Below are 60948 nucleotides of genomic sequence, written 5' to 3'. Positions count from 1 at the left end.
CATAAAGTTGCTTAAATCAGACCCACATTATAACATTTACACAGTAACTTATGTCTAGGCTTAAAGCATATTCTTTTCAGTAAAACAAATATCTTTTATAACGTCAATCTCTTCAAAAATACATTTAAAATGAAATAAATTAAGTTTTTATTAAAACGGCTTAATTTCTAAAAATCTCTTTCCAGATCAATATACTGTAACAGTGTGTCAACATCCTACTTTCGTTTCTGTTACTACGATAAAGTAACTGAGCAATATATTGTAGAGTTTCACTTTCTCGGTAAGTTTCGATTTATCTTGCCTCACGTTTCCTGTCAGCTGCTAGGTGGAAGTCTTTTTCATCAGTGAGGGCTACATTCGTTGTAATATGGCTAAACAGGTGCTCTGTCGTTTTGGTCAGTGGTGTTCCCGTGTTTTTGCCGTGGAGTGCCAACCTAATTCGGACCCCGTTTATTTTGCTTTGAGTAAAAATCCACAAGCAAACCTCGCAGGCGAGTTTGAAAAAATATTTGGTGGGGCGAAGACGTATTCGTTCCACGTTTGCACTGATGAAAGATTTCAAAGAGCAATGTTGTATGACGATCTTAAAAATAAGTTAATTCCGGCGTTACCAAGAGGCAGCGTATTGGACGTGTTCTCTTTTCTCCCCGGTGTGAACAACTCGTTGTTCCGGGGGTTTCTCATCAAAGATGCAGATGCAATGCCTATATTCGACGAACTAGTTAAGAGTTCTTGGGTGAATGTGTGCGCATACGTCCAGGAGCGAGACAACCAGTGGTGGCAGCACTTGTGGTCCAAGTCAGAAGATGGCACGGCGGTGCTGGTCGATAAATTTTGCCTTGTGCCAGCTCGGATGCCATCATGTCACCCATCAACCCTAAACATCATGGGTAACGATGTGTTTTACCGCTTTGGAGACGCCAACAAAGTTGTGGAACAGGTAAGTATACACTTACTGTACACATTTACTGTTCATGCATTTAAAGTTGAATATTCCCATCTAGCGATCGATTCAGGTATTGCATGCCAAAGGGTTCACTTTTCTATCGCCTGTAAAAATGTGGGCACCCTGGTTTAAATGTCTGTTACAATGAATCTGTACGTGATCGAAAGTACACCTGGACTCTAAATAACCCACACATCACTGCAAAATACCTACAAAAAAGAGTAGCAGACACAGTCAAGGTGTTCACAGGACAACAATACAAAATACTTTAAACAGCAAAGACCTACATGGCAGAGTTGGCAGAAAAAATGACCTCAACACAAAATGAAGCGTCTGAAGTATGCAAAAGAATATAACAAATATTCTTATAACAAAAATGCAGTCCTGAAGCCTGTGCTTTGGACTGAAGAAACCAAAATTGAACTTTTTTGCCACCACCAAAGAAGGTATGTTTGGTGAAAAAAGAGTGAAGCCTTTGTAGAGAAGAACACTTTGCCAACTGTTAAGCATGGAGGTGGATCCATTAAATTTTGGGGTTGTGTAGCTGGGGGCACAGGAAATATTGTGCGAGTGGAATGAAGAATGGATTCTACCAAATATATTTAAAAAATTATATTTGTGACCTCAAAAATTATCAAAATGATCAAAAATCGATAAGATACTGCAACCATGGCAAGGAAATCATTCGAGTATACAGTGCATCCGGAAAGTATTCACAGGGCTTCACTTTTCTTATGTTACAACCTTATTCCAAAATTGATTAAATTCATTTTTTTTGGCGCTTTTTGCTATTTAATTAAAAATAAAAAAATAAGAAATCACATGTACATAGGTATTCACAGCCTTTGCCATGAAGCTCAAAATTGAGCTCAGGTGCATCCTGTTTCCACTGATCAACCTTGAGATGTTTCTATAGCTTAATTGGAGTCCACCTGTGGTAAATTCAGTTGATTGGACATGATTTGGAAAGGCACACATCTGTCTATATAAGGTCCCACAGTTGACAGTGCATGTCCAGGGTGTCTCGAGGCACAAATCTGGGGAATGGTACAGAAAAATTTCCGCTGCTTTGAAGGTCCCAATGAGCACAGTGGCCTCCATCATCCGTAAATCGAAGAAGTTCGGAACCACCAGGACTCTTCCTAGAGCTGGCCGTCCGTCTAAACTGAGCAATCAGGGGAGAAGGGTCTTAGTCAGGGAGGTGACCAAGAACCCGATGGTCACTCTGTCAGAGCTCCAGCGTTCCTCTGTGGAGAGAGGAGAACCTTCCAGAAGGACACCCATCTCTGCAGCAATCCACCAATCAGGCCTGTATGGTAGAGTGGCCAGATGGAAGCCACTCCTTAGTAAAAGGCACATGGCAGCCCGCCTGGAGTTTGCCAAAAGGCACCTGAAGGACTCAGACCATGAGAAACAAAATTCTCTGGTCTGATGAGACAAAGATTGAACTCTTTGGCGTGAATGCCAGGCGTCATGTTTGGAGGAAACTAGGCACCGCTCATCACCTGGCCAATACCATCCCTACAGTGAAGCATGGTGGTGGCAGCATCATGCTGTGGGGATGTTTCTGAGCGGCAGGAACTGGACGACTAGTCAGGATTGAGGGAAAGATGAATGCAGCAATGTACAGAGACATCCTGGATGGAAACCTGCTCCAGAGCGCTCTTGACCTCAGACTGGGGCGATGGTTCATCTTTCAGCAGGACAACGACCCTAAGCACACAGCCAAGATATCAAATGGCTGTGCACCGACGCTCCCCATCCAACCTGATGGAGCTTGAGAGGTGCTGCAAAGAGGAATGGGCAAAACTGCCCAAAGATAGGTGTGCCAAGCTTGTGGCATCATATTCAAAAAGACTTGAGGCTGTAATTGCTGACAAAGGTGCATCAACAAAGTATTGAGCAAAGGCTGTGAATACTTATGTACATGTGATTTCTTAGTTTTTTATTTTTAATAAATTTGCTAAAATTTCTAAAAAACTTCATGTTGTCATTATGGGGTGTTGTGTGTAGAATTGAGGGAAAAAAAAGAATTTATTCCATTTTGGAATAAGGCTGTAACATAACAAAATGTGGAAAAAGTGAAGCGCTGGGTGTCTCGGTGGCGCAGCCTGTAGAGCACTGACCGCATGCTCATTGCGAGCCGCGACGCATGTCTTCCCCTCTCTCTCGCTCTCATTCTTCCTGTCTCTCTATACTATATACTATCCAATAAAGCTGAAAAAGGCCTAAAAAATATCTTAAAAAAAAAAAAGTGAAGCGCTGTGAATACTTTCCGGATGCATTGTATGTGGCAAAACGACACTAATACACTTTCTAGTAACCTACTAGTTCAGGCGATTGAACATTAAAGTATTAAACTCTTCTTTGAAATCGTCACTAATTGAGAAACTGTGCTCAAATCCTCACTGGTTTAGTAGTAGGTTACTTGAACAGGCCCCTTGTTTAAGGGTGGCCTGGCATATTTACAGCTCAATCCTGTCCATTTCAAATGGTTTAAAAAACAAATGCACTTTGATTTGTCAAAATTTCTCAGTGAATCCATACAAAGCTGGTTACAATTCCAATATCATCCACTAGAAAAAGGTGACCAAATGGCTCAACAGATTATATGGTTGAATTCAAGTAGAGTAATAGGTAATAAACCTATATTTATAAAACAATGATTTGAGAATAGAATTATCTTTGTAAATCATATTCTAACTGAAGAAGGTAAAATTATGTCATATGAACAAACTACTAAAGTGTATGGACAAGTTGGTTCCTTGCAAAGTTATAATCAATTGAGCAGTGGGTAGCACTGCCGCCTCACAGCAAGGAGGTCCTGGGTTCGAATCCCAGTTGGCCGGGGCCTCTCTGTATGGAGTTTGCATGTTCTCCCCGTGTTCGCATGCATTTCCTCCGGGTACTCCGTTTTCCTGTGACCCTGTTCAGGATAAGTGGGTTAAGATAATGGATGGATGGATGGATATATCTCTTTTATTTAAAAAGTAAAGGTTCTTTTGATATACCATATAAAATTCAGTACACCTAGGAACAGTTTTTTAATGAATCCCTCCCATATACCCATGGAATGTGATATATGAATCTGTATATATAAAATAACTATTGATTCCTTTATGTGAGCTTTCCTGTTGAAACTATTGTATAGAATTTTAGTCACCAAAGAAATGCTACATAGATGGGGTATAGAACATTATTCAGTATATAGATTTTGCCAAGATGAAACCGGTATCTCAGGGAAATTATGAATATAGTTTGTATGGTTCAAGGTGGAAGAAAATCACACAGGCTGAGGGTTGGTGATAGGCCACATTAGGGACAAAAAAAGACAAAGGGAAGAAAGAAATAAAAAGGAGTAGGAAAAAAGTCTGAATTAATTAATTGCACTAAAACTGTAAATATTGCTAGAATATGATATTAACTATTATCGTTAATGATATCATTATTGTTACTTTGTTGTTGTTGTTGTTTTCTTTTATTATAACTTTTGTGTTATAATTTTCTGTTCACTTTTGTTCAATTTGCATGTATGACACTGACTTTCCTTTCCAAATAGTGTTTGTATGTATGTATGTCAAAAAGTCGTCACCCGAAATGGGGTGGTGGTGGAGGGATAAAAAAAGAGAAGAAAGTATACGTCTAAATCATCCATGAAGTACCACCAGGAAAGTCAGATAAAGGTTTTGGATTGGCCACCATAGTCCCCAGACTTGAATATTATAGAAAATCTGTGGCGAGATCTCAAACATGCCATACATGCAAGGAGGCCAAATAATATTTCTGAGCTAAAAGTGTTCTGCCAGGAAGAATGGGGGAAAATTCCAAAAGGTAAGACTCTTAGCTGGTTACAGGAAGTGTTTACAAGCTGTTATAGTTGCCCAAGAAGGAGTTACAAAAAAAAAAAAAAAATTGACTTAAAAAATAAAGATTTACAAACAAGAAAAATCTTGTTTTAAAATTTGAAGAAATGTGGCATGTCTAACATTGTACCATTCTAAGGTCAGGTTCACTTAGATATTAATTGTAAAAGGTTTTTTGACCAGGGGTGCCCAAATGTTTGCACACGTACTGCATATTATTATTTAATGTGTTTTCGACTGGCTCAGACCATTTAATGTGCAATGGACGATAGTTGAGACTTACCGACGTTTCTGATGACCATGTATTCTAGTTATAAAACAAGAAAATGCAAGTCAAAAAAGATGGTACAGTGACTTCTACCCAATTTACAAATTTGGATTTGCTCATTACTGTAACACAATTCTTAAGACAAGAGGTAGAACAAATTGGTCAAATCGTCTGGCTGAGTTAATGGGTGGAAGAATCATGGCAGGACTTTTAGCCTACTTTCGAATCCCTGGACTTTCTACCTCTGATTTTTGTGTTCATTTAACCCAGAGTATATATGAGCCAAGGAGACATGACATGTATGTGCTGTGTCCTTTTCTGGTCTTCAGTGCAAGGAAATTATTCCTGAGGCAAAGGAATTGCTGGAACTGGTGGATCAGAATCTGACACTAAAGCAGGCTGGGCAGTTTCCAACCATAGTCATTGAAGGATTGGATGCAACAGGTACGTGTATAGCCTACATTTGTTACTTACTGAATATTGTAGGTAAATCAATAATGGCGTGATATTGGGAGGACTATCATTAGTAATAATCCGGTAAACTGAGCTTGATGTAGCCTATTCATTATGGCTTAGTTCTAGTCTCAATATGTGCGTCACTGAACCAGTCAGTGTTTACACAATCATATGTGCTGTGAATAATGCCCTTATTTTCTTAATTCAGTTTTTCCCACATCTTTTTCATCCTTCCCATTCTTCTTTCCTCTTGCTGTCATCCACCAGGGAAAACTACTCTGACACACTCTCTGACAGCAGAGCTCGGTGCCGCTTTGCTGCGATCTCCGCCGCAGTGTCTGTCTCCATGGAGACCACGCTTCGACTCAGAGCCCCCCCTCCTCAGACGGGCGTTCTATGCCCTCGGGAATTACATCACTGCCAGCCAGATTGCTACGGCAAGCCAGAACACTCCCGTTGTGGTAGACAGGTAGGTACATCAAGTCGGCCTATCATTTTTCCACAGGAGTTTCCACTCTATACTTCTCTGATCAGGGCTGCGAGCTGGATTCAAATCAGAGCCCCTGCCACATAATTTAACGTTTTCTATGGAGCATTATTCACTGGTTTAGCACTATGCTTGGTCTAGGGTAGCATGCAGCAAGCTTATCTTTGTGTTCCAGCTGCTACCAGTGATTTAATCGTGATCAATTATCTAGCTGTTATACCCTTTTAAGTGCTTGAAGGGAGAAACATTTCTGGTGACATGTTCACGCATAGCAGTGAAATACTACTAAAACTGTGAAGTGTGACTTCCAACCTGCGGCGTAACATGAAGGAGCAAGTGACATCACACACTTTGATGTTTCAATGGAGAGCACACTCTTGTTTGCCTTCTTAAGAATAAGTAGCAGAGTTTGTGGCAATGTGCACTGATAAATGTGACTGTACCTTCCACTCCGGGCAGCAAAAATGGGGAAAGAATTAAAATAACACAAATAGTTCAATTAATCCCTTCAACCAAGCCCTCTAGTGGCCATGATGCCTATGTCCTGCCCAACTTCGACATTCAGGGCTCCTGCAGCCAAACTATCAGTGGGGGCTACGAACTCTGTGTTCTCGCTTTATTAATAGTCAATACATGACAATCATATGAAATGCTTCTAAGTTCCACCGTTGTCATGTAGTTTGTCCAGTTAACTAGCACCCCCTGCCCAGTCTTATCTGCAACTAGTGTGAGACATTGGACAGTATTGTCTATCTGGGATAAATATTCTTTCACCCCCTAAAATGTTTAATCCATCTGTTGAGGAAATATTTTTGTGGCTTTTCCTCCTCGTCCCTTTTACATGGGTGAAGTTGTATTGGCAGCAATGATGTTGAAGAAGCACTCAGACTCAATGGTTGTTCATTACAAATCTTTAGTTTAAAATAAAATAAATCAATCTGGGGAATCTGTGTGCTCCGTGCAAGAAGCTTCAAGAGACCAGAGAATTCCAAAGTAACAGTAGTAAGTATCCTAGTCTTTATACAATATAGCTATCCAATAATTTGTCATACAAACATCACATTATCTCGCTTAACCTGCCTTAATATTTTCTGTCACTCTATGAGAGCTGAGCTATCTTAACTTTTCGCCACAGGCAAATTGGCTGGTGATTACTAACTCAAAACAATTCTCTGCAAAGACCCACATTGCTTGACCTGCATCGCCTGAGTCAAAACAGGTGGTATCCAATGTCATGGCTTTTTAAACAACTGATTACATGTTCTCTGCACTTTCATTAAACGTACTCTGTACTTTGCAGATCAATGTGTTTGAACAGACACACAGTTCTAATTACTCATGTTGACTTATTCATTTTAACAGCATTACAAATGATTCTTTAAATATTATGGCTTATCATTGTAGTACTAAACAGCATTTACAATATAGTATATAGATATATAGAAACATTTAGGAATGGGTATTTTTGCACATGATTCTCAAATCTAACCATTTCACAATTTTAATAAAAGCATTTAAATCAAACTTCATCATTATTCTAAACATTCCTGGTTTTCAATAAGAGCATTTTGATCAAACTTCAACACATCATAGCAACAAGATAAAGTCAACCATGGCACGAAGGTATTCCAATACTGCGGTGAAAAATGGTGCTCACTGAATAGCGAAATAAGAGTTCTTGTGTACTTCTACCAATATCCGCAACTAAATATGGAATAGATATACAATCTTACCACTGGATATACACAGAGAGATGTCCCTTTCAAGATTAAGTTGTCACTTATCTGTTTGAGAAATAAACACAAAAATCCTGCAGTCTTCCTTGCCCTACTAGGCCCTTTGTGATGACTGAGCTCACCAGTGCTCTTAATCATGTTCCAAATGGTTTATTTTTAAGTCTTAGGTTTGGCCTATGTATCCGTTTGTTTTTTCTTATGTCTCAGCCTCATAATGGCTACTTTGACTTTCATTGTCAGAACCTTGGTCCTCAGGTTGACAACAGCCATTAAAATACTTGCCCCAAGAAAGCAAATGAATACACGTGATTATTCAGAAACACCTACAAATCTATTTGTCCTGAAATAAGGGGACTGTGTATAAAAAATGCTGTCATTGGTGAGACCAAAATGTATAAACATACCTGATTATCTGCACTTCAAGCGGATGTGTAAGCATTGTTTGATTACACATTTAAATGTATGGAGTACAGAGCCAAATCAAGAGAAAACAATGCCTAAACAAAATGGAGCATACTGTAAGTCTAAAACTATCAATATGATGCATAGTAGCAGTGTGTGCATCTTACTTTTGCTTTTTCTAAATGGTAATGTGATGTGAAAATGCAAACATGGCTAACATCAGCTTGGAAAATATTTAATTGCGTGTTCAATTGGTTTATTAATCGAATATTAGACTGCATTTAAATATAGTCAAGTAAAACAGATGAACTGCTTTGTCTTGCTATACAAAGAAGAATTCGTTTTTTTTCCCATCGGGATAGTAAAAAAAAAAAAGATTACCCCTTTTAAGTTCAAGCCGTAATCATTTACATACATTTCACAACATTACTCTGATTCATTTGGCAGAAGAGTCCAACGTGCACCATGTGCAAATAACATTGGTATCAGCAAGTACCAAAGCAGGGTACTCAGTAAATATCTATATATTTATAGCAAAGCTCATCACAATTCCGACCGTGGATGTGAATTAAATAGAGATATAAAGCACACAGACATTAGACGTGTAACATGGTTAGCTCCGCTGGTTCGCTAGTAAGCACGGACGTGCAGTGAAAGCGAAGGCTGGTAGCAAATTACCTCGACAACACTCCCCGATGACGTAACCCTCAAAAATTCAAAAGAACGTTGTTGCCCTTGGCTAGGGGCGAGTTCGTCTTTAGCTGACTGGTAACGCGTTCGTTCAACAAATAATTTGGACAAGTGAGAGGCCGGGGTTCAAATCCCACCTCGGACTCAGGCAAATTTCTTCACCTGTTACAGACGCAATGCTTGTAGTTGTAATCAATATTACAATACAGGGCAGCCTGTAGTGTAGTGGTTAAGGTAAATGACTGTAGCCACAATAAGATCCGCACAGCCGTTGGGCCCTTGAGCAAGGCCCTTAACCCTGCTTTGCTCCAGGGGAGGATTGTCTCCTGCTTAGTCTAATCAACTGTACGTCACTCTGGATAAGAGCATCAATAATATAATGTAATGTAATAAAGCAGATAATTATTTGCAGAAAGAAAGTGTGTTTGTGAACTAGTGGTTGCCATAAATGGGAATAGACTGAGTAGGCATTACATTACATGACATTACATTATTGGCATTTGGCACACGCTCTTATCCAGAGCGACGTACAGTTGATTAGACTACGCAAGAGACAATCCTCTCCTGGAGCAATGCAGGGTTAAGGGCCTTGGCTCAAGGGCCCAACAGCTGTGCAGATCTTATTGGGGCTACACCGGGATTAGAACCACCGACCTTGTGTGTCCCAGTCATTTACCTTAACCACTACGCTACAGGCCGCCCCAGTAATAATAAACTGCTGCCCATTTTTCAGTGGAATGGGCCTACATGGCCTTCTACACTACATGCTAATAGATGTCTGAGATAGCATCAGAGTTATGGTCATCCTGCAGTTGTCTGTACACCTCAGGACCACAATGCCCTTCTTCTACCTCCAGGTACTGGCACAGCACTGCGGCCTATGCCATCGCTACCGCGGTAACGGGGAAGGTAGATAACCTGCCTGGCCCCGGGTCCGAGGTGTACCGCTGGCCGAGTGACCTGCTGCGACCGGACCTGGTCCTCCTGCTGACCGTCAGCCCGGAGGAGCGAATGAGGAGGCTCAGCGGGAGAGGGCTGGAGAAGACGCAGGAGGAAGCAGAGCTGGAGGCTAACCACCTGTTCCGCAACAAGTAAGTGCAGCAGCGCCACCTTGTGAGGCCGCTGTGCATGTACGCCTTCACAGAATCGACAGACCGACAGGGCTGTTGCGTGGTCAACAATTATTTTCCCTCGGTCTGCTGTGAGCACTCCTTCCTTTAGCTGATTCATGCTTTAGATGGTTTTGTCAGAAGGAAGCCATAGTCAACATTTTAAAATGATTGGTATTACTGCTACTACTTTGAAAATATGCAGCTAGAGATGTACTCATATGGTAGCCGACCCATCCAAAGCTATTCTGTCATTTCTGTGTGCTTTCCTCTTTCTGATTTTCCACTGCTTGTCTGCAAGTCTCAACAGTGTGTATTTCATGATTTTAAATAAACCTTGATTGGTTATGGAATATCATGAGACAAAGTAAAATTAAAAAGTATGTGGCCTTGAGACAGCTTCAGAGTTCTGCTCACCTTGTCAGACAGAAGAGAGCCTGGGCTTTCACTGTAATTTTACAAAACTTCCATTTACATACAGTATGGTTCTCCACAAAACAAGGAACTTATACAGGGAGGAAAATATGTCTGTAAAAATCATACATTTCACATTATGTGTTTTGTAGGCAGCAAGGAGCACTCCAATTAAAGTATGCATCTTCTCACTTCATTCATGATAATGATTGTATGAGTGGTGTAGTTCACTGGCTCCTCTCCGTGCTTTGCAGAGTGGAGCAGGCATACAAGAGGGTTGAAGATCCAGCCTGCGTCGTGGTAGATGCCAGCCCTCCGCCAGACCAAGTGCTTCAAGAAGTGTTGCGCTTAATTAGAGACAAATGCCACTTAAATTAAGAGCAACACGTCTTCAGAGTGCCCACACAGAGGCGATAACTTCTTCTGGCCACTGGGTGGCACTGCGGTGTTATGAAAGAGCTCCCTACTTTATACCCCAGGCAGGACTGACTTCATTTAACAGCCACAGTCCCACACAATTTTGGTTGGAGAACAGAAGGCACAATGCTTAGCCAATGAACAGCCAGTGAACACAGACTGGTATCAGTGCCTGTTCGTGTCTGCCGTAGTACACGTTTGCTCCTATTATATAGAAGGCATCATATTGTTTGGACACAACCATAATTTAGAAAAATTTTACTTGGACACAGGGTTGTATGGTGACAGGAAATGAAAGACTGTATTTTATGTACAGTATTGAACTTAATAGCAAAGTTGAACACGCTACGTGTGGGCAAATATAATTATTTTTACATTTTTAAATGTGAATAATTAGGAATATACATTACCATTAAAAAGTTTGGGGTCACCTTGTCTTTTTCAGCCTTTTCTGATTTAATATTTTATTTTCCCTATAAACCAAAAAAAGTGGTCAAAGCACAGACTGAATTTTTGGTTTCACCATGTAGTAATTACAGCACTTTTTCAAGTTTAGTCCCCAATTTCAGTGTTTGAGACAAATTAACATAATGTGAAATAAAATAGTCATATTTTGTATTTGGTTGCATATCCTTTGCATACCATGACTTCCTGATGTCATCAGAGTCTGGATATCTTATATTCAGGTTGTCTTACAGGCGATACTAAAACTATTTGCATTTGAATGGATCTCAATGGATATTGGGGGGTTGGACTACATTGAGGTATAAATTATGCTGATACAGTATGGAACACATTTGTTGGCTAATTGGCTTTAAGTCATCAAGGGTCCAAGGTATGAAATGAGCCTCAAACCATCAAGCTGCTGCCAGATATGCAGTAGATATATGAAGCCCTTGAGGAACATTCTGTAATTTGTTTTGTCACAAAGTGCCACATAACATGGATGTTCATATCAGCCGCCATGATCAAAACAGAGACATTCAGGCCTCCTTTGTGGGCAATATGACTTAGACATTACTAGTTAATAGGCTGGGCTACATCACTAAATGTCAATGGGATGCACTTTGCTTTGTCTGGGTGGGCTTAAGTTGGCCAGTATTCTTTGAGGTATTGTTGCATAAGCATGCACTAGCAGCTCACCAGGCACCAGCAGATTCTGAGCTGTCATCAGTGAGATGTGCGGGTACAGACACACACACACACACACACACACACAAACACACTATCGCTCTCTCTATCGCTCACTCTCTCTCATATGCAGTTGCCATCCATGCAGACTGCAGGTACAGTAGCTCTTGTGTGGGCAGAAGATTAATTTGTTGATTTAGTAATTAAGAGTCAGGCAAGGTTGTGGTCACAGTCCCTTCTTGTGGTAATGTCATAATCCCCTCCTGCAGTGTATCAGTCTAACTGATTGAGTTATCACACACGAGATGTGCTACCACAGATCTTCAATACACATCAGATATGCACCTACTTTCCTTCATCCCTCAATGGATTCAGTTGGCTCCAGTTGCTCTAAGCATTAGTGTATTACCTGTGCAATTTCTGTCTTAAAATCCTCCCCCTTGGGTATATTCACAATAAGCCAACACAACAGAATGTTTACAGCATCAGGAAGAGTAGAGACAGCTTTCAGTGTTGATGAAATGCAACTGACCATCTAGTCAGCAAATGGACAATTGGTGATGTAATACAGCAAATAATATGCATCATACCACAGTTTATGTACCCACAGGAAATAAAAGGTTTGAGTAACACTATGTTCCATATTTGATTGAACTGAAATGTATACTCACTGACCACTTTATTAGGTAGACCGATACAACAGCTTATTAATGCAAATATTTAATCAAGTGGCAGCAACTAAATGCATAAAAGCATGCAGATGTAGTTAAGAGATTCAGCTGTTTTCCGGACCAAATATGAGAATGGGGAAAAAATGTGATCTCAGTGACTCTGACCGTGGAATGATTGTTGGTGCCAGACAGGGTGATTTCAGAAACGGCTGATTTCCTGGGATTTTCACAGACAACAGTCCCTACAGTTTGCAGAGAATGGTCATCCAGTGAGCAACAGTTCTGCAGGCAGAAATGCGTTGTTAATGAGTTCACTGAGTATACTGCTCTTGACTTCAGGCAACAAGTTTATTTTGTATTGATAATATACGTATATGTTTGCAGTAAATGCCCTCAAAACCACTGTATCATTTAATTGCTTGCAAACAGCATTTTTCCTTGTTGTTAGAGACCAATAAACTGAACGTGCCATAGTACATTGTAACAAAATGCATTGTGAACTCAAATTAGAATTAGCTTATATGCTATAGAGAATCAGGATCACACCAGTAGTTACAAATTGGTGCCGTGTAGTGCCAAGGTTCATAAGCCAGGGCTAGGACAGGCTGTGACATATTCACACAGTAGTATCAAAGTGGAACTAAGCAGCTGCATTTGTTTAAATACCTAGCTTCCTTCTGGGTTTAGCACCAAAGCACTGAAGGACACGTCACTGGTCTTAAATCTCTTTTATAAACTGTGGTGGGTGCAACCGAGTCTAATATGTGCTCACAGCTGTGAGCAGAAGGCTAAAGACACTGGCAACTGGTTCAGAGTGAACGAGACTGTCATCATTGTAGCAATAATGCCATCTCCATTCAGGACTCGACAGGCGTGTCTACAGCGTAGCACCCGCGAGCCAAAGTCCCAGACAGGTGCATAAATCTAGGGACAAGATTTGTGCTGATACACCTGGAGAACCTGTGGTGGAATTTGGGAGTGGTAAATTCTTGTAAGTCCATTTGGATTAAAAGCATCTGCTAAATGACTAGAATGTAAATGTAAAACAGGTGGGATGCAGACACAGAGACTTGGACACGTGGCCCACGTGTTTGGTATTCCGGCCCTGTAAATACATTCAATCAAACGAACGAAAGGAAAAATGGCGATGCACCCGTTGCATGTGTAATTCAGGAGGTGATCAAAAGGGGTGGCAGGCTAGACAGAAGGAGCATGGACCTCATCGCCTTCCCCCTGCCACCTCCTGACTATACAAGTGCCACTTAAATATACAGCGCTACACACACAAAAACATGCACACACACACACACACACACACACTGAAAACAAGAAAGAATAATCCACCAAATAATTAAAGACCTCCTCCAAATAATTAAAGACCCAGCAAGAATGTAGCAACACGCGAGGCATCTTGTAAGTAATAGATCAAGAGTAGCCATCCCCTCAGAAACATTAATAATGAGCCCAGTCCATAGCTACTAGCAGAGAGGTGGGGATCAGGAAGGTGTCCCTTGGGGTCGAATGCTGTATGTTCACAGAGTAATAGGATTGGGTGGTCTGTGGAAGAGAGATGGGTTGGAGGACACTGGCGGGGAGTGTCGAGGAGACCCCAGGCCCTTCCCAGGTGTAGACCCAGCTCTGCAGGAACCCTCTCTCAAGCCCACTTACAACAGGGGAACATGGCAGATGTGCAGACTGCTCCATAAAAACCATAAGCTAAGCACCCTACCACCAGAAACGAGGTGCAAGTTTGGAAGTCAAGGGTGGGCGGCAAGTGACCCAACGGTTTCCCAGTTATCATTCAAATTAGGGTCTAATTAGGGTCACTTTTGGGAAATTAATTAGACACCTCCCATACATTGTCTATATAAAAAGTCACTATTCATAAATACTTTGAACACTTCTCACCAGGTAACTTAACTCATCAAAGGACTCTCCATGCATCTGATTCTACGCATCATAAATACGTGTCAACTGTAACACCAGAATCTATTCAATTATAGAGTCATAGAGAATGAACATCACGGTAAGCGTTTAGTTGGACATATACGGAATGACATACAAAGCTGTGGAATGAATGCTTCAAATGGATGATTGACCTAGCATGTTATTTTCACAAAGAGCCACCCCAGCTCAAGATCATGTTGTGGTGGTCCAAGGGAGGGTTGTGGAGCAGGATTACGTGTGCTGAATAAGTTCATCGCGTTTACATAAGCTGCACATGCAATAGCCTTTCGTTTGAGGCCTTGGGCCCTGGCTGTTTCCCCCACCTGCAGTTGCACCCATCTCCTCTGATTCGGGATGATAAGGTTTGTGAACTCGGCCTGGGCTCTCCCTGGCAGCTGACAGAGAGACTACATTGAGATTCGCTAAATATTTAAACAAGGCCCCGATCTCATTAAAAACTGAACCGGGCTGGCCCCCCCGCAGGCCTGGAGCTGGTTCAGTCACTCGACTGGCTGCGTATCAGTCATTACTCAGTGGAGAGTGACACAACACTTATTGTCTATTGCTTCTTAAAGGAGGCATAGGGTGCAATAAATCATGATTTTCTGTCAGATTTTGACAGGTCTCACCTAAACTCGGCATATCTGGAACTAATTGCACTTTGGCTGAGATCTGACAGCAAAAAAAGAAAATGTTATGCCCTACCAGCCAAATGTTTACTCGGTGTAGCGTTTACTCCTCCCCCATCCAAATAAGGCCAAGCCATGAGCCCGGAAAGTGAAAGGTTGTTATATGTATCTTTCAGTCTTCTTTCCAAAAAATCTGGCAGGATTGCCAGTTGCTATATTGTCTTCCCATGACAAGCGTGGAGTGTTCTGTGTACCCTCCCAAAGACAGACAGCCATGTGTACACTCTCAAAAAAAACAGAATTACTGGGGGAACTAGCCTGGCAGGGAAGGTCAAAAACAATGCTCAAGCACCGTGAAATATTCAATATTTTAAGATTCACTTCTAGACATAAATAAACTCTGAGTGACCACTGGACTCATATGAAATGGTCTTACAATGAAATTGTATCTTAAATAGTGGCTTACACAGAAAACGACTTTGAGGTGGATATAATCGTATCTCCACGTAAAATGTACACTAGGCATAAAATTAATTACCTGCTGGTTGTGTGGAGGTCCTGCAAATTTGAAGGCTGTATGCAAATCCCCAAAGCGGGCTGTGTGTGCACTATAAGAATTAGGGCCGTATTTTCGACAAACAACTTGCACCAATTTGCATTGGTGTGTTGGCGCAGTCGCTGGCATTTTGATAAAGGGGAAGCGAAGGGCGCAAACATCAAGACACATAGTGCAGGTGTTAAATGGGCTGGATTATGCTGACTATATTATCAGCGGGTGTGGTACATTCTGACTCATTCATATCAAGTCAAATTAACTCTTTTCATTACCTTTAAAGGTACAATAGGTAAAATTTGTGTGTTAAACATTGTTACTAGACCATTGTAAATCCCTTCCTATCATTGAAAAAGGCTCACTGACATGTTGACTCACCCTCTACCTGTGTTTATAGTCCATAAATTTGGGTTTCAAGTATACAGTTGACGGCGCGACACAGGGCTGTGGTTCTAATTGCCACAGCCAATGGCGTTCAGCGTCAGCATGTTTAGAGAGAAGGGGGAGGTGTCAGATATGGGGGACAGAGGAAACAAGCACAGACTCAGGGGTATGAGAAAAATGGCAGGTTTAATGAAGTAAACAGGGGACAAATTCAAAACATATTCCAGGAACAGGCGATGGTCGAAATCCAAAGCCTGGTAGATGTCAAAACACAGAAAAATTAAACAGACAGAATGGTCAGGGATGAAGGCATGGGGAAGAGGAGGCTAGAGCCAGGGGAAAGGAATACAAGGGCAGAACAAGCAGGAAGAGAAAAGCGAGAATCGTGGGAAACCGGAAAATTACGAAAACACCCGAATAGTGTTTCACGCAGACGGGGAAGTGACTCGGGCTTTGAACTACATAAAGACACAGACATCACAGGGGAAGATGAGTGCAATGACTAATGAATGTAAACAGTAAACCAGACATGAATATGAAAAATAATACATTTACAAAAATAACATATAAGCTCACAGAAAGAATCCAGGATCATAACAGGGGGGAAAACAGTGTGGTGGTCTGAAGGTGTTGCTGCTATTGCTCTCTTGACCATTAAATGGTATATGGATGGCATTTATATAGCGCCTTTATCCAAAGCGCTGTACAATTGATGCTTCTCATTCACCCATTCATACACACACTAATGGCAATTGGCTGCCATGCAAGGCGCCGACCAGCTCGTCAGGAGCATTTAGGGGTTAGGTGTCTTGCTCAGGGACACTTCGACACAGCCCGGGCAGGGGATCGAACCGGCAACCCTCCAACTGCCAGACGACTGCTCTTACTGCCTGAGCCATGTCACCCATTAGAAGTTTGAAATTACCTATTGTACCTTTAAGATCCATGAATATTACACAAGTTGTATTGGCAATTTCTGTAGTCTCAACGAATATAATGGCAGATGTTTCTCCCAAAAAGTAATTTTTCAGCAAGTGCATACTTGTGATGACCTTTTTAAAAAATTGAGGAGCAGACTCTCTGTCAGATTCATATTCATATAACAGCACAAATGCAACACATTGGCCTGAATTTAGGATCAAATCCATGCATTTTATAAGCAAGGCCAATTCACTTCTTGGTTTGATAAAAAAAAACATTTTCATTATTGTGCATTTTTTAGGTTTGGATGAATGGATTCAGCTGGATTTTTCTGCTCTGCTCTTGTCACAAACTTTATGAATCAAGTGTGAAAATAAGCACCAGCTCCAGTGCTGTGAAAAACGCAGGATGGCGGGTCTTTATCCGGACTACACCGCGTGAATCCCACAGCAACCTTTTAGCGAATGTGCCCCCTCTCCTCTTTCATGGCAGGAAGCCTACTTTATGGTTATCTCACCGCCCACTCTGAAAATATCAGGTTTATGGCCAGTCATTCTAATAATCATAAAACGTATAACCGGTCATGTCTGGATGCAACCAGAACTTAACAAGGGACTCTTGGGAAGCTTTATGGCAGCCTTTTTGGAATTTCATGCTGCGGTCGACTGGCGCCATTTGAACATCTCGCATGGGAGGGAGTCCTGTCCTCAAAATGTGACTTTTTAAATCATGGCTTAAGACGTGATACAAGCACCTCCACTGTTAGAAATTGAGCCTCAACTAATTTCATCTTCAGTTTGCAATGGTTCAGCCTTTAATGACCGCACATTGCTGTTATACTTCACTGTGACGGAAGGCGAATGCCTACCTGAATGTGACCCTGGAGTTTTGCTGCAAATGGGTGCTGGTGTGCGATGCTATGTTCCAGCTTTTGCGCAGGTTTCTAATAATGCAGCATGCCCTGCTATGCTGTGGACACCTTTAGGCCTCTTGGTGCCACCTCCCCTCCCCCGCCAACACCACACTCCACCCCACTGACCCACACCTATGCACTCTAAGGAGAGAATGCCTCTGCCAGGTATCACATTAGATCAAGAAGCTCTTGTTCCATACTGAAGTCTCAGCACTCAGTCTGCCCCCGGTCTCCAGAGTTAGAAGAAGTAGAGATTGTGTGATGTCTCCAGGCAGAGACAGTCTGCGAGGCGCATCACTGATGCTGCTCCTTACCTCACTCTAGACTAGACATTAATCAGGGGAGACGGGCAGTGCACACATTTTCGGCCACTAAATTTGCTTGTGTGACACACAGCATGCCAACAATTAAATCGCACCGATTCAGCCTCAACAAAGTTGGCATGCCGTAATGAGTTAATTGGGCACAGACGCTGAAGTGTCCCTCAGAAAGATACCTAACCCACAATTGCTCCCGAAGAGCTGGTTGGTGCCTTGCATGGCAGCCAATCGCTGTTGGTGTGTGTGTGAATGGGTGAATGAGAAGCATCACTTGTAATTGGGAGCAAAATTGTAAATAGTGAAAAAGCCCTTTGTTACCCAGGAGGTAAAGTTACACCATGGCTATATTTGGGATAGCCAGTGGGACCTTTATGTTCCCCTGGGGACAAAGGCAATGCAGAAAACCCGTATACTGTATATTCCCTCTCTAGTATGTGGGGAATACATGTATATAAATATTATGTGGGATACTGCACGTGTCCAGCAGGGCTAGTATATAACCTGTTACCAGTAGTAGCAGTATCCTGTCCATCACACTTAAAGGTACAATAGGTAATCTCAGACTTTTAATGGTCAAGAGAGGAATTGCAGCAACAAACACACTTAAACCACAACACCGCTTATCCCACCCCTTCTCTGTGAACGCGCTGACGTTGAAATGCCATTGGCTGTGGCAATTAGAACCAATTTTAGTGACAGAGTGACAGAGTGACAGCATGTGAACTGTTTATTTTGAAACCAAACTTTAAGGACTATAAACACAGGCACATGTCAGTGAGCTTTTTCAATGATAGGAATGGATCTACAATAGTCTTGTAACAATGTTTTGACACAGAAATCGTACTTATTTTACCTTTAAGCACATACAGTACAGGCTATTTTATATGATTTAAGTCCTCAACATAAGCTAAGGAGAATGAACAAACAAGATGAATGTCACATATTGATATTTATTGCAATATGATCACCTTGGCTGCATACCATCATCAAATCAGGACCTTGAATCCCAAATTCGGCCCACGTTTTTTCTCCCAGGTAATTAGCGGAACAATTAGTGCTACTGATTGGCCAGACTCTCTTCACACCTGACTCTCAGGTCAAGGGAGGGTGCAAAAACCAGCTGTTCTTGGACCTCGAGGACCTTGATTTGATTATATGTGCTATAGAAGTATGTCATGAACTGAACGTGAAATGAGTACATACAGTAAAAAACTCTATGTAATGAGTTGCAGAAATACCAAATCGTATACTTACAGTAGCCTAATTCAACAGTATGTTGCGCAGTGTGAACAATTTAAATTGTAGAAAATGATCCTCCTCAGTGCAAAAAGTTTACCACTGATTCCTTTGAATGGTTAACCTAAGGTGATCACCAATTCAGTCACTTGTACACAACTACTTCAAGTCATCAATCGAGATCCCCAAATCAATCACCAAGCACACAAAAGAAAGTTATTTTTTACCTGCTATCGGCACCATGTGTCCAATATAAGGAAGTTAGTTTTTATAAAAAATATGAATTTTCAACAACCAACTACACAAGCACATCACGGCTGGTCCTATGAATCAAATGTTCTTTGAACAAAAAGCAATATAAAAGGCAGCTACCAAGCTGCTATGAAAAAAAAGTACAATTAACATACTAGTGATATTTATTTGAATTCAAAATCCAACTTCTTCCTGACCTGGACAATGACATGGTCATGAAGAATATCATTGGGTTTTCCAACAGCCACTGGTTCTCCTCCTTCAACTATCTTCACTAAAGGTGGCTAACTAGCTAGTTACAATACAACAGAGTGCGATCAAGCTACTGTCTTTGCACCATCACATGCACAAGCTTAATTCAGCCCCAACATTACTGTAGAAAACAGATGCATGTAGTGTGGCAGCTGTGAAGGCCCTGTAATAGTCCAAAAATCAACCAAAATCAGACCTCCATTCATTTTGAGGGCAGAGGGATTCAATCGGGATTCTCAAGGTCTTCGAGGAGGAGCCTAGCTTTTATTTTCCACATGGAGACAACAAAGAAAAAAGCTGATTGGACCACATTTTTTAGACACTGGAAAATCCTTCCAGATCTGACCATCTGTAGAGCTCAGAACATTATGAGATATAATAATAGATTGACCACACTGAAGGCCTTGAAGGCATTGACAGCTTGCTACTTGCTACTATAATCATAATAATAATAATCCTAAAAATAATAGATTTGAAAAGGTTAGCAGAAAATGTTTCTAGTAAAAAGTTTTAAACATTATGTAATTATTATATTGCTCTCAGTCGTAGAAATAAAGAAATAACTCACTTACATATATATAGAGGCACATGCTGTAAGAGTATCACTTGGGGGGTCAGACAGTACTTTCCCCTCTGAAGCAAGGGACAGAACATAGTGGCTGAGGCTATACCCCTGACCCCAACATCCTTCCCTGCCAGACTGCAGGGTGGGACATTGTTGCAAATTTTACTCCTCCTGTTCTTCACATCCCATCGCCATGCCAACGATGATGTCATTGTTTGGCAGCAGACAGCGGCGGGCTTGTGAATTAAAGGCTATTACCCCAAATACGGCTCTTAGCAGGACTATTAAAGTACGTTCCCTCGATGACAGGCGATAATCGGGTTCTGGCAGCGGCGCTTATCTTTCTGAAGCACAGCGACGTCATGTTCCTACCTTGCAAGTAGAATATCTCATACCCCTTATTTACATTTACATGACTGCTCAGCCGCGTTTCCCCTTATTTACTTACTTTGATTAAGTAAACACATTTAACGAACGTGAAAACCGAACATACACACATCCCACCGTGCTTCTGTGGGCTGCACTGATCCCTGTAGTCTAATTACCAGTGCACATTGATACCCAGTGAGAAGACAGCGCCGTGTAGCTTATGAACAGAACAGAAGATTCTCTGCGCCGGTAGGATATCAGTGATAGTGTGATAACTGTTCGCTGTTCAAAGAAGTATGTGAATGATCGATGTTCCTGGGAAGCCTTTCTTATGAGACTCCATCCTCGGAGAATAAGTAAACCTTTTTTTAATTGATCTTACCAATGGGAGAGGCACCCCATTTAGTGATGCAGTGACTGTAAACAGCGACTGTGAATTAAAGAATGATTTGATTTTGGAACAATAGGTCGTTTTTAAAAAAGACAAATAAAAGAACACATTTCTCCATCTCCAAAGCTTTTTAAATGCATTCGCCCTGCAGATTTATGGTGAATATGGAAAGCTGTGTGCACGAAGCAACATAAAAGTACAGCCTGTGTGAAATAGAGCTGTTGGTACACAGTGCAGAGATATAGCCTGTGCCCAACAGGGCTTGTGATAAACAGCACATACAGTGCATCCGGAAAGTATTCACAGCGCTTCACTTTTTCCACATTTTGTTATGTTACAGCCTTATTCCAAAATTGATTAAATTCATTTTTTCCCTCCAAATTCTACACACAATACCCCATAATGACAACGTGAAAAAAGTTTTTTGGAGATTTTTGCAAATTTATTAAAAATAAAAAACTAAGAAATCACATGTACATAAGTATTCACAGCCTTTGCCATGAAGCTCAAAATTGAGCTCAGGTGCATCCTGTTTCCACTGATTAACCTTGAGATGTTTCTACAGCTTAATTGGAGTCCACCTGTGGTAAATTCAGTTGATTGGACAAGATTTGGAAAGGCACACACCTGTCTATATAAGGTCCCACAGTTGACAGTGCATGTCGAAGCACAAACCAAGCATCAAGTCAAAGGAATTGTCTGTAGACCTCCGAGACAGGATTGTCTCAAGGCACAAATCTGGGGAAGGGTACAGAAAAATTTCTGCTGCTTTGAAGGTCCCAATGAGCACAGTGGCCTCCATCATCTGTAAATGGCTCTTCCTAGAGCTGGCCGCCCGTCTAAACTGAGCAATCGGAGGAGAAGGGCCTTAGTCTTGGAGGTGACCAAGAACCCGGCGTCATGTTTGGAGGAAACCAGGCACCGCTCATCACCTGGCCAATACCATCCCTACAGTGAAGCATGGTGGTGGCAGCATCATGCTGTGGGGATGTTTTTCAGCGGCAGGAACTGGGAGACTAGTCAGGTTTGAGGGAAAGATGAATGCAGCAATGTACAGAGACATCCTGGATGAAAACCTGATGAAGAGCGCTCTTGACCTCAGACTGGGGCGATGGTTCATCTTTCAGCAGGACAACGACCCTAAGCACACCGCCAAGATATCAAAGGAGTGGCTTCAGGACAACTCTGTGAATGTCCTTGAGTGGCCCAGCCAGAGCCCAGACTTGAATCCGATTGAACATCTATGGAGAGATCTGAAAATGGCTGTGCACCGACGCTCCCCATCCAACCTGATGGAGCTTGAGAGGTGCTGTAAAGAGGAATGGGTGAAACTGCCCAAATATAGGTGTGCCAAGCTTGTGGCACACCTAAAAGACTTGAGGCTGTAATTGCTGCCAAAGGTGCATCAACAAAGTATTGAGCAAAGGCTGTGAATACTTATGTACATGTGATTTCTTAGTTTTTTGTTTTTAATAAATTAGCAAAAATATCAAAAAAACGTATTTCATGTTGTCATTATGGGGTGTTGTGTGTAGAATTTTGAGAAAAAAAATGAATTTATTCCATTTTGGAATAAGGCTGTAACATAACAAAATGTGGGAAAAGTGAAGCGCTGTGAATACTTTCCGGATGCACTGTAGATAGAGCCTGTGTCCAAGGGGCTGGTGATAAACTGCACAGAGATAGAGCCTGTGTTCAATGGGGCTGGTGATAAACTGCACAGAGATAGAGCCTGTGTTCAACAGGGCTGGTGATAAACTGCACAGAGATATAGCCTGTGTTCAACGGGGCTGGTGATAAACTGCACAAAGATAGAGCCTGTGTTCAATGGGGCTGGTGATAAACTGCACTGAGACAGAGCCTGTGTTCAACAGGGCTGGTGATAAACTGCACAGAGATATAGCCTGTGTTCGACGGGGCTGGTGATAAACTGCACAGAGATAGAGCCTGTGTTCAATGGGGCTGGTGATAAACTGCATAGAGATGGAGCCTGTGTTCAACAGGGCTGGTGATAAACTGCACAGAGATATAGCCTGTGTTCAACGGGGCTGGTGATAAACTGCACAGAGATAGAGCCTGTGTTCAATGGGGTTGGTGATAAACTTCACAGAGATAGAGCCTGTGTTCAATGGGGCTGGTGATAAACTGCACAGAGATATAGCCTGTGTTCAACAGGGCTGGTGATAAACTGCACAGAGATATAGCCTGTGTTCAACGGGGCTGGTGATAAACTGCACAGAGATAGAGCCTGTGTTCAATGGGGTTGGTGATAAACTGCACAGAGATAGAGCCTGTGTTCAATGGGGCTGGTGATAAACTGCACAGAGATATAGCCTGTGTTCAACAGGGCTGGTGATAAACTGCACAGAGATATAGCCTGTGTTCAACAGGGCTGGTGATAAACTGCACAGAGATATAGCCTGTGTTCAACGGGGCTGGTGATAAACAGCACATAGATAGAGCCTGTGTTCAACGGGACTGGTGATAAACTGCACAGAGATATAGCCTGTGTTGAGCAAGGCTGGTGATAAACAGCACAGAGATATAGCCTGTGTTGAGCAAGGCTGGGGGTACACAGTGCAACACAGAAATATAACCTGAGCATTTATTTCAGCTGTACGGTCATTTCACACACAAGGGTCTCCAGCATGTCTACACTCTCTGGCACGTGGCAAGCAGATAAGATAAAGGAGACGGGTTCAGGGTAAAACACTGTCACCGGGGTGGACCCAGGTTCTGCCACAGACAGTACTCCCGGCAGACAACCCAAACTCACACACACGTAATCCAGAAACGCATTTAGAAGTTATAACGTGCATGTGTGGGAGTGATTTTCACCAACCGAAGAGGGAAGATGTTTATAAACCTGTCAAACCATCGGCAGGAACTGTTTAATTGGCTGTGAGCTTGAATGGCTGTGGGTTCACCAAGAGGCCAGTGGACTTTAACAGCTCACATTTCATTGCAGACCACTCAGCAAAAGACAGGGAGAGGAGAGGGAGATAGAGAGAGGGGTCAAGGGAGTTTTGAAGGGATTTCATTTTGTCAAGCCTTTAAGGAACTGCATGTTTTAGTGTTTATCAAAGAACACAGAAGAAAGCCACTCCACAAATGGAGACAAAATAACAAAATTATCAGACGTGCTTCCATTCAATGTAAAAATGTGTGTGTGTGTGTGTGTGTGTGTGTGTGTGTGTGTGTGTGTGTGTGAGAGAGAGATAGACTTTTAGCTCTTTTAGTGTGTGAGATAGACTTTTAGCTCTTCGTTCAACATTTCCAAAAGAGCATTGTGTACATTAACACATTTAAATGAATAAGAAAAGAACCGTTTAACAAACATATTTACAGAATTAGAAAACCCTTTTTCACTTTTAGTGCACTGAGCAAGAAAGAGAGATACAGAGAGAGAGAGAGAGAGAGAGAGAGAGAGAGAGAGAGAGAGAGAGAGCTTCTTACAATCACCCTGGCCCCTCTCATTAAACATGGTTACATCTTATTATCACTGCTGTTGATCTGCCCTTTTCTAGCCAGATCATCTACAGTCATCAAGCTCCATTACTAAATCGCTTCATCATGTTACACAACAAACCTTATTAATGTTTCTGTGTCATTAGCCAGCAATCCAAGTGCATCATGTCACTTCTGTATCCAGGCCATATGAAGAAATACTAAATATGAATGCAATCAGTATACAGACACTAAGCCAACAGACAGGAACAGGTAAACTGTGGTCCAGTGGAGTCATAGTTTGTGGGCATGACTGTGGATCTGAACTTGGGACCTTATGGATCCAGGATTAAATATCGCTGTATGACTATGGGCCGTATTTTCCGGAATCAACTTTGCATGGTGCACTGGCACTGTGACTGCCGAGGTGTGTGGTGCAATGGGTGTGGCTTTCGCATGTTAGCAGTTTCGTAAATGGTGACGTGAAGGGGTGCACACATCAAGGCATGTGGCGCAGGTGTTAAATGGGCTGGTTTGTGCTGACTATAATATCAGTGGGTGTGGCACACTTCAGTTCATTCATATCCAGTCAAATGAATTATTTTCATACCATGAAGATCCATGCATATTGCACAGGTTGTATTGGCAATTTCCGTAGTCTCCCTTTCCGTTTCTCCCAAAAATTTATTTTGCGGCAGGTGCAGACTTGCGCTGACTTTTTTCAAAAATTGAGCTCTAACGAATCTCATGTATGAGAGAAATCCTTTTGAATTTATATGCATTTTCTTCTCTCAGACTTTCAATAAAACATTGCCTAAATGTCTATTATGGGCCAGTTTTAATTCCATATTAAACGTATATTTCAACAGTTTAAACACACTATTCTATAACTAAGAAATACTGACAACATAATCTTTTTTTTTACTCTCATTTTACTAAACAAAATAAAAGGGAAGGTCATAACACAGGCTAGCCGTTCACAGCAGTAAATTACTTGGTATGAACTGTTGCTCAGATAATAATAACATACAATTAAATCTTTAATTCATATGAATGACATGGCTTACTACACTGAACTGAGTGATTATTCTCCTTGGATATTTGAACTTGCGCTTGACCCAAATATTTTAACTGGATTATTAGGCTACCTATCAACGTAGCCTGCCCTAATAACAACACGTCTTGTTGTTTATTGACCATATTTGAATGATATTATATTAGTAAGATATGCAAGGAGATACATAATACACTTAATGTAGCTTGCATATACATTACTGCCACAAATAACACTGCAGTTTAGTTCTCTTAACAGCAAGACTGCTCAATGATGTTGGTAGTAACCAGTAGGCTACATAATGGTAGGTACTACATAATGATCATTGCTTGTTTAACCCTTTTAACTTTGAGGGGCCTTGAGGGCAATTTCCACCTATTTTGTACTAGTCCTATAAAAGTGTCAATATCTCAAAAACTATTGACTGCACACACGTGGTTGCATTCTGAAATTATGCAACCATTGAACCATTCAGATATTTAAGACAGAACAAATGTATGTATTTATGTCAGAGCATGAACATGTGACAGTGTCCCCAAACATACACTAAAACACAAAAAACACAGTTTTTATAGTTCAGCACTGAATATCTCAATTTCTAAGTCAAGGACCAACCCAGAACTATTTTATATTTGTGCGCAAACTTGATGTCAACTTGTGAACAAACCTTGGTAAAGATATTGACAGGCATTCGAATTGCCAAAAGAAAAAAGAAAATTAACCTTCATGTGTGTCTTTATTTACATTCAGTATATGAGGGACTCCAGACAGCGATGACTCTCCCATAATTTCACCAATGCATTCCTCCAACGTACACAACTGGGCCAAACTCTGGCCATATGCCATATGCAATATGGATGTAATTACCCTCAAATGAAAGTACCCATTCATTGTTTCAAATCCAGTGTGCTGGAGCAGAGCCAAAACAACATAAATCGTACCACTGTCCAAACACTTTTGAGCTGCACTGTACATCACTGTGCCATCACTTGTCCTGTGGCCCCACCTCTCCCTGCATCATTCCACACCACACCAACAAAAAGCACACACCTGGAGGCAAATACATGCTGGAGGCAAAATGTGGTGAGAAAATTGTCCTCTATATCTCTCCCTCGCTTTCTCTCCCTCTCCCCCGTCTCTCTGTCTGCAATCTCATTTTTTCTCCTTTTAACTCACATCAAACGCTGTTAAGTTCTGATATCAAATATCTTTTTCCTGTGCTGTCCTGCCCCCCCTCCTCACTCTCTCTCTCTCTCTCTCTCTCTCTCTCTCTCTCTCTCTCACTCTCTCTCACTCTCTATCTCACTCACTCTCTCTGTCTGTGTCTTACAGTGCTACCTGATCCCTCTCATTTCTCTCAACCTGTCAGGGGGACTTGTGGGATAAGGCGGACTGATTAAGCAAACGGGGCAGTAAGAGAGGACCCGAAGAGCAGATGCACTCATTAAAAATGCAGGGGGAGTCAGGCTTCTTCCAGCCAGAAAGCGCTCCTGTGGTTTAGTGTTTTCATTTTCGCTGGAGGATGTTGCCCAGAGCCAATTCACAATGGCAACTCCTCGCTCTAGGTGGACCAGGAAAATGAATTACTGCAACATAATATCTCACAGCGATAAGCTATTGAGTTTTACACTCAATACAGAAACAGAAGAGCAGGCTCATGCAAACACACACACGCACAGACAAACACAAACATACATATCCACACAGATGCAAACACACACTCAATGCATTGGCACACGCAAACCATCCATGCATCATTCCATCCTCTGCCTGTTTGTTAATATCAATTTGTGACCTAAACACTTAAAAGGCATACTGTAATACAGTCAGTATCCAGGATGCTGGTTGTTACAAAATAAATGTGCAAACAGATACATTACATTCATACAAAGACATGCACACGCACACACATCTACAAAAACAAATATATATATTGCCCACCAACAAGCACTGTAGCTGTTTCTGCCAGCAGGATGCATACACACACACACACACACACACACACACCCAAAGAGAAAGGCTCCTTGGGGGGGTTATCAAACAAGAGGCAGATGGGGCCTATCACACCTGTCATCTCCACAGGAAAACCACCCTAAAAGTCCAAGGACCAGAGAAACTAAACCCCGGAGCTGCCAGGAATAAGCTTTCGGCATGAAATACGGCCAGCGAGACGGAGTGTAATGTACACAATCGCCACAGTTGCCAAGCACTGGGGAGGATTTTTTGACTCTCTGGTTTTCCTCAAGTTCTCTGTAGGAGCGCGACCGTTGATGGATGGGCACCTTCAGTTCAGAGCTTCCACCCCAAACCCCCATGTGCAGCTCACGCCCAGGAGAAGTGCAAAACTGCCCAAACCTGTTCTGGGATAGCTTTGTCACTGTGCCCCACACACGCATGCACACGCACACACACACAACATGTAAGAAGTGATTTAATATGACAAGCCTGCTGAGTGACATCTAGCTACACTGGTGGTCCTCTGTAATAGTCTGGATTTATAGTATGTGGTAGGTAGGGACCTGATGGGGGTTATGTAGGGGAGAACACATTGGACAAAAACACAGATTTTTTAGGTGTATTGCGCTCTCTCACACAGGTGATATGCCCCTGATGGAACAGAAGAGATGGACACGGGGGGTACGAAGATTGTTGGTTTTCACCACCATTTATTATGTAACAGAAGCTGGAGTGAGAGAGAAAGCACATGCCCCCAACAGAAAACTAAAACAAGTCTTCACCCGCCAAACTCACGGGATCGAGGCTCAGATAACAAACTAAAATAACAGGGATAAAGTAAGTAACCCGACTTGGGCAGCGTCTCAGCTTTTTGACTTGTCGGCATTCCACAATCGAAATATGAATCAGAATATCGCAACGTGAAGTCTTAAACTCCAGTAATGCAGTCTGTGTTCCTCATCCATTCCAATATTTAGTTTTTCCCCACAGACACTTCACACCAAGCACCTGAAGGCTGGAAATTAAGTAGACCTTATAGTCTAATTAGGGCTGACTGCCTGCAGGGGCCTGAAAATAAGCCTAGGAACTCCTCATTTGGAGAAAGCAGCCCTGGATGTACTGGCTCTCCACCACCATTCCTGGGTCCATTCCCTGTCTGCTGGACCACAGTATACAGTAGCCTTTATATTGAGTTGCAAATCCTCAGGCATTTGGAATGTCCTTGAGTTGGACATTCCAAAACGGAGGGCAGCAGAAAGATAGAAACAAACAAAAAAAGAAAACAAACCAAATATCTGTATTTCTGTCATAAAAACCTTTACAGCCATATCCTCCGTGACTATTTTCCCCCTCAAATGACAAGTATATGTACCTGAAATCACAGACAAATAAACTCCCCGTATGTGAAAATTTAAGTGTGTTACGAGCAAGCTCTCAATTTGCAGCAATGATGACATCAATTTAGAACATTGTGTATTTGTAATGTAAGCAGTGTATTGATTCTGTATACTGCTTAAATTATTTATCCTTCTTGCTCTAGATACCCACAGTGCAATGTATTGGTTTTATGGAGCCAAAATATACACTCACTAAGCACTTTATTAGGAACACATGTAAACCTACATATTCATGCGATTTTCTAATTAGCCAATCGTGTGGCAGCAGTGCAATGTATAAAATCATCTTGATACGGGTCAGGAGCTTCAGTTAATGTTCTGATCAACCATCAGAATGTGGCATGATTGTTGGTGCCAGATGGGCTGGTTTGAGTATTTCTATAACTGCTGATCTCCTGGGATTTTCACATGCAACACTCTCTAGATTTTACTAAGAACATCCAGTGAGTGGGAGTTTGGTGGATGGAAACGCCTTGCTGATGAGGGAGGTCAATGGAGAATGGCCAGACTGGTTCGAGCTGACAGGAAGGCTATGGTAACTCAAATAACCACTCTGTACAATTGTTGTGAGCAGAAAACTATCTGAGAATGCACGTCGAACCTTGAGGCAGATGGGCTACAACAGTAGAAGACCACATTGGGTTCCACATCTGTCAGCCAAGAACAGAAAGCTGAGTCTGCAGTGGGCACAGGCTCACCAAAACACAACAACAGCATGAATCCATGGACCCAACAGGAAACTGTAATTTTCTAAGAACAACCTGCTGGACCCCCATCAGTCTGGCTTCAGTCCTGGCCACTCGATGAAGACCGCACTCCTCTCTGTCATTGAATCACTCCATGCCATGTAACAGCCTCCCTCTCCCTGATTCTTCTAGACCTCTCTGCTGCCTTTGACACTGTGGATCACTCCATCCTCTTGTCCTCCCTGTCAGCAATGGGGATCTGTGGATCTGCTTTGAGTGCTACCTCTCTGGTCGCTCCTTCCAGGTTGCCTGGGCTGGTACAGTGTCGACACCTCAGCCCCCTGCCACAGGAGTTCCCCAGGGCTCAGTCCTGGGCCCACTTCTTTTCTCCCTTTACATTAGATCCCTTGGCCCTATTATCATTGTTCATGGTCTGTTCTACCACTGCTACGCTGATGATACCCAACTCTTCTTCTCATTCCCACCGAGTGACATCTAGAGTTAGATGAACAACCACCATCTAAATCTCAACCCAGGTAAGACTGAAATTATCTTCATTCCTGCTCTAACCTCTCCCCATCTTGATCTCTCCATTTCCCTAGGGGATACCTCAGTGACGCCATCACCCTGTGCATGGAACCTCGGTGTGGCAGATTCCTCCTATACAACATCCGGAGAATCCTCCCCTTTCTCACCCCCTACTCGACCCAGCTCCTGGTCCAAGCAATGGTTTTGACCCGCTTGGACTACTGCAACTCTCTCCTGGCTGGCCTTCCAGCATCTGCCATCAGCCCCCTCAAACTCATCCAGAATGCAGCAGCTTGTCTGGTCTTCAACCTTCCTAAACACTCGCATGTCACCCCCCTGCTTACTTCCCTCCACTGGCTGCCTGTCATGGCTCGCATCAAATTCAAAACATTGGTGCCCCTCCCTACCTCTGTGTAAACCTTAACTGTTGTATTTACTTGTGTTATTACTCTAGGATGATACCTTCGCTAGTTTTGTTTGGCTAGGTAAGCTGTTTATTCATATATTTGTGTGGTGCGGTATTTAAAAAAATTTAAATAATAACACTAAATAACAATAATAATAACAATAAATCCCTGGTATGGGTATGCATTTTGCACTTTGTTCTACGTCACTCTGGATAAGAGCATCTGCCAAATGCCATTAATGTAATGTAATGTAATGAAATGCGTCCGGTCTCGGGTAGATTTTGAATCAATTTTGTGACACGTAATGTATTTATAGCTGAATGATAGACAAGTATTTCAATATTCCAAATCTACAGTTGTCTCATTTTTGACCAAAAACGAATTTGACAGTTTTTTTTAATATTCTGTAAAATTGTGCCATGTTACCCCCTCGGTCACGGCATGTCACATACGTATATGCAGTCTTTCCTATAATTTACCGGTTTATATTAGAAAATGGTGGATGATGTGGAAGACATATAGTTAATGATACATTTACTCGCTGACTCTGGCATGTACTACTTTCATTTCTCATCGTAGTTCATAAAGCAAAAGGTGCTTATGAGGAGCAGACTGCACAATTAAATTTGACACTATTCATAACACACCAAACAAGCAGAATCTGAACATTAAAAGGGCAACAGTAACCTGAGCATTTTCAAAATGTATGTATCATGGCTTTTTGTTGCTTTGTACATCCTGGTTTCTGACAAGCGGTAAATTAGATTAATGTCTTTTGCACCCCCTTGCCCTCATCTTACTCACAAACACACCTACCCTCACACACACACATACACAGACACACATATACATGTGCGCATACACAAATACACACACACACACACACACACACACACACATCATACAATTGTTATGTTCCTGTGTTCTGTGTGTTAGTGTATCATTGTTTAGTATTATTTATTCTTGTTATTTATTATTTTTCATATTTCATGTCTGGTTCTGTTTATTGTCATTAGTCTTTGCACTCGTCCTCCCCTGTTATGTCTGCGTCAGAATGTTTTCCAGTCGAGTCACTCCCCTGTCTGCGTGCCCCACTATTCGGGTGGTTACGGTAGTTTTCGGGGTTCAACATTTTTTCTAAACTCGCGATTCTTACTTCCTGCTTTTTCTTGATAGTTAAATGTTGTAAAGCACTATTCTTACTAACCACTACTAATCTAGGTTTTGTACAGTACTAATCCGATTAATACACTTACTGTCTGTCTAACTAACTAATAATCACTTTTATTTGGTAGTTTAGAAATATTCACGTTACTAACTCACTAACGCATCTCTTAGCATTTCTGCGCTGTTCTATAACTCCGCCCTCCTATGCTATCCCTTATTACTCGTTTGTTTCAGCGAAGTGTTCGCACCTGTCTCTTAACTATCACTACGTCTTCAATCTATGCATTGTCTACTCTCTAGTCCAGAGCCGTTTGTTTTACATGTGTGTCTTTGTGAATCCAGTCCGCGTTTTTGTTTTCCCCCTCGTTATTGTCCTATTACCCTTTCATGTGTCTCACCTGATGTTTATTTGTTAGACCGCCCTCACTCCCATGCCCCGCCTAGTTTGTCTCATTCCCCTGTGTATTTATACCTGTCCTTTTCAGTTGCACTTTGCTAGTTCGTCTTGTCCTGTTTCTGTTCCCGAGCCCTTGATTCCTTCCCCAAGTGCTAGCCTCCTTGTTTCCTTGCCCTTGCCCTTGAGTCCTTGCCCTTGGTTATCTGCTTATCTGGTTTTCCTGTTTTGACCCCTGCCTGCTTCCCTGGACTATTCTTTGTGTTTTGTGGAATTCTGTACCTCTGCCTGTTTGGACTGACCCCCTGGATTTTGACCTTGGCTTGTTTTGTGACTACGCTCTGTCTGCCCCATCACCTGTGAGTAAACTTGCCATTTTCCACACCCCTGTGTCTGCTTCTGGTTCCTCTACCCACCCCGTCGTAACAACAATAGGTATTTACAGTTACAAAGAAGAGTATCATGAGCGCATGATGCTAATCTTTTAGGTTTTTCACTTTTGTCAGTTCTGAAGCTAGTGAAGATTGTAAATACCAACCGTTCTTAAGTGTTATTAAGTTGACAAAAATGTCGGAATACAGGAATGCTTTTTCAGCATAAGAAATTCAAGTTGGACACAGTGCTTTACAAAGTATGTGTTGTCTTATATACAGTGTATCTCAATGACAAAACTCAAGTAGGTGCATTTGGTGACAGTCTTATTGCTTTTTTTTTTGTGATCAACATTTTTTAATGTCCGGCGGTACACTGACGTTACGTTAAATCACTTGAACACATTCTCACCGGATCGATCGATAGACAGTGGATAAATAGATAGATTAGATAGATAGATAGATAGATAGATATAGACAGACAGACAGACAGACAGATAGCCTCAGCATCAGTGGCAAGTAACGTTAGCTAGCTATCTCGGTGTCTTGTATTTCATTTGTATAGATAGATATATCGATAGATTTTATATATGTAGCCTAGACTTTGTCCTGTAATTAAAAAACTTAAATTTTCAGTTAATGAACAGTGTACCCACAGTGAAAAAACAGGACATTTTCTGTTATTTAATGGTGTACCTACAGTGAAAATACAAGACACTTTCTGTTATTTAATGGTGTACCTACAGTGAAAATACAAAACACTTTCTGTTATTTTATAAATCCGTAAAATAACAGAGTGCAGAGTGCATTTCAACATCTGGCTCCATAGCCTATACATATGATTTCAGGTTTCTTGCTAGGCAACATGAAACCATTATAATTATGTGAATACTGTTTTAATTCCAGCCCAGTCTCATGGCATATACACTCACTGAGCACTTTATTAGGTATTTATTAGACTTCTTTTTTAGACTTCTACTGCTGTAGCCTATCCATTTGGAGTTATGATTTGTTGTGTGTTCAGAGATGCTCTTCTGCATACCACTGTTGTAATGTGTGGTTATTCGCATTATGAATTGACCAATCTGGCCATTCTCCTCTGAGGCCTCATTAACAACGTGTTTCTGTCTGCAGAACTGCTGCTCACTGGGTTTTTGTCTTTTGTACCATTCTTTGTAAAATCTAGAGACTAATGTGCATGACAATCCCAGGAGGTCAGCAGTTTCTGAGACACTCAAACCACCCAGTCTGCCAGCAACAATCATTCCATGGTCAAAGTCATGATCACATTTTTTCCCCATTCTGATGGTTGATGTGAACATTGATTGTATGCATTGCTCTGCTGCCACGATTGGCTGATCAGATAATCGCATGAATAAGTAGGTGTAATGAAGTAAAAATGTTCCTAATAAAGTGCTCGATGAGCGTACATACATACCTCTGAATCCTGTTTTGTGTTCAGAGGTATGGTAACGAAGATTACATGAACAAAAGGTCCACTAGGACATGTAAGGAATGTAACATTACATTTTTTAAATCCTCCGTCAATTTACATACTAGGTAGACTAGTGGCATGTGGTGGCTGTGTGAATTTAGCAACAGAGTGAGTGATGAAGAGACATTTTTAAAAGATAAATTGATATATTACTGCATAAATGTGGTCTTCAAATGCAAACCTGATGTGCTTACCACTATATTGAGCCACTACTCTAACCAGCGGAGTTGACATCTCCCGAGCATACATGGCACTTCTCCAATAATTTAAGGTCTAAACTTCCCATTAGCACCCCCAGTGGACATTTGCAACAAAATGTATCCGTGAACATAATCTTCATTCTTCAAAAAAGTGCTCAGGGGTATTTGCCATGAGTCTAGGTTATTTAATTCTCATACTCAGGTATGTCCAGCATACAGAAAAGACACCCATCTGCAATATGTGCCCCCCCACCCCCACAAAAAAAGCACAGTCCTCCCCCTACAACCAAGCACAACACTCAGTCATTCAGGATCTCAGGGGGTGCAGGTATGGAGTTTGTGCAGAACTCTGTTGGTCTCATTCTTCAGTAGTCACCTAATTAATTACTTTTACAGTAAAAGCCAGAACAACATTAGGTTTTAACCCCATTAGTAGGCCAATGTGTTGAGGATGAGGGGCAATGTCCTGTGATAGAATGATCTGCACTCGGACTGTCTGGCCACGGCAGGAGAGACCGGGCTTGTGCCCAAATGGAATGATCATATCTGGTGGAAATCGATAATGATCCATGCGTTCCTTAATCCGGATGTTAGCGCTCCCCCTCTCCCAGATTGGCTCACTGGATCAGCCAATATTGCATTATTATAGCGCTGCCGATCGATGTGCCATGAGTGAGCTGAGCGGGGCCCCCACTGGGCCCCTGCAGGAGCCCGGTGCGCAATGGAGAAGTGAGAGGCCTGCACGCTTCAGAGGGTTTGAGGTCGCCTTGACAAGACATTGGTGTTCTTAAAAGGTAATTAACTGGAAAGGGAAGTTGACCTTGCTGTAAACCAAAAACCTCCAACATCTCTGGGGTAGAGGCGGGTGTGTGTGTGTGTATGGAGGGGGGGGGGGGTTGGGGTCTGAGAAATGCTTGCATGAGAACCGTTTCCTCCAATCCAAACCCCCACAAGGATCCAACAATGGCATCTCTGACCCGTGCTGTACTGTTTGCCGACCGGGTCCCCCTAGCTTCTCGCTTTCTCTCCCTTACTGTGGGTATGGAAGGAAACAGACGGGAAGGAATGAGTGGGACAATTTAAATGAAAGTGTAGCCAAGGGGCAGCATTGGCCAAACAGGACTGTGTGGGTTGTTACCGGCCGCTAGGCATGGTTCATAATGATATTGAACCGGGAGATGAGACATGAAACGTAAATCAATTAAATGGAGGTATAGATTAAATTCTCGCAAGTATGATACCAGAAAAAACCTTTACAATGGGTATTGGAATACATCAACTAAACATTGGCTCCAGGAAACATTTTGTCTCATTATTTCAACATTTGAAGCAGAGAATGCGATGCACGGTGCAATGTCAATATTGAGGCAGCGATGCACGAAACTCTGAAAATGAAAATAAATACATGCTACAAATTCTCCAGTTATTTAAAACCTCTGTTCTGGATCGTCAGCAGTTATTGTATTTATTACTGAACACAAAACTGCAGGACTGAGGTGTGGGTAGGCAGCGTTATTACAGCTTGCCCCATTGCAGCCTTTAAATTCAATTTAGTCAGTTCTGGCTCAAAAAGGACAATACACACACATAAAAGTGAAAGTCTTTATTAACATTTTTTACTTGCAGACTAAAAATATCTAATCCAATAGCAACCCAGAAATAGGCAGAATATGTGTATATTTTGCTAAAGGCAGGTGAGGCAGGCTGTGGTCAAATGCAGGCGAACAGGTTCAACAGAGGTAATCAAGTTCATAATCGGGGTCACAAGCAGAAGTGCGAACACAATAAGGCAATTAGAAGTCCAAGCGAAGTCCAGTAGGGGGAGATCAAACACTGAATAGAAGGGCAATCCAAAAAGCAAAAAGTCGGGGTACACGAAGGAGGTCGGTACCCAGTACAGGAAGGCAGAAAACCACTGCAAAGAACGGTGGAAACACAATCTGGCAAAGTACTAAGGCAAACAGATGGGTTTAAATACACGGATGAAATGAACTGGAATGAATGAAAAGATTACAGAAAAAGAGCTAGGACAAGAGACACTAAAACAAAGCAGGAAACCGAAAATGCTAAGACTGGGGAGCACCAAGTGTGACAGTAATATTCTCTGGACACATTGTGACAGAATTGTTTTTTACGTAAGATGTAATATCTGTATATGCTGTTATGCCATACTGAAACCAGTGTTATTTGAACCTTAGTGAGTATACCCTAACTGAGCACTTTATTAGGAACACCTGTACACCTACTTATTCATGTGATTATCAGCCAATCGTGTGGCAGCAGTGCAATGCATAAAATCATGCAGACACGGGTCAGGAGCTTTAGTTAATGTTCATATCAACCATCAGAATGGGGAAGAAATGTGATCCCAGTGACTTTGATTGTGGAATGATTATTGGTGCCAGACAGGGTGGTTTGAGTATCTCTGAAACTGCTGATCTCCTGGGATTTTCATGCACAACAGTCTTGAGAGCTTGCCAAGAATGGTGTAAAAAACAAAAAAAGCAGTGAGCAGCAGTTCTGTGGGCAGAAATGCACTGTAATGTGTGGTTATTTGCCATCTATCACCTTCATGTCAGCTCTGACCAGTCTGGTCATTCTTTTTGGATCTCTCGCATTAAACTACAGTGGTATGCAGAAGAGCATCTCTGAACACACAAGTCTTCTGCTGCTATAGCCTATCCACTTTGATGTTTGATGACTTAAGTGTCTAATAAATACCTAATAAAGTGATCACTGAGTGTACATCAAGTAAAGAGCGATCCAAAGTTTGTTTTTAATACTTTAAGAATGATTTTCAGTACAATGTACATCAAATCACTTTAGCTGTGCTTATCCTTGTTTGATTTTCATACACTTACTGCCTGCCTGTGAATTTGCGATATGCACCCAAGCAAGCCTATTGGCTGAATATGACCATAACTGCCCAGTGGTTTCCACAGTAATTGGTATTTGAACTTGATCCTGAGCTTCTTGTCCACAGATGATTGCTCAACTTATCTGGTTTCTGGCTTCCCACCTATGTGAAACATTACTGCACTCACCATCCATGACAAATGTCCAAGGGATCCATTCGGATCCATTTAAAACAAATAATTAATCCCCAGCATCAACATTGTTCTCCGAGCAGACCTAGGTGCTTCCAATTGTTTGGAAAGATAGAGGTATCACAGGCTAAAAACTGGACAGTGTTTCATAACAAAAACATTTAACAAACTTGTTTATTTCAGTCCTTGATGAAAAAGCCCGCTGGCAAATAAGCTTTAAAATGTTTCTTTATTCTCATTAATTTATCATTTTTATTTAAATTATATATTTCTTGCAACATAATTAAAGGCGGCAGACATGTTTCATAATTATGGCTAGAATGCCGCTGTCACAAAAACTTGTCTTGCCCCAAGGTCATTAAGAGAATGCAACAGCGAATATTTACAGATAAATTATTCAGAGTGATTGCTTGGTTTTAATTATTTATGTTTTGTGAAGGGGAAAAAAGATGTGCTCAGCTCCCTGTAGATATTATGTGCATTGTCCATTATGAAATTCTCAGGGCATTAAATTCCTTTAGATGATATATGCAGTTTTTGATCCTGTAATTGTTTCTCGTTTTAAATGAGTACTTTAATGGTTTGAAAGAATGGGATTCCTCTCAAATTCACAAAGCATTACATTTGACCATGAGCAAAGTACTAATTTGACCAATTTTTTGGTCAGCGAAAACGATTTGAGAAAAAGTCCAGAAGAGTGAGCTCTGATCAAGATATTCACACGCACCTGCCCTCTTAGTAGCAGCATTGCCATAGAAAACATCCAGGAAAAAACCCAACATCTCTCCTTTTTCACGTAAGGCAGGGTGGACCCTGACCACAGGTTTTAGGCACAGGAGACCTTGAACTAGTACCAGCACTATATGAGAGCTCAGACTTCACACTTAATAAAGTACCCATAATTCCACAATGACTGATGCATAGATAATGTGTCCCCAATTCCATCTACTTCACCTGTTGACAGGAGAATTGACCAATTCATTTTTTGCATGTGATGTAAAAGGTATTTTTCATTGGTTTGTACATTCAGTGATTGACAGGACATTTATGAAGCCTTATTTTGCCATTACTATGTATGTCTCTCTGAAGGACATTGCTGTAATTAGGCACATCACAAGTCTGTTAAGATTATTTCAACTATCAATGCCTTTAAAGCTCTCTTAAGTGGGCTGAACTAGGACTAGAACAGTAGCAAAGTATAGCAAATTCCATGTAGGTTTGCCATGGTAGATGAATGCCCATTCAGCATTGTGCATGGTAAAATTAAGTGAGCTTTTCACGGTTTGGCAATCCTGGCCTCTCTCCTTCAAAACACATTTGCCAATATTAATTCTTGTCTCAACATCAACATGTATTTTTAATGATGTATAATGCAGTGAGTAGTGCCTTATTAACCATTTATAACTGTACCCCATTATAAAGTGTTATTGATCAGCCCTAGATATGATCTTAGTCCTGGTCCAACTTTTTAAATGAAGTGCAATGCAATTATTAGTGCTTTATTAAGCTTTTATAACTGGGCCATATATCAAAGGGCTATTAACACGTTCTTTTACCAGTATCCAGTCTATACCATTTGCTAACAGAGCTTCCATTGGCTGTTGGCCTCAATCTCAGTCCTAGCCTTGGTACGGGCCATTCAGCAACTTCTCTCTGCAGATGTCCACGATGTCACCTTGATAAATACACAGAAAAAGTGATGTAAACTGAAAATTATGAAAGTTATTGACAAACTTTCTTTTCCAACATGCATAAAGCAGTGTGCTTTATTAATGATTCAATAGAATCAACCCAAGTCTTCCATTTTTCAAATAAGAAAAATGTTCCCAAAAAATAGGTTCCACAATTATTGGCACCCCTGGTTTAACCCCATCCACACTGCCCCTTTTTGGTTGAGTCATTGAGGTCCCATATTATTGTTGCGTTCTTATTTCTAAGATAATAAAAACTGTGACATATTAAAACCGCAAGATGGCAATGCCATATTGTTAAAAAGCTAGGCTCTTATTTGCAAAGCAAGGTAATAAAACCCAAGCCTCCCCCTCACCACTAGCACAGTTTACAACCACAGACTCAGGCAATAAAAGGCATATTCTAACAATCCTTGATACCATTTCTCTATGTCAAATAGTCATGTTTCAATATAAGAACAAAAATATAAAATTCAGAAGTTTCATGTATAAACGCATTGTTTTTTTTTTTTATTGCACGTTCGACAGACATATTTCCGGCTTGGTAGAAATATACACTCAATGAGAGAGTTTCTTCCCCATTCAAGGGACTTTGACAGTAGAATGATTGTTGGTGCCAGACAGGTTTGTTTCAGTATCTCAGAAACTGCTGATCTCTGCTGATTTTCACGCAAAATAGTCTTTAGAGTTTACTTGGAATGGTGCAAAAAAAAAATAATCCAGTGAGCAGCAGTTCTGCAGGCAGATACATGCTGTTAATGAACAAGGTCAAAGGAGAGAAGGGCCAGACTGGTCAAAGCTGACAGGAAGGTGGCAGTAACGCAAATAACCACACATTACAACAGTGGTATACAGAAGAGCCTCTCTGAACACACAATGCCTCAAACCTCTAAGTGGATAGGCTACAGCAGCAGAAGACCCATACGTCTAGAAAATAAGTCTAATAAAGTGCTCACTGAGTGAGTATTGATGTGTAATACCCCACGCTAACCCAACGACGGAATTTAGCGAGGGCTGAAGGTATCAGCGTGCTCGTCCTTCTGGTGTTGCTGAAAGAATACTAATAGGGTTAAAAATTAGTGGCCCCTATGCAGACAGTCTAGATCAGCCAATAAACAAACCACGATACAAAGGCAGTAGTACCACTCTGCCTTCCGCTCTTTACTGGTCCGGGCTGACCCAGAATCTCCACAATAGGGCCAATAGATTCACCTTCATTTATCTGACTCCATTTTAGAATAATAATTTAGATTAGTTATCCACATTTAGTGGATGTCTTATTTATAATTTTGACTTGATCGCTATAGGAATCCTGTACTGAGAAGAACTCGCTGAACAATCCTCTGCTGGTACCACCGCATGTCACATCGCGCGTTATGTGCACGTCTCACGAACTGACTAGCTATCTGTAGTCATTACAGAGGTCGCAGGAATAGCTACTCTCGGGTATATCTGTTTACAGCCTAGGGACCCAAGCAGACCAACCTAGCTACGGCTGTGCTCGACATGAATGAACTACCATGCGGAGGCGAGGGATTTACCAACATAGGTCTACGGGTGCTATTCGCCGTGATACAGTAAGTGGAAATAATCATCCTCCCTAGACAAGTTCGAGGGGGTAAACCAAGCATTCCCTGTGTAACATTAAGTGTCAGTAAGGAAAACCAAACAGATCAAGTTTTAACAATTTTATTTTACCAGGCAGGTTACATACGTAATTACACACTAGTTTCAAATCAAAAAACATTACAATGGAAACCAAATTACGGAGTCTTAAAAGTCATACCTGGTAATAAAAGCTACATACGGGAGTCTGGCTACAGACACCCTGTACGTAGAAATTACGTGCACTGTGTGCACGGGAGGCTGATTGCATTCTCCCAGATTGCTTAGTTTGCTGTCCTTAAATCCAAAATCTGGCCTTTGATGTTAACCCCATCTGTAATTTGGAGCCACGCCTCCCCAGGAAGCGCAGGGGGGTTGAGGCACATGGCTTTCACTGGGGCAGAGCTCCACACAGCTTCTCCTGGTTGGTTATGATGTACAGGGTTTGCTGTTGCAGAAATAAAACCATTGCACCAGTCGCACTGAAACAATCAGAATAATACCAAACATGAATATTATCTAAACTGACTTTGTCATGAAACATCCAATGCTGTACACATCATTTAGTGACTGAGTAAAGAGGGAGAGAGCAATGAAGGGGGGTTCAGGAGAAGGTCAGGGCCTAACAGGCCGTGCCCTCTGAAACCTTCCCGTGCCGTAAAGGATGTTGCCCCGTCCTAACGAGTTTTACGGCTGGAGGCCTGAGTCTTCCCCCACAGGCTCCTGCCCGTATGGGTGCGGAGATAGTGGGGGTTAATGGTGCATGCTCCTAAATTACTTTACAGCCACATATTCCACAATACCAGAGGAAGCCAGCAAGCTGACCAGCCCTGAGTGATAATGCCAGATGTTGGCCTTACAGATGGAAGGAATTATCCTACCTGGTTATGAAGCAATGACAGTTTTCTAACTAATGTTGAAGTTCATTTTATAATCCTTCCGAGATTTTTAGAACTACACTTTTGTCAGGACTATACCAAAGCGAATGTCATCTTGAACTGCTTCTTGCGGTTGCGTAAATGCATTGCCATTGCTATATACTGAAGACAACTGAGTTTGAGGTCAAAAGATGTTCATGAGATGACAGATCCAAATTTCAGTTTTCATTTTGTGGTATTTTTATCTGGATTTGTTTAATAACTTAGAAATTTGGTGGTCTGATACAAAGGGTGATATGTTCTATGTGAGTAAAACTTTTGGAACATGTGACTGACAGGAGTTTCTTGTTGCCCTGATTAGATTGATTGGTTAAATAATAAATAGTTCTGAATGTCTACTCTTGGTTTTAGCCTTGGGTTTTGCCTGTGAAGACTACATTTGTGTTAGAAAAGATATACCAACATGAAGACCAGAGAGCTGTCTTTGGGAGAAAAGCAAGCCATTTTGAAGCTTAGAAAATAGTGGAAATCTGGGGCATTGGGGATAGTTTGTACAACAACTTGGAATGTCCTGAAAAAGAAAGAAGCTGCTGGCCTACTGAACAACAGACATCAAACAGGTCCACCAAAGAAAACAACAGCAGTTGATGACAGTTGTAAGAGCTGTGAAGAAAAACCCCAAAACATCAGTCAGTGACTTCACAAACAATCTCCACAGGGCAGTGGTGAAGGTATCTCAATCAACTGTTTGAAGAAGACTTAGAGAGCAGCAATATAGAGGCTCATACCACAAGATGCAAACAACTGATCGGTAGTAAGAATCAGAAGGCAAGATAACAATTTGCAAAGAAGTACAGAGATGAGCCACAAAAGTTCTGGAACAAAGTTGTATGGACTGATGAGACCAAGATTAACCTCTACCAAAGTGATGGAAAGGCAGAACTGCGGAGAAAGAAGGGATCTGCTCATGTTCTAAAACAAACAAGCTCATCTGTGAAGCATGGTGGAGGAAGTTTCATGGCTTGGGCTTGCACGGCTGCTTCTGGAGTGGGCTCACTAATCTTTATTGACGACAATTGATTATTGATTAACTAATGATGGTAGCAGCAGGATGAATTCAGAAGTCTACAAAAACATTATGTCTGCCAAATGTGTACAAACTAATTGGGAGGAACTTCATCATGCAGCAAGACAATGACCCAAAACACACTGCCAGCAAAACAGGACTTAATTAGGAAGAAAAAGTGGAAGATTCTAGAGTGGCCAAGCCAATCCCCAGACCTCAACTCTATTCAGCATGTTTTTCACCTCCTGAAGGGAGGGAAAAACCTCCCAAAATAAAGAACAACTGAAATAGGCTGCAGTAAATACTCTCTGTTCCAATACTTTTGCTCACGTAAAAATTGGGTGGTCTGATACCAAAGGTGCTATGTTCTAAGTAGTTTAACACATCTAGGTATAAATACCAGGAAATAAAATATGAAATTCTGAACACTTGTCTTGACTTTTTATCTCAACCCCAAATGTACCGTAAATCCTCAAATTGTGTCCGGGGTCTTTTATTTACTTAGGCTGCACAAAGCACAGGCCTTTATTTGGGGCAGGCTTGTATTCGAGGCAGGCCTTTATTTCTTATTAGGCTTCTGTTGTAGAATTTTATTCTTAGAAATAAGGTAAAAGGCTACACTTAAAGTGGGCCAACACTGTTCAACACTTCCTGTAACCGTTCAGAAATCAATTAGTGTAGGCTAATCAGGAAACACCGTTTGGTAAGTCATAGTGTCAGTCTTAACAGACTTAGTTTACTGCAAATATTCTCAAACACAATAAATCACATGCAAGCCCAGAATCCATAAAATAACAACTTGCCAGACGCGTCTTCATGAACAATAACAAATTAACGTAGATAACAGCAAGTTAAGGATCTTTTTTTCCTAAAGTGCGTTTTATTGTGAGACATGCATACCGGTTGGCTATCAAAAGATTTTCGCTTTGGTTTGGGATTTAATTTACTTTTGGACTGTTTGATTCAATTGCTAAATGTTGGGACTGATGGGAACTGAAATCTGGGGGGTATTTGATGGTTCACTGTTAAGTTTTATGTAGTTGAAAGAGTGTCGGGATTTCCACCCGTCTGTTTATTGCGAGCCAAGGCAGCCGCTTTCATTCATTCATTGAACGTGCGCTGTGCTGTAAATACATGGAAACCTTATTGCGTAGCCAAGTAGCCTAAATTGAGTTCATTTTTAATTTTGCCTGATTTAATTTTTATTAAATTCATAGGCTGGAATGCCTCGTGGCAACAATTGTGTTTAAATGTATACTGCTTCAGCCTTTGGCAAGCTACTTAGAAGGGGGCGGCAAGCGACTGGTAGCTTGAGAGCAACGTGTTGGAGACCCATGGTGTAGGACAACGACTTTTCATTGGCAACAGTATTAAACCAACCAACAATATAAAATATTAAGAAGAGCTCTTTTGTTTCATTGAGTTAAATCGAAACAATGTCTTCTAGTGCTCATGGACTGATAGCCCTACTGGTAGGCAATATTACCCTGGCTTGTATTTGGGGGCCGGCCTTTATTTGTCCGAATCGGCCACACCCCCTATTATCCGAGGCCCGGCTTCAAATAGAATCCCGGACACAATTTGAGGATTTACTGTATTCAGGGTATTGCAAAAACCAAGAAATTGCCCTTGCTGTTCCAATACCTTTGGACGGGACTGTAATATTGTAATATTCTTTAGAGAACAGTCCCATATATCCTTTGAGCCAGTATGGTATGAGTTTGGATGTTGCTCCAAACACTAGAATTTACAATCACGTGGGGGCATGCAAACACCTAGACACGCTAAAAGACACTTTAGTGTGTTTTCCCAGCCCTCGTCCAAACATTAGGGGTAAGAGGGGCAGTTTTCTGAACACCAGCAAATATGATCAATATAGTCCTCTCCATCTGTGACTCATCTGTAGAAAAAACTATTTATTTTAGAGAAATACGCATTTTTCTTTGATGAAATGCATTAGATTTTTTACTAATATGGGTCACAATACCCAAGTACCAGGATAAATCAAAAAGAAAGAAAAGGACTGACACTTGAGACTCAGATTCAAAGAGGAACATAGAATAAACAGTTATCAGACAAAATAAATCATGGTAATGTACATATCGAACAGTTGACTCTTTAGGGATATATCTGCTTAGTTAATGCAACATAGAATGCATGGATTAGCCCATATGTGCTTCATGTAGCCCGTTGTTGGGTCAGAGGTCTAGGACAGATAAATAAATCACTGTCTTCCACCGAATGAATCAGTGTCCAGCATGTCGATGTGCACAGCTACCGACCGCCCACGTTACATGAACACACCACCTCTCCCCCTCACTCATACTCATCGTGGCTGGGGCGGAAAAGATTAGAGGTGCCCCTCGGAAGAAAGTTGATCCAACCCAGCTCTCTCTGACCGGCCCCTGGATGAAAGCTGCAGCCACACCCCCGCCCTTATGGCAACATAGCAACTGAGAGAAATGTCAGCCAGTCTGTCCTGATGTGTGTTCAAGACAACAAACATTCACAGCAAACTATGTTAGTGGCAAACTGTGACTGTTCAACTATTTCATATGGACATTCCATTTAGTTTGCCACAAACACCTTATAATGGAAATTGATGTGCCTTAGGTTCAACAATTCCAGGTAGCTGATTCTTTGCTTACCTTTTTTTGTGAAGGTAAGAACAAATATTGATGAAAGTGTATTGTAACAGCTAAATAATTGAATATGTTGGCGAACGTTAGCCGTCTTGAACGCACATCAGATTAACCTTGTTTCATAAGCCTTGGTATCACTATGGTCAACCATCAATCTAAGCAAGCAAATGCCAGGAATCTTCTATTTTTCGGAAACCATTCAAGCTTCACTTCTCTCCAAAATAATATTTCAAGGCTAGTTTAAGGGAATTCGGCCAGAAAAGGTCACATTTTTCTAAAACTGTGTCTTAAGTTTCATCTTCAACCGTATTATAGACATAGACACATGACCTTCGCCTCACTAGGTTGACAGTTGACGCAAGGTTGACAGCAGTTGGCACCACAGTGATGCCAAAGGTTGAAGCCAGGTTTGATATTCAAAGACAGATGATACTGTTTTTCATTTGACAGGCTTGGAATGTTTTTTTTCCTGCAAAGCTGCTGATAACTCGAACAATACTGCCAAAAAATTTGCTGTCATGACAGTTGGGACAGTAGTGACGGAGCACACAACTACAAATGTAACAGAGTGAGCATCCTTAATCTTCAGAGGCCTTTTAGCTGTAAGTGAGGCGCAGAGTGTAGACAATCCGAGGAGCTGAAGCTCACGTGTGGCTGGCAAAACACAGAGCGGGCAGGAAAGGGGGCTTTGGCTTGTTTATGTCAGGCTTCCTGTATTGGGTTACCACAAAGTGTGTGCATCGCAAGGCCATTAAAGCACAGGAAACCATGACAAAGCAGCCCTTGCGGTGAGATATGTGAGCTCTGAGACTATTTTGATAGCAGGGATTAATTCCTCACCTGCACCTCTTCTCCAGTGCAATTTTAGGAACCGGATCTCAGATTGATGAGTTGCTCTCCAAGCCATCTCCTTGTCACAGTCACACAGACGTTTCCTGGTGTTAATCTCATAAATGTGCCTTGGGTCTTCACTATATGGACACACACAATAAAACTACTTACATTAAGTTCTCCTGGAGACAGCCACTGATTTTGCTGACATCACAGAAAGTTTGAAGCATGTTGTATGAGCACCCTCATCATATCACATGTTAGAGTACTTTATTGTCTGTCTATCTTGTAGCCTAGAGGTCTTTAAATAAATAAATCACAGTTTGGTGTGCTAAATTTGGTATTTGCTGAACTCATTAAACTATTGAGGATAAAAAATGTAATTAGCATTTAAATGAATGAGTCAAAGTTAAGGACTTGTTCATTAAATCCTGGCCTAAATTAGCATTAAGCACATTTTCTGGTATACCGGATATATATTTTTATTTTTTCTTTCTTTTAACTCAAGGTTACAGAACCAAAACCCAGCATTTTCAGCTGCACTATCACACAAATGATTTGGCTAATTGTTTCAATGGCCCTAAAAGCATTGACTGTAATTATTGTTTCTACCACATGATCAGGAAAACAAATATTATTCACTTTCTGCTCTTCTTTCTATATTTTTTTATGTGGAACTTTGCTAGCAAATTGGTTTGATGCTCTGCAACACGGATCCACGCAAACCGTTAAATAGCGGAAAGTGATATAATTTATTTATCTGTTTAATTTAAAGCTGCTGTTCTCCTGTGTGACAGGATTGTTGCAGTGGGAGCATCTGGACAGTACTCGCCATTCTGATATGATGTGTTACCATTCATGCACATTGCTGCTGATTATGCAGTCTGTGCACATCCTGGCGCATTAAAAATTCCCCCTTGCTGGCGTACCAGCCTGGCCTTTGTGGAGAGTCTTATAATGTGTCATCATTCACGTCTGTGTGCCATTCTGTCTTCCTGAATGGGAGCACAATCATACCCGGCTCTGCTTTTAACAGTGAAAGTGACAATATGCTAATACCTGGCGGCGCTGTGCTTCAATCTGACACAAGTGCGATTTCCCCGGTTAGACCCAGCACAGATGCGATCCACAGAGCGGATCCACTTCTCCATGAGTAAGGGGGCCCCGGCACGTTAATGAGATGGTGACAAACCGCAAGTGGACCAATTAACGCGACTGAACGACTCTTTTGAAAGGGAAAAGATTACAGGCCCTAATGACATCCGAGGCAGACGTGGGATTAAATGATTTTAGTTACGCTGCTTAAAATTCAGGATGATTGAACAATGCAATGTGCCATTGCCCTAGAAACTTTAGCCCTAAAAGATCACAGATGATGATTGTGTATGTGGCAAGTGTCCTTTTGGTCAGTTACTGTAAGTGTTTTGGTTTTCCCCTCCTTAGACCCCCCACCCCGCACAGTGGTTGGAGTGGTGCAGTCCTGGGTCACAAGCCACGTTTACATGCGGAATAATTATTTTCATTCTGATTAATTTGTTCTGAGTGAAGATTTGAAATGAACTGTTTACATGCACACTGAATAAATTTGATCCAATTAAGGTGTGTGTACATGCCAAGCATTTAATCAGAATACATAATTTTGACATGCGCAGAATGATCTTGCACAGCTACACATCTCCACATATGCATTGTGCATTAGGTACAATAATTGCATTTCTGCTGTCGCTTTTCTGGTAGTAACGTCAGCTGAATATGTATCTTGCAACTAACAAGAGAAGGCGAGTGCAACAGCAGCTTTAATGCAATAATTTTGGCTTTTAGCCCTTTTAACTTTTCCAGCGTTTTTATATTTGGTTGATATTATTGATAATCTTTTCAAACACTGACGGTTTACCTGGCTGGGTCTAAACTTGGTGGCATCACTTACCCTGTGAATGAACATACACAGAAAGAATATGTGATTCATCCAAAGAAAGTAGTCCGTTTAAGTGTTTATATGGCATAATGTCAAAAGGTTTAGACTGCCCCTTTTAAACCGAATAAAATTTTTATCCGAATAGGACAATTTATTTGAATGAGTGGTTGCAGGAGGCATTGTTATTCTGATTAAACATGGAATAAATGACTCCATGTAAACAGGACTATTGTCAGGTCACTTAATACATCCAGGGAAAACATTGCGTTCACCCTCCGGTGGGATTCCAGATAGCGACGTCTCTCCTATAAATTGCCAATGCCTTCCTCCAGCCTTGTACTTTTGTTCCCTCAGTGAAGCCTGGAAGGCAGCAGCTTGTAGAACTAGTAAATTAATTGTGACAGGTTTAGCAAACTAGCTAGCTCACTAACATAGCCACAGATACATTTAATTAAAATACATTTTTTTTAAAGCTGCCTGCGAAATAACAATATGTAAACATAATCTGTGGTTGACGGAGCTGAAACTCCTTCCCACAGTGAAGCCTGGAAGGCAGCAAAGTGCCAAACTTTTTGCCTCGCATTTAATGTTAAACTATTTTCTTTTTACCTGTTGCATAGTGCGTGTTAGTTGAGAGAGAATTTACAACAGCTAGGCTATATTGCCAGGCTTTAGTCTTCCCCAGCTATGACAATTCACTGCTTACACTACAGAATAACATTTTTGGCTTATACTTCAATCTTCCATCTCAGCCGAAAAACTGAAAAAAGCTTCTCTGAAGCTATCTCTTTAAATAGCTGAAATTCCATATATGGTATTTTAGGGGTGTCAATTTATGGTAATCACAAATTTTATGAACACGCCCTTTGATGTACAATTACTTTATTAATTTATTAGTCTGGTTCCGATCACACATACATTTACACACAGATTTCCTAAAATATTGATAAATGCAGCCCAGTGAACAGACATATTTTTGATACAGGTTAGTCATTCACAAAGCCTGAATGAAGCCTGAACACGTCCTTGGCTGCCGACTGAAGAGGAAGAGTACGGCTCACTGTACATGAACATGCCTCACTTAGGCCAGCTTTGCATTTGCTTCTGCTTTAACTTACGCAGTCTTCACAACTGTCAACCTGAAAAACGGCATTGCATGTACAGTTTTGTTCTAGTTGTTCTCGTTTGAACACCCTGATGAAGGTACAATACTGCAGCTGAAACATTTTGGTGTTTTTATACTCTTTGTTCTCTATAATAAAGGATTTTAAAACTACCTATGGTTGTGCCTGGGTCTGGATTTGTAAACACTCAAGGTTTATTTGTAATTTCTTGTTAAGCAGATGTAATTAGTTTGTTTAATTTCTCACTTTTCTATTATATATTATGGGTAAGAACCTTGTATTACCAATGTTGCACCTCAGTTACAAACGTCAGGCATGATTAGACTTCTTCAGACTTTCATGATTACTTATTTTACAGTCCTTCTTGATAGAGGAAGAGACCAGGGAGCAGGCAAAGAGTAGGGTCTGGTTTGACCAGAAAGCTGGAAGAGTGACAGCATCTGTCTTTGAAGAGGCAGTTTGGGCAGGCAAAAGGTTCTGTTATCGTGCTCTTTTTGCCGTTTTCAACAGCATGAACACGGTACATGCAGGCCCATATACACTCACTCAGCACTTTATTAGGTAGAATTGTTAATGCAAATTTTTAATCAGCCAATCATGTGGCAGCAAATAAACGCATAAAAGCATGCAGACACGGTCAAGAGGTTCAGCTGTTTTTCAGACCAAATCTCAGAATGGGGAAGAAATGTGATTTAAGTGACATTGACTGTGGAATGATTGTTGGTGCCAGGCAGGGTGGTTTGAATATCTCAGAAACTGCTGATCTCCTCGGATTTTCACGTATAACAGTTGCTAGTTTGCAGAAAGTGGTGCGAAAATAAAAATCCACTGAGCGGCAGTTCTGCAGGCAGAAACTCCTTGTTAATGAGAGAGGTCACTGGAGAAGGGCCAAGACCGGTCAAAACTGACTAGAAGGTGGTGCTTCACCTGATGATATGGTGTCCTGTTCATGCCATGCCATGTTCAAGGCACACTTGAGATCAAGTTCCCTGCAAAGATCCGGGACAGTTCTGTGGCTGAAGACTGCTTAATCATGAAGGATGGGGAAATGGTATTGAAACAGAGCCATAAATACATGTACCAGGTGCAAGTCCAAATTCATTTGGCAGAAGCCACCTACTGTGACTTTGTGGTCTGGAGTCTGCATGATTTTTTTGCGTAAATTGTTGTGCTGCCAGAACTTCTAGGTAAGTGGTTCAGTGCACCACGCAACAATACCAGTAGCACTACATCTACAGGAGTGCTGTCTGAATCAGGCTGGAGGCCCTGTTGGTGACAGTGAATATCCTTCTCTGCACGTCCACCCAGTGCAAGTGGGCCTGGCTTCAGAAGTTTTGCTTGAGAATGAAAAAGATCCCCAAGACTGGGAAATGTGTTGATTATAGTTATACCTGTATTACTACATTATTTTGTAACATTTCATTAAGGATAAACTTGACAGAATGGTATGATATTGTCTTTTATTGATGCTGTTTAACAATGTGATGTTTCTGTTTTATTATTCATTTTTTTCTTCCATGGAAAATGCTTATATCTCCCAGAAGGTATGGCGAAACAGTGCTGGGACAATAGAGCATGTTAAAAAATATCCAACTTCCAAATTCTTGCAAAGCTCTTGAACCATTTCACTCACAGACACACACCCAAATCCATTAGTGTTACGCCGGGGGGAACAGAAGCAGACAGGGGTGCAGAAAAAAGGGCAGGTTTAATTTCAAAAGCAGGAGCAGACATAGCGGAGTCAAAAAACAGGCCAGGGTCAAAAACCAGGGGGTCGATCCAACAAAGCAGAGGTACAGAAATCCAACACAAGCAAAGAAGAGTCCAGGGAAGCAGGCAGGGGTCAAAACCGGAAATCTAGAAAACAAGGGGAAGGACTCAGGAACAAGGGCAAGGACTCAGGAACAAGGAGGCTAGAACCGGGGGAATGAATAAGTGCTGGGGACTCAAGAAACGGGACAAGAGGAACTAGCAGCGTGCAACTGAAAAGCACAGGGAAATGAGACAAACTAGGCGGGGCGTGGAAGTGAGGGCAGTCCAACAAATAAACATCAGGTGAGACACATGAAAGCGGACTGGATTCACAAAGACACACATGTAATACAAACGGCTCCAGACTAGGGAGTAGACAATTTGCAGAGAATCAGGAGATGCAGAGATACGGAGAGACAAGTAATAAGCAACTAATCAGTGATGGAATAGGGAGGCAGAGTTACAGAACAGAATTGAAACTGGAGATGCGTTAGTAAGTTAGTTAAGTGATTTAAATTACAAATACCCAAAACTAGTGAATGTTAGTTTGTTAGTTTGACAAACATATTAGTGTGTTAGTACAATTAGAACTGTACAACTTCTATGTTAGTTGGGATTAGTATATTAGTGCTATGTACAAACATGAAATGGAGAGAAAGCAGGAAGTAAGGAATGCAAGATTGGAAGGAAGGTTGAACCCCCGAACTATCGTAAACACCCGAATAGTGCGGCACGCAGACAGGGGAGTGACTGGGCTAGTAAACATTCAGACTCAGACATCACAGGGGAAGACGAGGGCAAAAACTAATGAATATAAACAGAACACCAGACAAGAATATGAAAAATAATAAATTACAAGAATAACAATAATAAACAATGATAAACTAACAGACAGAACACAGGAACATAACAATTAGATGCCACTGCTCACATGGAACAAATATTATTGGGCCAATAAAATCCACTTGACCAGTTTTTTTTCTGAGAAACACCAAATATGTACTGATGTCATGAAGTTGACATCAACCAGAGCATTTTTATACGAGTTCCAAACGAAATTAAAATCAATATGCATCAAGAAATCAAAAAAATTGCTCAATGGAAAGGCTTAAAATCTCTGTAATTAATTGGACCTTGGAATCACTGTTTTGAAATATTTATTTTACTTGTGCATACAGTAATGGTTTACTCGGATGGAACAATTGCAGGACATTACACAGGGCACAACAAACATGGACAATCTTGTACAAAGCACTGACTTCTCCAGGGGTTGCTGTGTGCTGTGGGAATTGTTCCCTGAAGGATTGTGTATTCCATACCAGTCCAATCTCCCTTTCCACCTTATCCTTACCCAGGCCAGAACCCTGGTGGCTTCAATTTCTGTTGGATGCAGCTATGTTTTACCTGAGGTAAACGCTGGTATTTGTAGATGTGCATTCACCAAACCCAACAATTCTCTGAAATTAAAGATTCTGTCTGCCAGCACATCTCCTGGAGACAGTTTCTCTAAGAATCCATAGTTCTCAGTTGTATGTTTTGCCACCCCAGCCTGAAACAAAATAAAACAGTTATGGAGATGGTTTATATGAAAATGTAATACAGCCAAGTATTTGGAGTGAAAATGGTTTCACTTCATATACTGTAGATGGTGCTAATCTACTACAATCAGTCACTGAATAGCTCAAATACAGAGTATTCTGAGTACCATAAACTCGCTGAATATAGAAGTGCACGATTTCCCACATTCCCACAGTTTTGGACGGTAAACTGTCAACAGTAAACGTAGCCTGCAGTGGGATTTGTCTAGCCTACTAATTTGTGAGAATTTTAAGTGTAGCAGGCAGGGCCATTGTAGCAGGCAGGGCCAGGGCCAGGGGAGCATTCTGCTGGGGCCTCTTTTATTGAATGATTGGAAAAAAAATGGAAATCACACCTTTCATTTATGAATCACAAATATCCGTAAAAAATGTGCAGACGAGAAACGCTGTATGAAGTTACTCGATCAATTGTGTAATGTTTCATGAGCTTTTTTCTATATGATGTATGAATTGCGATGTATGAACAAATCGATGTCACTTATTAGAGCCTAGAAAATTTGTGTAGGTATGATTTATTTATGGCCAGGCAGAAAGCTCAAATACGTTTCTTGCTTTGTCGCGCAGTGTAGATATTCACATTTTGTTTTTTTCAGTTGATTTTACATATGCTAATTCATATTGTTAGCATGTTGATGTTAACGTGAATGACATTGTCTTGGGCATAGGCTTTTATTACAATTTTTGTTGGACTTTTATCTATATAATTCCCATACTATTTCATGGCCTTGTTGAAAACTCAATTCTGATTACGGCATTCTACGGTCTGCTATTTCTAAATAGCTATTTCTAAATAGCAGACTGCTGCTATGAATAACAGATCATTGCTAGAAGAAGGAAGCGTAGAGATGAATGAGGACAGAAAAGTCAACATCAATATGTTTTAGTGGAAGCAATAAAATCATTTTTAAATCAATAAAAATTTTGAATCAATATTCAGTTCCAATATTTTCTTATTTCTTTAGTAAGCTGCAGTGTAATAAGTGGGATATTGCACAGCGAGTCGGTCATCCGCTTCACTCTGTCGGGGTTTATTTAGCTTGCTGTACATTATCCCTTACTTACCACACGGCTTTGTTGAATACTCGATTCTGATTGGTCAATTACGGCATTCTATGGTCTCTTATTTCTGAATAGCAGACCACTGCTGTGGACTATTTATTTTAGTGGGAGCAATAAAGTCTTTTATAAATCAATGAAATCTTTTTTAAATCAATATTTTGTGTCAAATTATTGATTTCTTTAGTAAGTAGCCATGAAATTAGCGGGATAATGTACAGCAAGCTGGTCGTCATCAAGTCCTGCATCACCCTGTCAGGGTTTATTTCACAATAATCCCTTACTTGTAGTGGCTTTTAAACAGCCAATCTGATTACATTTAGCCTCCATTCATCCTCCGTCCTCAACCCTGCCCACTCCCAACGGTAACATGCAAGTGGAAATTGGGGTTTGTCTAATTTGGAGAATCATATCTTTGCCATTTAAGTGGAAAAAAACATGCTAACAAACAAATCATGTATTGTGACAGTTTTATGAATATTTTCTGATTATTAACTCTAATAATGCTCTAAGACTGTGGGGTGGATTGCTGGGGGGGGGGGGGGGGGGGGCAATGTGCTGAGAACAAAGTGCTCAGGCAATGTGCTGAGGCAAAGATGTGGTGGAAAAAAGCAGCAAAACTTTACTTCGTGCCAAATAATAACTAATAAGTAAACAAAGGGTCAGGTAAACTAATGAACTGCAATACTGAGATACAAACTCACGAGACCTAGAGACAGAAGTCAAAAGAGACTCAAGACTCAGCACTGAAATATGAAGCAAGAGGGTTGTATACACAAAATCCAAAAGGGAAAAAAACAGCTGAACAGTTCAACCAAAGTAACAGGACACAGACTATTAGTATCAATTAATCACAAGATGGGGGAACACAGAACAGACCATAACTTCATGAGAAGTATTATTGTGTCAGAATACACTTCGTCAGGTTTTTCCCTGCGTTAATGCCAAAGATATGATTCTCCAAATTCGACACAAACCCCAATTTCCACTCGCATGTGACTTTTTGGGTGCCAGCCAATGGCAGCCTATCGTGGTTGGTGTGTGAGTGTGTGTGTGAATGGGTGAATGAGAACAGCACTTTGGATAAAGGCGCTATATATTACCATTAATGTTTTGTGCGGCACGGATGGTGCAGTCTATAGCACTGCTGCTTCATAGCAAGGAGGTCCTGGGTTTGAATCCCGGTCGGCCAGGGCCGCTCTGTGTAGAGTTTGCATGTTCTCCCCGTGTTTGCGTGGGTTTCCTCTGGGTACTCCGGTTTCCTCCCACAGTCCAAAGACATGCAGGTTAGGCTGATTGGAGAGTCTAAATTGCCCATAGGTATGAGTGTGTGAGTGAATGGTGTGTGTGCCCTGCGATGGATTGGCGACCTGTCCTGGGTGTATTCCTGCCTTTCGCCAAATGTATGCTGGGATAGGCTCCAGCCCCCCTACGACCCTGTTCAGGATAAGCGGGTTAGGATAATTCATTAATTAATTAATGTTTTGGATGTTCTTTATTTAATATATAAAGAACATTTACACACGTTTGAGCAAAATTGAAATGCTCACCTACCTCTGTGTTATTCCGTAACAAATCAACCAATTTTAACCAATTTTACCTTCTCCCATTACTCGTTCATTCATATCTATTGCTTCCACACCCCCATTACTTCCTCATTTTGCAGGGATTTTTCCACCTGTTGCTCTCCTGGTATTAAAATTCATTATTTTAGATAGAGGGGAAAATACGCAGGTGGTGGTCCAGCTAAGGACATAATATTGCGTGCGATGTCACTCCAAAATTTTCCCTCTCCAATGCCATTGTTTTCCTGTATACTATAATACAGCTTGAAGGAGCTACACATATATTTCTTGATCATTTTCTTGTGGTAGCTCCACACCTATTGCTCAAAGCCTTGAAAGCTGAACAGGTTATTTTTCTGACGTTTTATGGTTTTTTCCTACTGCAAAATTGCGAAAGAGGCCATTTGATTCATTCGACTGCGTAATTAGTAATAGCCTTGGTAAGCCTTAGTGGTTGTTAATACTGTATATCTGCCACCGAAAACAAGTTGCAATAGAGCTAATGTTTTTGCATTGTGACTGATTCTTTAGCCTATCTGACCCAGATCTGGGCCCGTGAAGTTTACATACTCACTTGACCACTTTACTGACAACTATATCACTTTGACGTGGACAGGATTATTGAACTGAACAAAGCTGGAATTTGTTCCAAAGCCAAACACAACTGCACACATCTGGACAAATTTCAGTTTCCAACCGAATGAAAGAGGAGAGCCCAATAAATTGTAGGTGGTGATTTGTCGCAAGCAAAGGTTGCAGTACAAAGTGCTAATGCCACAAGCCTAAGCGACCACTTAAGAATCCATCACCCAAGGCAATTCATCACACTTGGGAGTCCCAACAGCATTCACTTCAGGTCCATCATGGCAGTTGGCACACATACATCACATCACACTGACTGTCAATAACAAAAGAAATGCGGCTGTTCAATATGGTTGAATATAATATTCAACCATTGTGACTGGACCTCTTCTACTCGGTGGAACCTCCTAAACAATATATTAAAGTGTATTAAAGTACACTACATTGAGAGAAAACTTTGCCTACTTACTGTAACAACTTCCTCACCCAGTGAACTCACGTACATTAGTGCACACTGTGCTCCCGAATGCAGAATGTAAGTGGGCAGTATGTTTAATAGACAGCCTTCTAACTATCGTGTCGTCAAAATATGTGCTGTTTCAGCCCCGGCCAATGTGTTGACAAGACGGAGAGTAGGGGAGGCCTTATCACAGACCTGGCATGAGCAGTGAGAAGTGTACACGAAACTGAAGGCAGTGACAGAAACAGCAGCTACAGTTGCAGCATCACCTCACTCACCCACTCCCAGGGAGAAAACGCAGCGTCAGGGCGGCAAATGCAATCAAGCTAAAGGCAAATGCGTGAAGCGCAATTGATTTGTGTTCAGTCCCTGCTTGCACAAACCACCGAAGCTGTGCGTTCTCTGTAGATTTTGATGAGTAAGAGGAAAGAGACGGTCTGGGAAAGTGTAAAAGGGCACTCCAAGTAATAGCATCTTTTTCTCAATGTGTCTATAATCTGCCTTGATACATTTTCCCTTAGTCCATATAACAAAACTGTAATACTTTGAATCAATTTCAACATTTTTAGTTGTGTCCCTTCTTTCAAGAAAATAGTTTTGCAGCATAAGATAACGTCATAAATATAATTATGTTTATGACAGGTGGCTATGGGTGCAGAAATCAAAGCTGTAACTGTGCTAATAGGAAGTTGGGTGGTTTGAGCATCTCAGAAACAGCTGATCTCATGAGATTTTCACACAAGTCTCTAGAGTTTACAGAGAATGGTGCGAAAAGCAAAAAACATCCAGTGAGTGGCAGTCCTGTGGGCGAAAACTCAATTAATGAGCAAGGTCACAGGAGAATGGCCAGACTGATTCATGCTGACAGTACCTCAAATAACCATGCGTTACAACAGTGGTATGCAGAAGAGCATCTCTGAACACAACACGTTGAACCTTAATGTGGATGGGCTACAGTAGCATAAAACCAATAAGTAAAAAGTCCAATAGATACCTAATAAAGTATTTCAGTTTTTATTTCATTAAAGCTTATGAGTTTTGCCAGACCTTGTTTCTGTAGATGCATTCTCTGAATTGTCCTTGAGGCATCTCTATGGCTAATGCATTAACAGGTACTAATTATACCCTCAAACACACAACATGCAATTAGCAATAGGGTTAACGACTAGATTGATAATGATTGTATTTACATCTTGTCACTTAAGCAGTGATTAGGTGAATGAGCAACTAAGAATGGATACCACCTTCACATATCAAAGAGCCAGATAGCTATATATTATTACCTTGCTATTTAATTGTTAACTATTATTTATTATTTATGATTAGAGAGGCATGTAAAACAAAGGCAAGGATGAAATTAAATATTCTAGTATACTGTATAAAATACTAATAATACAGAAATGATAGTTCAACATTGGGTGGTGTTTAACAAATACTTATACAACGGTCCATTGTCTCTATTGGTCAGTTTACATTCCAGCTGTGCGAATAGATGTTCATACATCCTTTAAAATTACTCTGCATTTGTAGATCACCGTTATCTACTTGGTAATCGAAATGAATGTAACTGCACGTTATCATCATCTCGCTTCTAGTAGCCTAACCAAAGTAAACGCAGTAACCAAAGTAAAGTAAAATAAAATTAGTGAGTTTAAAGTGTCTTTTGATTTGGTAAGGAGCTGGAACGAAAATACAACTTTTAGGCAGTATCCTCGGATCAAAATACCAGCAAGACCACAAAACAAATGGCAAATGATGACTCATAACAACATGTTATTTCAATACCTGCATGTTATCTGGCAGTGTCCTGATAAATCTATACAACAAAAACATACTTGCAAGCTTGCTGACGTTAACGCAGTGCGGATAAATTATTGCAGTAGCATTGCTTCGCTAAGGTTAGTGCAGTGGGGATACATTATTCCTACTAATGTTAGTACCATTCCTTCAATAGTGGAGTGGGGATACATTATTAACGTTCGCAATACTGTTGCTTAGCAACCAACTAAGCAACTGTTCAGCGGAAGAATACATTTACCATAAAGCATAGCTCCATTAAAAATACATTAATTTAAAGTCTTTAGTGAAAAGTTGTATAAAAGCGTTATGGAACTCGAACCTGTGGTATATTGTGGATATTGGCACAGCTAGGGGGTGTAATGGCACTCCGCTTCATGTCGTGCCTAACCACCCCGCTAGCTGTGCCAATATCCACAATATACCACGGGTTCTCGTATCATAACACTTAAATTTGCCATCCTGCTTGTTTTCGGGCTGAAATGCAAATAAAATGCAAACATTTGTATGAACTCTTCTTTCTCTCTAACTCTATGCAATCTTTCTCTCTTCTCCCTCCACTGTCTTGACTTCTCCCCGTTTTTTTCTCTTTACCCCATCTCCGCCCCCTTTCTCTCTCGGTCTTTCTTTACACTGGCTTCTGACTGGAGGACAGAGAGCATCATGGGATGGGATACAGCCAGGAGCAGTACACTTGAAGGGGGGTAAAGCTGGTTGCCCACTCTGCCCCTCTCCCTCCCTCCCTCCCAAACCCATACCAGGTGCAGCCGGCCCTCTGCTCCATTGGCTGCATTGATCCAGCTCTCTCCAGACCGCCAGCGAAGCGTTGGCCCCGCGGCCAGCCGACGGTTATTGATCCTACAAGAAAGCCGGCTTGTTCCCACAGTTTGAAGGCTGCTGGGATCTTGCCCAGCTGATGTTCTTTAGAGTTTCTGCTGAGCATTGGAGTAACCCCCACCCCGCTCGCTCACTTCTCAAGTGGTCCATTTTCCCAAATCTCGCTAGAGCAGGCACTCTGCCAAGTCTGCAAGCGTCAGGTCTCTTGTTCTTCATCTTGTTCCTGATTCTTTTCTTGATGGAGAAACAGCCCAATTCCAAGCATATTTCCAAAGTACTAAACCCTGACAGTTCAGTAACCCCCAAACTCTGTGGAAAGCAATGCACTCCTTTGCTTTAAACAAAGTTGTTTTTAAGTCCTGTGGTTTTTGTTTTTCCATCAGCAAAAGCCGGTTTCTCATAATTGCACAAATCTTGAGAAACCTGCCCTTGATAGTACAAACAAACAAAGCTGACAATCTGATTGCAAAAGCTTCTCTCTAACAGCTAACCACTGACAAAGATTGTACATGAAATTGCTTCTGAAAAGTTTTTTTTGTCTTCTTTTTTGTCTGCCTTGAGTTTTCTTTTCACAGTGCCAGGGGGTTTGAAATTACAAACTTGAAATTAAAACCTTTGGTTTTTATTTACAACCAGATTTGCAGCTGAGAGTGCTGACTTGAATTGTTATCTCTGATTCAACAGTGCAGACCTTAGGGATCACCATAAAAAGCTGCTTTTCCAGGAAACTCAAGAACTTGGAAACAAATTGTGGGGAGTTTATTTATGTATCCTCATTTGGCATTTGCTTGACTGTTACAGTTATTTCTACTCATCTGTTTGCTTTCATAAAACAGTATACTAGCTGTTTTATGATGTATAAGAAAATAAAAAACAACAGACCTTACATTTTCTCCATATAAACACATTAACACATCCTGATGTTTGCATCAATTCCGGGGTATAGCAGCCCATCTATAGGAACCACAACATTTTGAATATATATTTATCGGTTATTACCATACTCCAGGTAACATGAAACACAACAGTGCGGCTTAGTGAGATCAAAACCTGGATTAGTTGCTCAGTACACATGAGTAGAAATGCACAGTGGTAAGTTGTGTGTAAGGTCAAAAGGTCAGAGAGAAAAAAAAGAGAGCACTTAGCTTCGAATGTCTAAGCTGCAAAACAAGACAAAGCTAACTGCAGCAAGTCTGGACAGGAAATGTGTGGAGTGGACCCAGGAAACCAAGCTACGCGAATAAATGCAATCTGTTATCTCAGCTGACCTTGTGCTAATGCAGAGACATTTCCTCTATGAGGAAAGAGGGATATTAACTGGGCCTTATCTATGCTAGCTCCCAGCTGCTTTGTGCGGAGTTAGATGCTGCACACTAAAATGCCCCCCAGCCTTGGTGGTCATAAACAGGAACTCCAGATGTCAACAATAAAAATGACCCAAATTAGCATTCAGTTTCCTCCTTTTACTAGCCACAGTTTTGTCACTTTTTATTTTTTTGTGTATTTATTTTTGAATAGCTTCCATGTAAGACTTCAAGCCCATGCAAATAGCAATTTGTTGTTGGGAATGCATTTCTTACATCAAAATACATTGAATTGTTAACAGATAACATGTTTTAAAAAGTAAAAAGTGAGGATAGAGATGTGATTTAGTTCTGTCAGCAGTACTTGTGGCTGGTCCTACAGGAAAAGCATAAAAATAGCAGAGTAGGAGGCCTATATACAGTAAGTAGTGCCGTTCAGGTGTCATTGCAGATATACTTGTGCTCAGAAACAAATCGAGGGTAAAATAAAAAAAATTCAGGTGTGCAGATTTAAGCTGAGAATGACCATCTCCTCTTCAGGGACTGCTTTTGTTGGAGGTAGTATCAGTGTTGCACTCAAAGCAAGGTTCAAATGAGACACAGAGGGACGTATAAAAAGCGCTGCTTTTAATTGATCAACGGCTTGTTCAAGGTATTAGAAAAACACTGGAGTCAAAGATTCCACAAGTTTCTCCTAATCAGCCTGGCCTCTTTTTTTTTTTTTTGAGAGACTGCCACAGGGCACGATTCCAGTGCTTGGCTGAAATTATTCAG

At 41.2% G+C, this 60948-nt stretch overlaps 1 protein-coding gene across 1 annotated transcript; it reads left to right on the top strand.

The window, feature by feature from the left end:
• The first annotated feature begins 312 nt into the window (after positions 1-312).
• cmpk2 (cytidine monophosphate (UMP-CMP) kinase 2, mitochondrial) lies at positions 313-11218 on the top strand. The gene is made up of 5 exons (XM_061225085.1): positions 313-940; positions 5407-5521; positions 5801-6002; positions 9706-9939; positions 10626-11218. The coding sequence occupies exons 1-5, from the start codon at positions 368-370 to the stop codon at positions 10747-10749; spliced, it is 1248 nt and encodes a 415-aa protein (XP_061081069.1). The 5' UTR covers positions 313-367; the 3' UTR covers positions 10750-11218.
• Positions 11219-60948: the final 49730 nt, after the last annotated feature.

This window comes from Conger conger, chromosome 1, assembly GCF_963514075.1.
Source record: "Conger conger chromosome 1, fConCon1.1, whole genome shotgun sequence".
Lineage (NCBI taxonomy): Eukaryota > Metazoa > Chordata > Actinopteri > Anguilliformes > Congridae > Conger > Conger conger.
This window is presented reverse-complemented; position numbering and strand designations above follow the sequence as displayed.

Coding starts and splice junctions, on each gene's coding strand:
- cmpk2 (XM_061225085.1), top strand. CDS start 368: ATGGCTAAACAGGTGCTCTGTCGTTTTGGTCAGTGGTGTTCCCGTGTT. Junction 5,522..5,800: donor TGAAGGATTGGATGCAACAG/GTACGTGTATAG, acceptor GTCATCCACCAG/GGAAAACTACTCTGACACAC. Junction 9,940..10,625: donor AACCACCTGTTCCGCAACAA/GTAAGTGCAGCA, acceptor CGTGCTTTGCAG/AGTGGAGCAGGCATACAAGA.